The sequence below is a fragment of the Lagenorhynchus albirostris genome, chromosome 2 (genome assembly GCF_949774975.1).
Source record: "Lagenorhynchus albirostris chromosome 2, mLagAlb1.1, whole genome shotgun sequence".
NCBI classification, from domain to species: Eukaryota; Metazoa; Chordata; class Mammalia; order Artiodactyla; family Delphinidae; genus Lagenorhynchus; species Lagenorhynchus albirostris.
This window is the reverse complement of record NC_083096.1, coordinates 61,838,151-61,910,239: the sequence shown is the minus strand read 5'-3', so window position 1 is coordinate 61,910,239 and position 72,089 is coordinate 61,838,151. Positions and strand designations below refer to the sequence as shown.

The following is a 72,089-nucleotide window of genomic DNA, read 5'->3' as shown; positions in this document are numbered from 1 at the left end:
ATGAACAACAAGGTCTGACTATATAGCACAGGGAACTATATTCAATCCCTATGATAAACCATAATGGAAAAGAATATAAAAAAAGAATGTACACATATGTATAACTGAATCACCTTGCTGTACAGCAGAAACTAACACAGCATTGTAAATCAACTATATGTCAATAAAAAAAATACATATGTTCAACAGAAAACAAAACAACAAAACAATATACCCTAGAGATCACTGCATTGTAGCCTTCTCTTTTTCACTGTATTGTATTTCATTGTGCAGCTGAAGCTGTTTATTTAACTGTTTTCTTGTTGATTCAGGTTGTTGCCAATCTTTTGTTATCACAAATAGTGCTGTAATAGTACCTTGTTTGTACATCTCATCATATTTTTGTAGTACGTTTTCAGGATAGTATTCTAAAATCTAGATTCTTAAAATATAAATTTCCAATGTGATTGCTGGGTCAAATGATAAATGCATATACAATTTTGCTAAATGTTACCAATTTCCCCTCTATCAGAGTTATTCTGCCATTGTGCATTCCTACCAGTTATGTATTCAGGTGTTTGTTTCACCATCGCCTTGCCAAAAGAGTATGTGGTCCACATTTCGGATTTTTGTTGAACTTACAGGTGGGAAATGGTATCTCAGTGTAATTTTAATTTACATTTATCGTTTGAGTGATGTTGAGCATCTTTTCACAGGTTAACGGTAATTTTCATGTTTTTTCAGTGCATTTTCTGTTTATCTCTGGCGATGTTCTTGTCAGGATTTTCCTTATATTTCATATTATTATCTTATCTTTCTGCTAACAGCCTCAAATTCTAGCAAGAACGGTATACACCAAAGAACCCTCAGGTCCTGGTGTAACTACAATTGAAGAGTGGTATAGGGACCATGAAGAATCACAGATGACGTACAAGTATATGGACAAAAGGACAGATATTTTCAAATATTGGTTAAGGTTTTATATTATGAGATAAGAAATCCAATATTTCTTAGGTAATTAAGTTAATTTCCTTTACTCATTAATTCAGCTGGCATTTCTTGAGCACATGCTATGTCCAAACACTGTTTCAGGCACTGGAGATATAATGATGAATTTATTCTCCTACCTCAGGGAGCTAATGGAGAGAGAATGACATTATTCTCCTGATTCAGGCTGAAATATCACCCCTAAAGAATATATTCTTCTTTCATGTGATTTTCCCCACGTTGCCATTTGTGGTATCAAGAAATTGGGGATCAGCCCCACTAGTGGATAAAAATCAGTGGTAAAATCCCTAGTTTCTGCCATAAAGATGACTTTCAGTGCTGGAGAGGAACTTCGGCCTCATCTTGTCTCATTTGCTTCTTCTATTGATGAAGGAAAAAAGATCCAGAGATCTTAACACTCCTCCAAGTCACACAGCGCCAGGGCCCCTGCTTTTTTTATGTTATTTTATGTTATTTTTTATGTTATTTTATGTTTATGTTACTAGGTTATTTTCACAGCATCAACCTTGTAGAGAAGTTAAAGGAACAAAAATAATGCAAACACAACCTACCCTTTGGTCCGCATCTAGTCTAGAGAATAATTCCTATTAAGGGGGACCTGGGCAATATTTGGTGGTGGCATTGTTTCTGCCAGGCTGTTCCCTAGCATGTCCCACCCTTATGTGCCAAGCCATAGAGCTCTCCTGGGTCATGGAACTGGTTCAAAGGGACAGCAGGATGTTTTTAATTACATGAGGGAGACAATAAAAGCCAGTTAGAGAAAAGTGGGAGCAGGAAGATAAAAGTAACATGTTGAGAGAGGAGGAAGGCTGCTCTGAACTGATAAACCATATAGATTTTTCCCAAAGGGAAGGAGTAAAGCTCATGACATGTATACTTGTACTTAAGCAACTAACATTTCTTTAGGGGTTCTTGATCCCTCTGAAAGAGAAAGTTCTGCAATAAAGCCCAGGACTTAAATAGTTAGACTGTTTGGACTCTAGCTCTGTCACTAACCAGCTGCCTGAATCCTCCTTAAGTCACATCAACCTTCTGAGCCTCGGTTTCTTTATCTATAAACAGAGTGTGGCTGTCTGACTGAGAGTGTGGATGTGAGGATGAAAATGGGTCATGTCTTTGAATATGCTTTCTAAAATTCAATGCTTCTTTCATTCCTGAACTGGCTATTCAAGAACTTCTGATACATCAGCTCCCTTCCCCCATACCCTCAAACACATGTATATACACTGCAAGATATTTGGATAGGGAGACTGAGTAGCTGTGATTCACTGAGGTGGATTTTTCTAGAAAGTGGCTCATTTAGCATTTCAGCATGGTCTTGGAAGCCTGCTTCTGGATCCTGGGTGAGATGAGACACTTAGAATCCACCTCACAAGGCTCCTGCTCCCAGGCAGCTGCAGCGTGTGCTCTTTTCAGAGCCATATGAGATAACTGCCCTTTGGCAGAGTGAGCCCATCTTCTCTCTAGGCAGCACAAAAGAAAGCTCAAAAGCATCTCCTGTTTTGATTGCCAAGTGGGGGAGGGAGTGAAAGTAGCCTAAATTATGAGTCCAGGTGTCTCTACAGAAATACACTTCTGCCTCTCTGAGATGCTGACATCACTTTCTGCTGCATGTGTTTCCTGAGCTCCATGTTCCGGCTCCCTGGGAGGTCTGCATGTAGTCGGGGCATGCTGCCAGCCTGAAAGTGTGAAAGGTTCCTTAACCTGGCAGTAGACCAGGCTGACAGGTGTCTGTCAAGGCCTCTGGGAACCTGGGAAGTGAACTTGAGGTGGAAACAGAATGGCTTATCTTTCCATGGGTAGCCCTGTTTTGATTGAGGGAAAAAAAATCATAGAAGATTGTCACACTGAGTAAACCATGCTCAGTTAAGACTTTCAACTGTGGAATACTTTGTGTAGATTTAATGAGGAAAATGTGAAATAGAAACATGATGGGTTTGTTTAAAATACTTGAAAGAAGAATCTATAAGGGGTTGGAGACAAGCTGGCAGAGTAGAAGGAACTGAGCTCACCTCCTCTCATGAAAACACCAAAATCACAAGTAATGGCTGAACAACCATCAACAAAAAAGACTGGAAACTACCAAAAAAGATATTCTACATCCAAAACAAAGAAGAAGCCACAACAAGAGGGTAGGAGGGGTGCATTCGTGATATAATCAAATCCCATACCTGCTGGGTGGGCGACCCACAAACTGGAAAATAATTATATCACAGAAATTCTCCCTCAGGAGTGAGAGTTCTGAGCCCCACATCAGGCTACCCAGCCTGGGGGTATGGCATCAGGAGGAGGAGTGCCCAGAGCATTTGGCTTTGAAAGTCAGTGAGGGGTGATCACAGGAACTCCATAGGACTGGGGAAAACAGAAAGGCCACACACAAAGTCTCATGTACACCAGTGCCCAGGGAAAAACCAGTGACTTCATAGGGGCCTGGGCCAGACATAACTGCTGGTCTTGGAAGGTCTCCTGGGGAGGTGGGGCATGGCTATCGGTCACTTGTGGGGACAAGCACTGGTGGCAGTGGTACAAGGGAGTACTCATTGTTGTGAGTTCTCCTGGAGGTTGCCATTTTGTCACCAAGACCCAGCCCCACCCAACAGCCTGTAGGCTCCAGTGCTGGGACACCTCAGACCAAACAACCAACAGGGCAGGAACATGGCCCCAGCCACCAGTGGACAAGCTGTCTAAAGTCTTCCTGAACCCACAGCCACTTCTAAACACACCCTGTGACACAGCCTTGTTCACCAGAGGGACAAGACACAGTTCCACCCACCAGTGGGCAGGAACAAGTCCCTCCCACCAGAAAGCTTGCACAAGCCTCTAGAACATCCTCACCCACTGGGGACAGACACCAGAAGCAAAAGGAACTACAACCTTGCAGCCTAGAGAATGGAAACCGCAATCACAGAAAGTTAGACAAAATGAGACGGCAAAGGAATATGTTTCAGAAGAAGGAACAAGACAAAACCCCAGAAAAACAAGACAGTGAAGTGCAGATAGGCAATCTACCCAAAAAAGAATTCAGAGTAATGAGAGTAAGGATGATCCAAAATCTCGGAAAAAGAATGGAAGCACAGACCAAGAAGATACAAGAAATGGTTAACAAAGAGCTAGAAGATATAAAGAACAGAGGAGAGATGAGCAATAAAATAACTGAAATGAAAAATACAATAGAAGGAAATAATAACAGAATAAATGAGGCAGAAAAACAGACAAGACAGAATAGTGGAAATCATTGTCATGGAACAGAATAAAGAAAAAAAGAATGAAAAAAAATGAGGACAGTTTAAGAGCTTCTGGGACAACATTTAATGCACCAACATGTACATTATAGGGGTCCCAGAAGGAGAAGAGAGAGAGAAAGGGCCAGAGAAAATATTTGAAGTGATAATAGCTGAAAACTTTCTTAAAATGGGAAAGGAGGGCTTCCCTGGTGGCGCAGTGGTTGAGAATCTGCCTGCCAATGCAGGGGACATGGGTTCGAGCCCTGGTCTGGAAAGATCCCACATGCCGCGGAGCAACTGGGCCCATGAGCCACAGCTACTGAGCCTGCGCATCTGGAGCTTGTGTTCTGCAACATGGGAGGCCGCGACAATGAGAGGCCCACGCACCGCGATGAAGAGTGGCCCCCGCTCGCCGCAGCTAGAGAAAGCCCTCACACAGAAATGAAGACCCAATGCAGCCTAAATTAATTAATTAAAAAAAAACGGGAAAGGAAACAGTCAACCAAGTCCAGGAAGTGCAGAGAATCCCAGGCAGGACACACCCAAGGAGGAACATGCTGAGACACATAGTAATCAAACTGACAAAAATTAAACACAAAGAAAGTATTGAAATCAACAAGGGAAACACAACAAATATCATACAAGGGAATCCCCATAAGGTTTTCAGCTGATTTTTCAGCAGAAACTCTTCAGGCCAGCAGGGAGTGGTATGATATATTTAAAGTGATGAAAGGGAAAAACCTATAACGAAGAATACTCTACCCAGCAAGGCTCTCATTCAGATTTGATGGAGAAATCAAAAGTGTTACAGACAAGCAAAAGCTAAGAGAATTGAGCACCACCAAACCAGTTTTACAATGAATTCTAGAAGGAACTTCTCTAGGCGGAAAAAAAAAGGCCACAACTAGAAACAAGAAAATTACAAATGGGAAAGCTCACTGGTAAAGGTAAACATACAGTAAAGGTAGGAGAACATCCACACACAAATATGATATCAAAATTACCAACGTGAGAAGAGGAGAGCACAAATGCAGGATATTGGAAATGCATTTGAAATTAAAGACCAGCAACTTAAAACAATCTTGTTTATATATAAACTACTATATCAAAACCTCAAGGTAACCAGAAACCAAAGTTCTACAGTGGATACAAACAAAAAAAAAGAAAAAGGAATCCAAACACAACACTAAAGTTAGTTGTCAATTCACAAGAGAAGAGAACAAAAGAGGAAGGGACCTACAAAAACAAATCCAGGGCTTCCCTGGTGGCGCAGTGGTTGAGAGTCCGCCTGCTGATGCAGGGGACACGGGTTCATCCCCCGGTCCGGGAAGATCCCACATGCCGTGGAGCAGCTGGGCCTGTAAGCCATGGCCGCTGAGCCTGTGCGTCCGGAGCCTGTGCTCCGCAACGGGAGAGGCCACAACAGTGAGAGGCCCGCGTACTGCCAAAAAAAATCCAAAACAGCTAACAAAATGTCAACAAGAACATATATATGAAAAATTACCTTAAGTGTATGTGGATCAAATGACCCAACCAAAAGACATAGACTGGCTGAATGGATACAAAAATAAGAGACCCATATATATGCTGTCTATAAGAGACCCACTTCAGATCTAGGGACACATACAGACTAAAAGTGAGGGAATGGAAAAAAAAGTATTCCATGCAAATCGAAATCAAAATAAAGCTGGAGTAACATTACTCATATCAGACAACATAGACTTTAAAATAAAGACTGTTAGGTCTTCCCTGGTGGCGCAGTTGTTGAGAGTCCGCCTGCCGATGCAGGGGACACGGGTTTGTGCCCTGGTCCGGGAGGATCCTCCATGCCGTGGAGTGGCTGGGCCCGTGGGCCATGGCTGCTGAGCCTGTGCATCTGGAGCCTGTGCTCCACAATGGGAGAGGCCACAGAAGTGAGAGGCCCACGTACCACAAAAAAAATTAAAAAATAAAGACTGTTACAAGAGACAAAGAAGGACACTACATAATGATCAAGGGATCAATCCAAGAAGAAGCTATAACAATTGTAAATATATATGAACTCAACATAGGAGCACCTCAATATATAAGGCAAATACTAAGAGCCATGAAATGAGACATCAACAGTAACACAATAAGAGTGAGGGATTTCAACGCCCCACTTACATCAATGGACAGATAAACCAGACAGAAAAATCAATAAGGAAACACAGGCCTTAAATGAAACATTAGACCAGATGGATTTAACTAATATTTATAGAGCATTCCATCTGAAAGCAGCAAAATACACATTCTTCTCAAGTGCACATGGAACATTCTCCAGGAGAGAGCACATGCTGGGCCACAAAGCAAGCTTGGGTAAAGTTAAGAAAATTGAAATCATATCAAGCATCTTTTCCAACCACAACACTAGGAAATTAGAAATCAACTATAAGAAAAAAAATGTAAAAAACAAGAACACATGGAGGCTAAACAATATGCTACTAAACAACGATCACTGAAGAAATCAAAGAAGAAATATAAAAATACCTAGAGGCAAATGAAAATAAAAACAGGATGATCTAAAACCTATGGGACACGGCAAAAGCTGTTCGAAGAGGGAAGTTTATAGCGATATAATCTCACCTCAGGAAACAAGAAAAATCTCAAATAAACAACCTAACCTTACACCTAAAGAAAAGAAGAACAAACAAAAACCATAGTAAAAGGAAAGGAATCATAAAGATCGAGCAGAAATAAATGAACTAGAGATGAAGAAAACAATAGATATGACAATGAAACCAAAAGCTTGTTCTTTGAAAAGATAAGCAAAATTGATGAACCTTCAGCCAGACTTATCAAGAAAAAAAGGGAGAGGGTTCAAATCAATAAAATTAGAAATGAAAAAGGAGAATTTACCACAGACACCACAGAAATATAAAGGATAATAAATGACTACTACAACCAGTTATATGCCAATAAAATGGACAACTGAGAAGAAATGGACAAATTCTTAGAAAGATACAATCTCCCAAGACTGAACCAGGAAGAAATAGAAAATACGAACAGACCAATCACAAGTACTGAAATTGAAACTGTGATTAAAAAACTCCCACCAAACAAAAGTTCAGGACCAGAGGGCTTCACAGGCGAAGTCTGTCACACATTTAGAGAAAAGTTAACACCTATCCGTCTGAAACTCTTCCAAAAACTGGCAGAGGAAGAAACACTCCAAACTCTTTCTATGAGGCCACCATCACCCTGATACCAAAACCAGAAGAAGACACCACAAAAAAAGAAAATAACAGGCCAATATCACTGATGATCATAGATGCAAAAACCAAAAACAAAATAGTAGCAAACTGAATCCAACAAAATATTAAAAGGATCATACACCATGTTCAAGCGGGATTTATCCCAGGGATGCAAGGATTCTTCAATATCCACAAGTCAATCAGTGTGATAATCACATTAACACCTTGAAGAATAAAAACCATATAATCATCTCAATAGATGCAGAAAAAGCTTTTGAAAAATTCAACACCATTTATGATAGCAACTCTCCAGAAAGTGAGCAATTCAAGCTTTCCTTGAATTTGCTATGGGAAATTGTCTTCAAACTTCTCTCACATCTGGAAAGAGAAAAATCCCTCACCCATGAGTTTCCATACTCCCATCAGGAGCTTCTATACAGGGGTACCCCAAGTGCCAAGAGATTTCACATGCTTTTTATATGAGCTACAACAGCTGCCTTTTCAGTCAAATGTTCTCCAGGCTCTTAGTGTGAGAGTAATATATCAGACCCCATTTTCCTAAAAGAAAAACTGAAGTGTAACTAATAATTTGTTGAGTGCATACTATATGCTATGGGTACTTTTATATGCATTATCTCTAATTTAACAGAGGAATTTAAATGAACTATTTAAAAATATTCCATTAACCCAAATGAAGACAGGAAAAAAGAATTGTAAGAAGAAAAACCTAAACAAAACAGAATAGGAAACAAATAGCAAAAGGGTATTGTTTAAATTTAACAAAATACTTGCAAAATCTCTACATTGAAAACTACAAGATGCAGGATACAAAATTAATGCACAGAAATCTCTGGCATTCCTATACACCAATGATGAAAAATCTGAAAGAGAAATTAAGGAAACACTCCCACTTACCATTGCAACAAAAAGAATAAAATACCTAGGAATAAACTACCTAGGGAGAAAAAAGACCTGTATGCAGAAAACTATAAGACACTGATGAAAGAAATTAAAGATGATACCAACAGATGGAGAGATATACCATGTTCTTGGATTGGAAGAATCAATATTGTGAAAATGACTATACTACCCAAAGCAATCTACAGATTCAATGCAATCCCTATCAAATTACCAATGGCATTTTTTACGGAATTAGAACAAAAAATCTTAAAATTTGTGTGGAGACACAAAAGACCCCGAATAGCCAAAGCAGTCTTGAGGGAAAAAAACGGAGCTGGAGGAATCAGACTCCCTGACTTCAGACTATAGTATAAAGCTACAGTAATTAAGACAATATGGTGCTGGCACCAAAACAGAAACATAGATCAATGGAACAAGATAGATAGCCCAGAGAGAAACCCACGCACCTATGGTCAACTAATCTATGACAAAGGAGGCAAGGATATACAATGGAGAAAAAACAGTCTCTTCAATAAGTGGTGCTGGGAAAACTGGACAGCTACATGTCAAAGAATGAAATTAGAACACTCCTTAACACCATACACAAAAATAAACTCAAAATGGATTCAAGATCTAAATGTAAGACCAGACACTATAAAACTCTTAGAGGAAAACATAGGAAGAGCACTCTTTGACATAAATCACAACAAGATCTTTTTTGATCCACTTCCTAGAGTAATGGAAATTAAAAAACAAAAACAAATGGGACCTAATGAAACTTCAAAGCTTTTGCACAGAAAAGGAAACCATAAACAAGATGAAAAGACAACCCTCAGAATGGGAGAAAATATTTGCAAACGAATAAACGGACAAAGGATTAATCAATATTAAAAAAACAAACAACCCAATCCAAAAATGGGCAGAAGACCTAAATACACATTTCTCCAAAGAAGACATACAGATGGCCAAGAAGCATATGAAAAGCTGCTCAACGTCACTAATTATTAGAGAAATGCAAATCAAAACTACAACAAGGTATCACCTCACACCAGTCAGAATGGGCATCATCAGAAAATCTACAAACAACAAATGCTGGAGAGGGTGTGGAGAAAAGGGAACCCTCTTGCACTGTTGTTGGGAATGTAAAGTGATACATTCACTATGGAGAACAGTATGGAGGTTCCTTAAAAAAATAAAAATAGAATTACCATATGATCCAACAATCCCACTACTGGGCATGTACCCAGAGGAAACCATAATTCAAAAAGACACATGCACCCCAATGTTCATTGCAGCACTATTTACAATAGCCAGGTCATGGAAGCAAACTAAATGCCCATCAACAGAAGAATGGATAAAGAAGTTGTGGTACATATATACAATGGAATATTACTCAGCCATAAAACAGAACAAAACTGGGTCATTTGTTGAGATGTGGATGGATCTAGAGACTGTCATACAGAGTGAAGTAAGTCAGAAAGAGAAAAACAAGTATCGTATATTAATGCATATATGTGGAACCTAGAAAAATGGTACAGATGAACCGGTTTGCAAGGCAGAAATTGAGACACAGATGTAGAGAACAAACGTATGGACACCAAGGGGGGAATGCCGCGGCGGGTGGCGGTGGTGGTGTGATGAATTGGGCGATTGGGATTGACATGCATACACTGATGTGTATAAAATTGATGACTAATAAGAACCTGCTGTATAAAGAATTAAATAAAATTAAATTTAAAAAATTTTTAAAAGGAAAGTAGAAACAGGATTAAATAGAAAGCTAGTTGTTATTATTTCTCATTTAAAGTATAATATTAAAAGAATTTTCTGGGGAAAAAAACCCAAAAACTACAAAACAGTGCTGAGAGGAATTAAAGAGACGTAAATATTAGGAGAGATATACTATGCTCATACACTGGAAGACTCAATATTGTTAATATGTCAGTTCTCCCCAACTTATTGATTCAGTGCAATCCTAGTCAGAGTTACAACTATTTACTTCGTAAATGTAAAAGTTGACTCTCAAGTTTATTAAAGGCAAAGGATCCAGAAGAGCCAGAACAATCTTGAAGAAGAACTAAGTTAGAGGACTCGGATGTCAAGGCTTACTATAAACCTATAGTAATCAAGACAGTAGTACTGGCACAAAGACAGACAAATAGATCGACAGGAAAGAACAGAGTCCAGAAATGGACCCAGACATATATGGTCAATTAATTTTTTGCAAAGGTACCAAGGCAAGGGGGAAAGAAAAGTCTTTTCAATAAATTTATTGAAAAAGTCTTTTCAATAAATGGATAAATGTTTCAACAAACTTAAACTTCAACCCCTACCTCATAACACACTCAAATATTAATATGAGAAGAATCAAATATCTAAATGTGTATGCTGAGAACATAGGTAGAGTAAAGGGAGTTTGGTCACAGCCAGGGAAATTGATCAAATAAGGAAATAAATGAAAGAAAATTGGAGTCTGAATTTTCACTGCTGGAAGAGGAATATACCAATATGGAAAGGGAGAAAACTCGAATGAACCATGTGGTGTGTTGGATTAGAATTGGTGGCATTGGTGTGAACTAATGGTCTTCAGTATAGAGAGGTGAATATAGATCAATACAGAGGTAAAGTAGAAGATAATGTGTGTGTGGAATAAATATATTTCATTCACTATATCTTTTCACTGCTGAGAGGGGCTCCCACTGTCAAATCTGGGACCATTAAATGTCAAAATAAATAATGATAGCAATGGGTCCTAGCCCAGTGGGTAAAATAGAAATGCTAGAGTCTATAGAAACTTAATAAGTTGATGAATAAACTAAAAGTTTAATGAGAAATGGGATGTTTCCATAGTCTCTAAAAACCTCCCAAGGAAACACTTTTTAATTGCAATGGGAAAACAAGTAACTTTAGAGTGGAGAAACTTTGCAGACACCACCTTCATCCTGTGATCAAAGTTAACATCATCAATAACAGGAAAACTGAAATCCTGTGCCACGTAATAGGACGCAAAGAGAAGAACACAGCTTCATTTCTGTGATATGCTTGTCAAAGACGCAAGATTTTAATCACGAAGAAACATCAGACAAACCCAAACTGAGAGACATTCTACAAAATAACTGGCTTGTAGTCATCAGAAGTGTCAAAATCATGAAAATCAAGGAAAGACCGAGGAATTGTTCCAGATTGAAGGAGACTAAATATACATATCTAAATGCAATGAGTAGTTCTGAACTAGAGTCTTCTCCTCAAATGGATATTCCTGGGGAAACTGGGGAAACCTGAATGAGGTCTGAGGATATTGATGCTGATTTCCTGATTTTGATGGCTATACTGTAGTTAGGCAGGAGAATATCCTTACGGGAAGAAAACATATTAAACATACATATATAGGGTGATGGGACATTGTGCAAGCAACTTATTCTCAAATGATTCAGGAAAAGTCTTTTATATAATACTTATTTTTTTGCAAGTTTGAGATTATTTCAAGGAAAATATTGCAAGGGGGAAAAGTCTAGTGGAGAGGTGCTATAGGATCACACCACCTTCCTGTGTATGTTTGGCATATACATATGTGCTACCCTACAGCCTCCCCCAGCCAGCTACGACAGGGTTGCAGGACCAGCCATATGAGGAATCAATCCCCCATTTTCTGGAACTGGAAAGACATCGAATGGTGCTTGTTCTTTAGGCCTTCAGAATACAGTATGAGTATTTCTGAAATTCCTTTTTTTGGAACATAGACTGGGTCACCTCTGAATGAGCTATAACTCTTTTAGAAGGCAGAATGAGTCTCTCTCCACCCCCTCAAGAAGGTGCAGGGGTGAGACTGAGAAGGATGAAGAGATCTAGTTCCTGGTAAAAATAGAATACTCCCAGTTGGTTATAGGCGAAGGCAGCTGTGTTGATTATTCTTCATTTGCACCTTCCTCCTTTCCCCCAAATCCATTCTCGTTCCCTTTCTTCTTTACTTTGTACTCCAGGAGGGCCCAGCCTGATCTCTTGCCATCTAGTTTCTACTTGGGTTCTGCCAACGAGGGGTGGGCAGGATGGGAGAGTGGGAGGAGAAATGGGCCATGGTGTTTCCTCCTCTGCCCACTCTCTGCACTGGCCCTGCTGCTGTGGTGGTGGCGGCATCTCTCCATGATTCCACCAGCTGCTGGAAACCCTCCTCTGTGCTTCTAGCTCTTGCTGGGTTCTGGAAGGGCTCACCCCCTTCTCTCCCCTGGTCCTTTCAGGCTTTGGGGAGGTGATGGCTTTCCCAGCAATAAAGAACTAGTTTCCTGCAATGAAAGACAAAACCTAAGCAATATATGATGGACTTAATAAAGAAGCTAAATATTCTGCACAAGTGGCTACATTTCCTTCCAAAAGTAGCTTCAAGTTAAGTAATTTTAAGAACTGATTCACTTTCCTTTATATTAAGCTATATGGGGAAACTGCGTACAGGGAAGGGACCGTGGAGTAGATGGTATGATTGTTCAGTATCTTCACTGTGTCTCCCTGAGGAGGACGATCCCCTGCCCTATGACATGTGACTGTCTCTGGACAATGAAATGGGAGCAGAAGGGATAGTGCCTCTAACTCATCTTGTGAGTCTCTCATTTTTCTTTTTCCTTTGCCGTGAGACCAGAATTGTCCTGAGAGCTGAGTTTGTTACCGAGTTCAAGCTCATACTACTTATCGTATGATAGGCCGATAAATCAAGAGACGAGTTGTTGGGGCAAGGCATAGTGACTTTATTCAGAAAGCCAGTGAACCAAGGTGGTGGACTTGTGTGCCCAAGAACCATCTTGCCCGAATTAGCGGAGGGAGTAAAGTCAAACTTTTCCCGGTTCCAGTCAGCCTCCAGAGGGGACATATTAATTTCTTCCTCCCTGCAGTCATTCACAGGTGGGACGGTTCAGGATGTTTCCTGTGAGCTAAACAAAAGAATTTTAGCTTAACACTCATTACCTGGGAGGCAGGGTTCCCAGAGATGGGCCATTATGTATCGTTTAAGCTTATAGGCAACATCCCTTTAGTGATCAACTTGTAATAGAATACAAAGATTCTTCCCTATTACAATTCCCCACTGTCAATATCCATCCCACAATCTTGTGGGAAAAGGGACAAGTGTTCTGGCTACTTCTGGAGGTGATGAATATTCCTTATAATCTTTGGTCAGTCCTTTTTTATCTACCACTATTTGAACCTGATGAAACCCCTTAACACTTTGTTGTCTAATTTGTACTTGAACTTGGGATTTGGGTTCCAGTTCCCAAGACATATACTCAATTCCTGTGCTAGTTATTTGAACAAAAGTAAACAAATTGGTTGACCCTTTTCCAGCTACAATGAAACTACCATCTACTTCAGTTGGATGGGCAGACCTGCTGGAGGCAAACACATGAACAGAGGTTGGTAGAGTGTCCAAAGTTTTAACGTAATTGGCAACTGCTAGGTCTTTTAAGGTATTTACAGATTCTCTCACCTGGGCAGACACCTGGAGTGGCCTACCATACCATACTTCAAAGGGGGTTTAATTTAAGCCTGCTTCTGGGAGCCACTGATCTGTAGCGGGCCAACTGGCAAGGCCTTATCCCAAGTTAAATTAGTATTCATTTTCTTGGTTTTTCCTGTTGATTGCAGCCTCCAGGATGAATGTAGTTCCAATGCCTTAATCCAAATCAGGGGATAATTTTCTTAAGGAGGGTTTTAACTAATTAGAAGCTACTGATTTTAAAAACTAAAAACGTAGAACTTCCACATACAAAACAAATGGTTCACAAAACTTTCTCCTCTCCTTCTGAAGGTTTTATGATGCAGTTATCATTAACCAGTCTTACTATAACTTAAATGGCCAATTGGGACAATTGAGACAAACGGTTCTGACACCATTCTTCCGCTGATTAAGACTGGGGTGGCAGGTATTGGGGATAACATTCATTTAGCCTTCTGAACTTTCTGGGCAGACTTGGTGACCTTGCCAGTTCCCACTGCCCTTCTTGTCCACTGCTTTGATGACACCCGCAACAACCATCTGTCATGTCATGAACAGCAAAATGGCCCAGAGGAGGACAGTCAGAGAAGCTCAACACACATGGGCTTACCAGGAACCATATCAATGGTCGCAACCATCACCAGATTTCAGGAATATGGAGCCATCTTCCAGCTCTTTCCCAGAATGATGATCAATCTTCTCCTTCATCCCAGCAGACTTGCAAGCAATGTGAGCTGTGTGACAATCCAGCAGGTGCATATCCAGTACTGACTTGGCCTGGATGGTCCAAGGTGATCCCTTGAGCTGCAAAGCCAGCTGCTTCCATTGGCGGGTCATTTTTGCTGTCACCAGCTGCATTGCCACGACGAACATTTTTGACAGACACATTCTTGACCTTGAAGCCCACATTGTTCCCAGGAAGGGCTTTACTCAAAGCTTCATAGTGCATTTCAACAGACTTTACTTCAGTTGTAATGTTGACTGGAGCAAAGGTGACCACCATGCCAGAACTGTTTCCACTGGACCCGCATGGACAGTACCAATACCACCAATTTTGTATATGTCCTGGAGGGACAGATGCAAGGAATACACTGGCTGGTATCTTGACAAGTCAGTCTATGGGAGAAGTGATCCTCTTGCCTCAAAGGATATTGCTTTAGATTAGGTGTCCTGATATCCCTTCTTAATGGGATTAGTATTGGCCATGTGTTACTGGCCTTTGCTGGGGTGCTGTGAGCACACACTTCTGGTCTAACTTTTCGTAGACTTCAAGGGGTAGGGTGTGGGGGGAGGCTCTGTCTCCTTTCCTGGGATTTTTATTTTTTGCCAAATTTCTTGAGTTCTTTTTAAACTTTTTCTTTGGTTCCCCTTTTCAAAGGCCTGCCAAGATGCACTAAGTATTGCTCTAATTCCAGCATTCCTCCCTCACTGGGATCTCAGTTTGGTTCGTCTGTGGGTACTGCCAAGTGGGCTTCAGGTGTAGAGGATTATCCCTATAAAGGAGGGTGGTGATCTTTCCAATTAATATATAAACCCAGCTGGCTAGTTATTTGCATTTAGCCCCCTATGTGAGATAACAGCAATTGAAATTGTCCTGCCCTGGGAGTGGCTCCTGGCCCAAACGGAGTGCCCTTTTGGTTCTTAGATGGTGATACCAGACCAAGTCCCTGTGGCCCAGAAACTAACAGGATTTTCTAATTGACCCCAGAAGAAGGGAAAGTCCTGAGCCCCAGGGTCAGGAATTGGGGCTAGAAAAGAATGGAAGGTGGAAAAGAATGGAAGGTGGAGGAAGGGGTGGATATATTGGCATAATAGCCAGTGCAGCTGGGATACCTAGCTCAGCTGGAAGGAGTTAAGGTTTGAAGCAACATATCCTCACTCTCATTCCCTTGCTTTTCTTGTTTTCCCTGATGTAAGAGCACAAGTGCTTGCACATAAAGGATTTCATCATTCTCTGCTTCTTCACAAAATAGCTATAGTCATTCAAAAGCCACTGTAAAGCTATAACTAGCAATTGATTATCCCTAACCATTTTGCTTCAGTATCAACCAACTGGGATTACAATGCAATTGAAAAGAAACTTGGTTACTGCTGTGACAAACAACTTAAGATAATTACTAATATTATGACTGATATCATCTACCAGGATACACCAGAATTTTAGGAGTTCCATATAATGTCCAGAATATGTACAATAATGTTTACCCACATGATACAGTCCAAAGAGTTTTATCACAACTTATTTGACAGTGCTTCCCAATTCAACATACTGAGTAAGCCCAATTAGTTGAGTATTCCTCTCTCTGAGATGGAGAGAAAACAAATAGTTTGAGGTGTTCCAGGGATCCTTTGGAAAACTTCAAAGTTAGCTAGAGGTCAAACGAACCTCACCCAGAATTTGATTTGGGGGAAGTTTATCAAAATATCAAAAAGTTTTAACCAGTGATAATAAGATCTCAATGGCAAATACAGATCGCTTAAACAAATAACTCACAATTACTAAAAGCAGTTCAATATTTTAAGAAAACTTTGTCCTCTTAGGAAACCGATTCAGGTTTTGTACCACTTTACATTTAACATTCATTTTCTTAATTAAGTTCAGTTCTTATCTTAGCCAATACTGATCATGTCACCTTTTTCCCTTTAACGAAAGGGATTTTCATTCCTCATACCTTCTGTGCTGAAAAACACACATCCTACATCTTTGCATACTGAAATGTTTCCCTTGTGATTCTTAACCTTAAAACCTTAATCTCTAGTGAAAACCAAGAAGTAATTGTAAACTGTTTGTCATATCAGCATTTCCTGATTGACAAACTTATGCTTTAGTCTTCCTCTCCTAAGAAGGCAAAAGTAGGTAAACTTAGACCTGGCCAGCAATTAATATTCTATCCTATTTGAAATGACCCAGATAGTCAACAAATTCTCTGCATTTAACTTAGTTTAGTTTCAAGTTACGAAAATCTGGAAACACTGTTTTATATATACATTCTCAAAGCATAATTATTCCTATGGAGTTTACCTAAAACTCTTACCTCATTTACCTCTGTTTTATTTACTTAAAAGCTTTGTCGAATTGTTATTTTTCTTGCTGACAAACTTTGTAACAGGAATAACGTCTTATTTGATTTCTAGTAAACCTAGGGACAATAGAAGTACTATAATTAATGTTGATGAGTCTAAAGACATGTCTGTATTAATCAAAGCAACAAGATTAAGTTAACTTTAATACCAGATATTAATTCAATACTGAATATTTCCTAGATCACATGAACCTGAAATTCATTCTGGCCAGTTTCTTTTATATTTGAGTATTTATATAAGCACTTAATTTCCTTTAAGCCAATTAAATAGTTCTTTTACAAGTTAGTTTCGGCAATGCCACACATCTATAACAAGTACAAACACAAACAGAGACCTCATAATTCTCATTCCAAAATTTCAGCCATGAATCAGGTACAGCAATATAAAACCCAACAGTTACAGAAGAGGTTGGATTCAAATTGCATTTCTGGCAGGTGGGACAAATCAAGGTCACCTGTCTAGATGACTAAACCCTTTTTACTAATATTTATGGAAAAGACACTTCTATTTGTAGCTTTTGGTGATTTTAGGAACCAAGTGGAAACTTTCTCTCCTTCCTGGGAATGTCCCACTCTTGGACAAGAACAGACAGCTTTTTTTTTCCTGTTCCTTTCTTCCATTTGACATCAGTAAAAGTTTTAAATATCACAGAACTGATTTGGCTGTAAATGGAGAAACAGTACCAAACAAAATGAAAGAAAAAACCCAAAGGACAAACAGAAAATTCTAAACGAACCCTCAAGTTGGGTCTTGGGGGTTTTACATATACCAATGACACAGGAGACCATAAATAACGTAATTAACACAGCAAGGGTAGCAGTACATGGTGCATGGGGTTCCGAGATAACCCTGCTAAACCCCTTGTGGAGATCCTAACAAATACTGTGGCCACACGTTGTTACAATAAAATATCATCTTTCTCTCACCCATGGGTTCACAGCTGTAATCAGATCACTTATCCAAAATGCGCCTCACAGGACTTTAGGGATAGCTGAAATAGTCCCCATTTTTAGAGACCAATTCAAGACAAAACACAAACTTCACATCCAAAGAAACAAATGAACTAGTACACACATCGGGTAAAAGTCTAACAACTCTTTCCTCTCTCCAACAGGGTACCCCACTCAAATGCAAAACAAATTGGCTTATTCCAGAGAAAAAGCCCCAAATGGAGAGGAGTAAAGTTTCCAGTGGTACACACTGGAGCGACTTACCCTACCGTACAGAGCTCGTCAGCTTCCAAATGTTGATTCCTTGCTCCTACAGCCAAGCGCGGGAGCAGCCAGTGCTGCTTTGGGGAATTTTGAAGGGAAGATCCTTAAGACAAGTGGTCCTGGCCCTCACCTGAACATTTCCCAACCGGGGTGGGCAGCCACGAGCAGCAAGGCTCCTGGCTGGCTGTGCCTAAACTTGTTATCAAGTCCAAGCTCAAACTGCTCGCTGCATGACAGGCCAATAAATCAAGAGAGGAGTCGTTGGGCCAAGGAATAATGGCTTTATTCAGAAAGCCAGCAAGCTGAGAAGACGGTAGACTCGTCCCCCAAAACACCGTCTTGCCTGAGTTAGAACTCAGGCTTCATTTATACTAAAAGCGGAGGAAGTGACGTCAAACATTTCCTTGTTCCGGTCAGCCTCAGGAGGGGCGGTGTTAATTTCTTCCTCACTGCAGTCATTCACAGGTGGAACTGGTCAGGATGTTTTCTGAGAACTAAACAAGGGTATTTTAGCTTAATGCTCATTACCTGGGAGGCAGGGTTCCCAGAAATGAGCTCTTATGTATCATTTAAGCTTATAGGGAATATCTCTTTACTGATTAACTTGTAATAGAATAAAAAGTTTCTTCCCTCTTACAGGTTGATCTTCAGCTTGGGTCCCAGAAGGAGGAAGATGTGGAACAAGGCTGAGCTGACCTGAGACGGCATGTTATATGAGCAAGAAATAACCCTTTGTTATTGTGAACCACTGAGATTTTATGTTGTTACCATAGCATAGCTTGGCTTAAGCTGGTTGATAACAAAAGACACTTCCCTTGTGTAATTTTTAAAAAGAGGATCTTTTTAAAGGTCCTGCAATATATTGTGGCCCTTTCCCACAAGTGGCAAAGGCAGGTATATCTATATACAGTTGACCCTTGAATAACATGGGGATAGGGGTCCAATCCCTGTGCAGTCAAATATCTGCATATAACTTTTAACTCCCTAAAAACTTAACTACTATTAGCCTACTGTTGACTGGAAGCCTTACCGTTAACATAACAATACAGTAAACTAGAGAAAAGAAAATATTATTAAGAAAATCATAAGAGAAAATACATTTACAGTATTGTACTGTATTTATTAATACCATAACTTTACATTGTCTGTTTACAGGATAACTCATCTGACAGTACCTACATCTATATCATCTTATATGATACAAACGCTGTAGATGTTATATGTACATGTTACTAACACCAAACATCAAAAATGAAAAGACAATGTGAAAGAGAAATTCATATTTATTTACAAGTATAATGAATCATGTTTTGATAATGAAGAAGCAGCAATATGATTACTTTACTGTAGTTGGTGTAATGTTTACAAGTGCTTCATGGTAGCCTAACCTATACACTAGTGAATGAATCATTAAAATGACATGTACACACTGCTATATTTAAAACGGATAACCAACAAGGACCTACTGTATAGCACAGGGAACTCTCCTCAGTGCTATGTGGCAGCCTGCATGGGAGGGGAGTTTGGGGGAGAATGGATACACGTATATGTATGACTGAGTCACTTTGCTGTGCACCTGAAATTATCACAACATTGTTAATCTCCTATACTCCAATATAAAATTAAAAGTTTAAAAAAAAGATTAAAAGGAAAATATAAGTTTAATGAGAAAACAAAAAAGAAATCGCAATAGAGAAATGGTAAGTAAAAAAAATGTTTATGGTATCCAATATTACAGTCAAATTCATAGTACAGTATTGGAAACATTGTTACATTTTTAAAAAACCCACACTTACCTGTGATGATAGGCTAGTAGGCAGTTTCTCCAATTATGAGAGAGGGAGAGGCATACTACATGGTAATGTAATTCTTTGAAAACAAAGTAAGAAAACTGAAACATTATTAATTTTATATTACTGTAAATATCACTCACCTTCTGCCTATGTAAGGATGGGCTACCCACTTCAGTACAAGTCTTACACATGATGTTCTACACGATGAATACTTAAGCAATGATGACGATGATGACACAAAAACTTCTCATACAATTCTTGCTGTGCAGTTTTTAGATTTTCACACGAAGACACACACACAAACACAACAGATAAATCTATTGACAGTAGGGCATGATGATTATTTACTATTCATCAAGGGGAAGTGGGTCATCATAAAGGTCTCCTCATCATCTTCACATTGAGTGGGCTGAGGGGACAGAGGCAGAAGAGGTGGAGGAGATAGAAGTGGAGGCTGGAGTGACAGGCACATTTGGTGTAACTTTATGGAAATACACTGTAATTTCTGTCTGACTTTTTTGCTTTTTCATTTCTCTAAAAATGTTTCTATATGGTATGCCAATCCTTTTAATTCCTCTGGTGTGAAGTCTGTTAGCTTTTGAATTTCTCCAAGATCTTAATCTTGAAAACCTTCACTCCCCAACTTTTTTTTTTTCCATATCCACAGTTTTTTCATGACATCCTTGATAGGATCTGTTGTAAATCCTGTGAAGTCACGCACAACATCTGGACACAGTCTTCTCCAGCAGGGATTTATTGTTTCAGGCTCCATGGCTTTCATGGCTTTTTCTATAACAACAATGGCATCTTGAACGGTGTAAACCTCCCAGAATTTCATGATGTTCTCCCTACTGGGGTTCTCTTCCATAGCATTGGCAATCATTTCCATAGAGCACTTCGATGCCTTGTGTTGCAATCATGAGGTTCTGGGTGACCAGGGGCATTGTCCAATATCCAAAGAACTTTAAAAGGCAGTCCCTTACTGGCAAGGAACTTCATGATTTCAGGGACAAAGCATTGAAGGAACCAATCCACAAAAAGGGTCCTTATTGTCCAGGTCTTCTTCTTGTACAGCCAAGAGACTGGCAGCTGGTGTTTATATTTTCCTGTCAAGGCTGGAGGGTTAACAGCTTTATAGATAAGGGCAGTCCTGATCATAAATCCCACTACATTTGCACAGAATAGTAGAGTTAGCCTATCCCTTTCTGCTTTAAATCCTGGTGCTTGTTTTTCTTCCTTCTAATAAATGGCCTTTGTGGAATTTTTCTTCCAGAACAGGGCACTTCCATCTGCATTAAAAACCTGTTCAGGCAGATTTCTTCTCTCCTCAGTGATTTTCTTAATGGCATCTGGGAACTCGTCTGCTGCCTCTTGGTCAGCAGAAGCTGCTTCTCCTCTTATCTTGATATTTTTTAAGCCACGCCTCTTTCTAAAATTAGAAACCATCCTTTGCTGGTATTAAATTCTCCAGCTTTAGATCCTTCACTTTCCTTTTGCTTTAAGTTATCATATAATGACTTCACTTTTTGTCGAATCACATTAGAGTCTACAGGTATTGCCTTTCTGATAGCAATCCTGCACACACATAAAAGCTGCACTTTCAATACTAGATTAAAAGGTGTTTTGCAAAAAGTGCAAAGTTTTCAAGCCTGCTGGAGTAGCTGCAGCAATGACGTCACGAATTTCCTTTTCTTTTTCTACAGTGGTCCTTATGCTGGATTTATTATCTTGAAATGGTGGGCAACCGCAGCTGCAGACCTCATTCTATGGTACCTATCAAGCCATTTAACACTTTCTTGTAGTGTCATGACTTTTCTCTGCTTCCTGGGAGAACTTCCAGCATCACTAGTGATACTTTGTATGGGTCCCGTGGTGTTATTCAAGGTCTATGGTATTGCACTAAACACGATGGAAAATACACAAGAACCTTGAGATCACTTTTTGCTGTGACATGCAATTTCCTGGAGAGATAAACTGCTCACATCATGATTAGCTGATTAGCATCCCACAGCATGGTGGACACTCGCTCATCACAATAGCAACAGGCGGTAGCTATGAGATTATATACGTTAGTACAGTATGTGCCATAGTTAATTTTATGCCATTATGATTTAATACCGTATCTTTACACTTGTTTAAATTTCCCTCTACTGGCACCATGTATGGTTTGTGTGCATAAGTTTTGATAAATTTTATCTTTTTTATAACATATTTGTGTATATTTTATGATAGTGAATGATAAAATAGATTAGTACCTACATATACTTTATGCGTTCATGATATACCTATCTTTTTTTTAATTTTTTTGATATTTCTAGGCTATGCGGTTTGTCTGCGAGTTTTTCAAATTGTTGCAGATCTCCAAAAATTTTGCCAATACACTTATTGAAAAAAAACTGCATACAAGTGGACCTGTGCAATTCAAACCCATGTTGTTCAAGGTTCAACTGTACTAACAAGAAAACTCAGGTACAAAGATATGCACATAGCCTAAAACCAGCACATGTGATAAAAATCAAAATTTTAATAGAGAGACCCCCCCCCCACCAGCAACACTACGGTGAGGCTGCCTGGATCATTTTTAAATTTTGATGAGTAGGTCTCTACAGAAATGGATACACATGGGGCCTGAGGGTTTGAGGTTGATAACTATGAAACTTGGTACTAACAGCATGGACTTAACACCACTTGTATTTTCACTAGGATTATTAATGTTTAAAAGTGATCAGGGGACTTCCCGGGTGGTCCAGTTGCTACGATGCTGCGCTCCCAATGCAGGGGGCCCAGGTTTGATCCCTGGTCAGGGAACCAGATCCCACATGCCACAACAAAGAGTTTGCATGCTGCATCTAAAGATCCCGCAAGCCGCTACTAAAGATCCTGCGTGCAGCAACGAAGATCCCTCATGCCGCAACTAAGACCCAGCGCAGCCTAATAAGTAAAATTAATTAATTAAATTTAAAAAATAAACAAAATAAAAGTGATCAGGTTACAAAGCTTTATTGGTGTGCTTCTAATACTAATTTTCTTTTAAGCCCTATTATTTTTACCTTGTGATTTTGCAGAATGCAAGGTTTTTTAGAAGTGCACATATAACGTTATATCTGAAATACCTGTATTATAGTAGGTAACTGCCAATTTTAAAACAAACTAACAAGACCCCCTAACTCCATCTCCACTCCCACTTTTTCCCCATTCAGTCATCCTGTACATATACATGGGGTCAAGAGGAAATATGGTCAATGGGAAGAGTGTGGTCTTCAGAATCAGACAGAACTGAATCTAATCCTTACTCTGATACTGACTTGCTATGTTAATTCAGGTGACATTATCTCCCTGAGCCTCAGTTTCCTCACCCATAAAATAGAGACAGTAGACAAGCTTTTCTGGAAACTGGCCACAGGAGAGGTAATCTCGGTGACCAAACTCAATAGCCAATAGCCAAGTGTCCATGAAGAGGCCTTTCCTGGGAACTGCACTTTCCAGTAGGGACCAGGCATCACCTCTGCAGATGCCCAGGGCCCTAAACCAGAACCTCCAGGAATAGGGTCAAGGCCAGAGAAGGTTCACCACAGATGACATGATTGGTTGTACACACTCCAGAGAGGGGGAGGGCTCCTTGAAGACAACCAACTTCCTTTGTTATGATTCCATGCCCAGTAAGCAACTGAGCACATGGTGCCCATAGGGTGAGAATGCCTGGGTCAGGTGGACAGAAGTCCATTCTACTTGACAACTGTAAATAGCAAATTGACACTCTGTGTTTATCCCAAATGTTAAAATTCACTGTACCTCAGCTTCCTCATTTGTAATACGGGCACAATAATAGGATTTATCTCATAGAGCTGTGGTGAGGATTATGAGATGTTCTATGGAAAGTGCTTGAAACAGTGGCTGGCTCAGAGCACCTGCTATCTAAGTGCTTGCTGTCAGTATTGTACATCAGGCTCTGTGAGTCTGGTTAATGTGACTCTGCCTTTGAAAGCCAATGCCCTGTCAGAGTACACAAAAGCAACTTAAGAACAAGACCCTGAACTGCGGCTAATTTACCAAGGTACATATTGCCTGGCAGGGAGCTCTCTGGGCAGCTAGAGTCCTTCTTTGGGTAATGATATGCATGCCTGACCTTGCCATATGCCTTAATATTTGAAAGTACAAGTGAGGATTGCATGAAAAACTGGCTTAACAAGTGTCTAGCAAACAATCTTCCCTCAGACAATGGCAGCCTCGGACTCTCTTCTCAAACACCGTTAAGACTTTGAACTGTCAGCTGGAAACCCTGAATTGGGAAGGAGGCTGTACTGGTGAGCTAATGTTGACTGTAAGAAAACCTACAATAATCTGATTCTCATTGAGCTTCTAGATTGAAATAAATTCAGCAGGAGAGTGTAGTGTCACCAACTGATAATGTGATTTGGACCCAAGTAAGAGAGACCTGAAATGGAGGACAGAAGGGTCAGCGCCACCCCCATTCCACTTGTGAAACTCCTCGTTTTCCTTCAAGATGCAGCCCACACATCACCTCCTCTTTGAAGCTTTCCCGAACCCCTCCGGCTGAGTTACTCCAGCCTCCCGCCACTGCGTTCTTGTGGCATCTTCTCCATTTCACATAATCATGTTTCCGTCTGTCACCTCCATTGGAATGTAGCTCCTCCCGAGTAGTGACTTCATAGTGACCTTTATATCCCCAGCAGCCAGCACTGTGCTTGGCACATAGTAGGTGCTCACAAAATATTTGTAGCTGAATGAATGCAGTTGGTCCCGATTTCCCTCGTTTTCTTGCCTAAGCCTGGAGCTAAGGTGGGTGAACCTTCAGAGCCCTTCCAGAGGCAGAGAGGTGAGCCAGGCCAGGATGGGGGGAGGTGGGTGCCTCCCTTCCACAGCTACCTCAAGAATATGTGTGTAGAACCTTGCACCAGGAGGGCTGGAAGGCACCCAAAGTATCTAGAGGACGAGGAGATGGCCTTGGGCAGGATACAGTGACACGAAACTTTATTCACTCAACAAACAGGTATCAGGTTTTGTGTCAACATGTGCTAGGCCATGAGTAAGATTCAGTTCCTATTCTCATGAATCTCACAGGCTTAGGCAGACACAGACTGTGGTTATGACAGTACCGTGGGACAGGTGCTGGGATGGGGGGAGCACAGGGCACCACGGGAAGAACATGGAGGAGAGGACCTTGAACATATGGCAGGAGAGGGTGGCAGAGCTGAGCGCTGACTGTGGGGCAAGCTGCTCGGGGAGGAGTCACCAGGTCTCTGACAGCTGGAGCGGGATGGAGGTGACGCTGCTTCCTCCCCTCTCTCAGGAGGGGCGCTATTTGGGGTGTAACTGGCAGGGGCCTCCCCAGCATCTTCCTTGAAGCATATGCCTGACTCCCAGGCACTCGGAATGTTCTTCCACAAACAGACAGGCTCTGTCCCGCCCCCGGCAATCACTAGCGACACTGCCTGACCCTATAGTGGCCACAGTCGATGGGACCCACAGGATCTGACCCTCTATTCCTCTCGCTCGACTCTGTCACCTCACCTCACCTCTCCTAGGAAGCCCAAGAGGCCCACGGTTGGTCAACATAAGCCCACGAGACATAAGCTCTACCTTGGTATGAATAAAACCCACCTTAATGGACTTGAGGACACAGGGAGGGGGGAGGGTAAGCTGGGACAAAGTGAGAGAGTGGCATGGACATATATACACTACCAAACGTAAAATAGATAGCTAGTGGGAAGCAGCCGCATAGCACAGGGAGATCAGCTCGGTGCTTTGCGACCACCTAGAGGGGTGGGATAGGGAGGGTGGGAGGGAGGGAGACGCAAGAGGGAAGAGATATGGGAACATATGTATATGTATAGCTGATTCACTTTGTTATAAAGCAGAAACTAACACACCATTGTAAAGCAATTATACTCCAATAAAGATGTTAAAAAAATAAAACCCACCTTAAAAAAGAAATAAGAATCTCCACTGACAATTGTATTACTACTGACGGCATTTTTTATTGAAGCAAAGAATTTAACAAAATATACAAAAAATATATTTAAAAAAATCACAGATGGACAACAGATTTACAGGATTGCTTTCATAATCATCCAGGAAAAAATGACAGTGTTTACTTACTAGTAAATTGCATTTGTGTAAGACCGGCCACTGGGTCACAAGACCCAAGCAGCCAGGACACTGCCTGAGCTCTTAGGAGCAGAAGAAATAGTCGACCAACAGGGGAGAGGCTGTGGAAGGGGCAGTAGGACAGCCCAGCCAGCAAAGCAGAGGCGGCAGCCCAGCCAAGTCAGGAACGGGCAAGGTCAGGGCAGGGGTTTGGTATCAGGAAACAGAGGTGGACACGTCAGTTACTCTGGTCTTGAGAGGAATCACTATGATCTGAGAAGCCAGGACCGGCTGCAAACTAGCTCCTCTGTGTGTGCTCACATGGGTGTGTGTTCATTTAAATTATCTCCCACTTAAATCATGAAACTAGCAAGTGGGTTTGGGTGGGAGCCATCTTTGCGTCCACAATCCCATCAGGGAGACCAGAGAGCGGAAGGCCCAACCTACCAAAGCAGTTTCCCCAATTAAGCTGGATTGAGCACCCGCTAGGAGTGCTAGGAGGGCTGCCGGCTGCGAGGACTCCAGGGAAAGCAGAGGGAGTGAGGCCCATGTCCTGCCCCCTGGAGCTCACACTGTAACACAGGGGGAGAGACATGCTCAGACAACTGTGTCATGTGGCCCGTGATGGGCGTGGGACAAAGTAACAAGATTGTCCCCATCTGTGTGGGAGATTATGATGGGGTTATAGAATTCGCTGGGATCTGAGATGGGCCTGGAGGGACAGGTAGGATTTGATAGGCAGAGATGGGAGTTGCGTAGGCATTCCCAGCCAAACAGAGAAAGCAAAGCCCCACGAGGGAGTGTGCAGTGGGAGCTGGGGTGGCCCTCGCAGGGAGCATCTGGAATGTTCAGGAAAGTTGCGGGAGATGCGGCTGGAAAGGGAGCTTGAGGCCAACGTGGGTCCAAAGCGCCAAAGTTGCACAAATGAAGGGACTCCTTTACATACTCATTTATTCTTTCATTCATTCAACAAAAATGTATTGTGCACAAAACCTCTGCCAGGAGTCGTTCCCCTGGGTGCTAGGCGCACAGGTGGAGAGGGCAACTCCAGCCCTCCGGAGGCTGGTGTCACCCCCACAGGAGCGCCATGGGGAAGGGGAGGCCGCTGCCTAGTCCAGGGTGAGGGTGGGGCCCTGAGCCGGGTGCAGCAATGGGAGGGTAGCTTCGAAGGTGAGCGCCCTTGACAAGCTCAGTCACAAGTGAGATCTCCTTGGCCAGGCCAAGCCAGGTCCTCCAGCAGCCGACATGGGGGAAGAAGCATCCCATCCATGACTGGGACCAAGGGTCAGAAAAGTGGGGCTTGGAAAGGACAGGGGAGGCATGGAGGCAGGGGGATGACCCCCTAATGCTCCCCCTGACCCCCTCCTGCAGCAGGCCCTGGTCATCGGCCAGCCTGGTCAAGGGACCCTCGGCTGGGGCCCCTCCGGTCTTCATTCCTGTAGTCAGCCTCACCCTCCTCTTCCTGTCTTCTGGAAAGCTCTGTCAGCTGTTCTGGTGGCTGGTAGCCCGCCCGATTCCTGCAGGCAGTGAGGACAGAGGGGAAGGGTTTGCCCTCACCCACTCAGACCTGAGGGAGCTGGGCTTAGTGCTCCCCACGGGACAGCCATCAGATCCCCCATCCCCACCCGTCCAGCGGCAAAGGGACACTGGGCTGAACGGCTGAGCTCAGAGCAGAAGCTGGGTGGCACGGACTTGAGCTGAGGGCATTATGGGAACAGGCTGGCTCTGCGAGGGGAGCAGGAAGCGGCCTGTTCCGGAGCCTCCGCACCCCCCTACCCCTGCCCTGGGCACCCACCGGAAGCCCCACCCTGAGATCAGAGACTGGAGAACTACGGGCCTTGGAGTCGAGTTCCGGACTGCAGCGCCACTTTAGGATTTGGGTGAATCATTTACTCCTTTTTCAGCTATAAAACGGGGCTGATAAAAGTTATTTTTTACGGTTACCAGCTGCCCCCTGGGGTGTTATGAGTGGTAGAGCTGGGGTGCATCTTCCCAATGTGCTGAGACCCTTGCCAACGGGCTGCCCACCCCCGACACTCACGGCCGCGTGACGTCCGCATTCTCAGCCTTGCCGGTGTCCCGGCAGCAGCAGCAGTAGACGATGACGCCGATGACGATGAGTGCCGCGGCCACGCCCCCCGCGATGCCCGCGTACAGGGCCACGTTCATGGAGGCTGTGAGAAACAGAGCCGCACGTCCTGACCCCCAACCCCAGTCCCCAGCGCGAGCCCCCAACACGAGCCGAGGCTCCGGGTGGTGAGCACGCCGGGGATGAGGAACCACAGCAGCAGGCGTCTGGGAGGCGGGAGGTGGTTCCTCCCAGGCTCTGAGCGGCCCCAGTCATCCTCCCAGCCCAGGTGGCCGCGCTGCCTGCTTCTGGTAGCATTCCATGAAAGTCACAGCCTCGTGGGAATGTGACCAGACAAGGGGGACACTCTTCAGGATGGAAGCGTTGACAAGGACAGATGGCCAACAGATTTGGAGCCAACAGGCTCCAAAAAAGTCCTCGGGTGTCAGTCATGCCAGCTCCTACTCTAGTTCATCCCCAAGATTATCAGGGTATCCCAGCCCGAAAGGATGGGGTCCTGACTCTGTGGCAGCCCAGTCTGGGTACTTCCCCCTTGCCCCCTGAGCGACCCTAAGGGCAGGCAGGACCGAGCAGGTCTCCAGAAGCCAGCCTAAGGCACTATTTCCAAAGAACCCAGGGAACTGGACTGGCCTCCAGATGAGGGGAGCCTGGGACAGGATCATCTGGCCGTCACCTCAGCCACCCTGCCAATGGGAGACCCCCAAAGAGGCTGCCCAGTTCACCTCCATGTTGGTCCCTGTCAGCTGACTCTGGACTACCAGCCTGTCACCTCTGGCATTCGTCCTCCCTTCCCCCCTAGACTGCTCTTACGAGGTCTGACAGCCACAGTGATGTTGCAGGACTCCATCCCTACATCATTGCTGGAGGTGCAGATGTAGTAGCCCGACATTTCTGTGGAGATGTTCTTCAGAGAGAAGATCTGTCCTGTGACTGAGAAGGGAGAAGAGTCAGGCTGAGGAGACGGGCCACCAGGGTAGAGCGAAACGGCTAGGGAAATCCTAGGCAGATACAAGCACCGCCACTGAACGTGTCCAAGCCTCATCTGTAATATGGAGAAAATATCTATCTACCTCTAGGGCTGCAGGAAGATTAAACCAGGCAGGCTACACAATTCTAAAGTGCTTAGAATTCAGGCAGGCACCCTGGGTTTGAAGCCTGGTTCTGCCACTTATTGACTTTGGGCAAGGAACTTAGCTTCATTGAACCTGTTTCTTTATGTATAAATAAAATAGTAATAGTGCCTGCCTCACAGAGTAATTGTGAACATAAAATGAAGTACTAACAAATACAAACCCACAACCAAATGGCTGATGTATAGTAAGTCTTCAGGAAACATAATATACATTATACATTGCGTGGAATTGCTTTCTAATTAGACCATATAATTATAACCACTTTTATAATCTTCAGAAACAGAATTCCTTAGCTTGGACCCATGTGAAGGAAGACTTTAGAACTTCAAGAACTCTGACCTCTGGATTTCTCTGCCATGAGTGGTGTGTGTGAGTGTATGTGGTATTTGTATGGGTGTGGGTGTGGGGGGGGTGTGTGTGGGTGGTGAGGCAGGGAGGAGGCAGCCTGTTGGTCTAGACTCTTCCTCTTCCTCTTCCACCACTTAAGTAAGCCATTTAACTTCTGTGAGTCATAGCTGCCTCATCTGGAAGTGGGAGGGAAAGCACCTGATTCTCCTGAATTCAGGGCAATGGTCCAGACGTCCTCATGAGAAACCTTCCTGCTAAATCTATGATCCCATGGATTTCTTCACCTTGAAATGGAGAGCTTTATGCTTAGACAAATTTTTATGTGCTGTCCTCAAAGATGCTCTGTCATAACTGCTGTTTGGAGAGAAGAGTTAGAGCCCTTTGTCCTCTAATTTGCTGCAGAGCCTGCCTACCCCACTATCAACAGGTGGTTACACTTCATCCAGAGGAGATGTTCTAAACTGAAAATAGGATCCAGCCACTGCCCTGTTCAGACATTTCAGAGGCAGCCCATCATCTTCAATAACAAGTCCAGGCTTCTTAACATGGATGTGACATTACAGATCTGGCCCTGGAAATCACTCCAGCTTAACCTCTTGCCAGTTCACCTGGTGTCCAATCCTTTCCCTGCCCAATTCCACTCTGTTGCAAGATTGTATCTCGGTGTGGATTTTTCTTGTCTGGATGTGCTTCCTCAAATACAATGTCCTCTGATTCTTCCAACAATCTTGTATGGTAGATGGAACAAATATTTCTATCTCCAATATCATAGTGGTAACTGGAGGCTTAGAAAAGTCAAGTGACTTGCCCAAGGTCACAAAATTAAGAAATGACAAAACAGTAACAAAAATTCCATTTTAGATCTAGAATTCCCTGAAGAAGTTGACAATTTACTTTAAAAAGAATTATAGAAGAGAGAACAGAGAGGGTGATAAGGAGAAGAGCATTCCAGGACCTTCCAGATCATAGATGAGTAAGTGCCCTGTTGTGGTCGCCAAAAGCACACCACAGAAGAGGACGTGGATCCAGGTGTCCTGCAGCACCACCTGCAGTAACAGGCTGTGTGATTTTAAAGGCTAGCATCGTACAGAAACACATCATTTATTTTCAAGATGAGGGCTCCCTAACCAAGAAACTTTGTGAACAAAATTCCATATTTGATGGGGCGACAAACAAACCTATCTTACACTGCTGAGCCTGTGGAACTGCCAAGTACAGACTCACATTCTATGGGAATTGGTCTGAGAAGACACACCCAAAGGTGTGCTTATCCACATATCCACATCTATAGTATGAACGAAATTGGGCTTCTGGTTGGAGACAAGATGGCAGAGTAGACGGACTTGAGCTCAACTTCTCTCACAAAAACACCAAAATCACATCTAACTTCTGAATAACCATCAACAAAAAAGACTGGAACTTACCAAAAAAGATATTCTACAACCAGAGACAAAGAAGAAGCCACAACAAGATGAGGTTCTCCCACAGGAGTGAGTTCTGAGCCCCACATCATGCTTCCCAGCCTGGGGGTCTGGCATCAGGAGGAGGAGGCCCCAGAGCACTTGGCTTTGAAGGCCAGTGGGATTTGATTGCAGGAACTCCATAGGACTGGGGGAGATAGAAATGCCACTCTTGGAGGGTGTGCACAGGTCTCGTGTGAACTGGGACCCAGGGAAAAAGCAGTGATTTCATAGAAGCCTGGACCAGACATACCTGCTGGTCTTGATTGGGGGGGGGCGCCTCCTGGGAAGGTGGGGGTGGAACTGGCTCACTGTGGGGACAAGCACTGGTGGCAGAGGTACTGGGGAGTACTCATTGGTATGAGCTCTCCTGGAGGTCGCCATTTTGCCACCAAGACCCAGCCCCACCCAACAGCCTCTAGGCTCCAGTGCTGGGATGCCTCAGGCCAAACAACCAACAGGGCAGGCACACAGCTCCACCCATCAGCACACAGGCTTCCTAAAATCTTCCTGAGCCCACAGTAACCTCTAAACACACCCCTTGACACAGCCTTGCTCACCAGAGGGACAAGACACAGTTCCACTCACCAGTGGGCAGGAACCAGTCCCTCCCACCAGGAAGCTGCACAAACCTCTAGAACATCCTCACCCACCAGGGGGCAGACACTGGAAGCAAAAAGAACTACAACCACGCAGCCTAGGGAATGGAAATGGCAAAGGAATATGTTTCAGATGAAGGAACAAGATAAAACCCCAGAAGAACAACTAAGTAAAGTAGAAATAGGAGGTCTACCTGAAAAAGAACTTTGAATAATGAGAGTGAAGACAATCCAAGATCTCAGAAAAAGAATGGAGGCACAGACCAAGAAGATACAAGAAATGATTAACAAAGAGCTAGAAGATATACAGAACAAATAAACAGACATGAATAATGCAATAACTGAAATGAAAAATACGCTAGAAGGGATTAATAACAGAATAATTGAGGCAGAGAACAGATGAGTGAGCTGGAAGACAGAATGGTGGAAATCTCTGCCATGGAACAGAATAAAGAAAAAAGAATGAAAAGAAATGAGGACAGTTTAAGAGACCTCTGGGACAACATTAGAAACACCAACATTTGCATTAGAGGGGTCCCAGAAGGAGAAGAGAGAGAGAAAGGGCCATAAAAACTATTTGAAGAGATAATGGCTGAAAACTACCCTAAAATGGGAAAGGAAACAGTTAACCAAGTCCAGGAAGTGCAGAGAGTCCCATACAGGATAAACCCAAGAAGGAACATGTCAAGACACATATTAATCAAACTGACAAAAATTAAAGACAAAGAGAAAATAGTAAAAGCAACAAGGGAAGAGCAACAGGTAACATACAAGGGAATCTCCATAAGGTTTTCAGCTGATTTTTTAGCCAAAACTCCACAGGCCAGAAGGGAGTGGCATAATATATTTAAAGTGATGAAAAGGGAACACCTACAAACTAGAATACTCTACCCAGCAAGGCTCTTGTTCAGATTTGACAGAGAAATCAAAAGCCTTGCAGACAAGCAAAAGCTAAGAGAATTCAGTACCACCAAACCAGGTTTACAACAAAGCTAAAGGAACTTCTCTGGGCAGAAAAGAAAAGACCATAACTAGAAACAAGAAAATTACAAATGGAAAAACTCACCAGTAAAGGTAAACATAGATTAAAGGCAGGAAATCATCCATACACAAATATGATATCAAAATCACTAATCATGAGAAGAGAAGAGTACAAATGCAGGATATTGGAAATACATTTGAAATCAAAAGACCAGCAACTTAAAACAATCTTGTATATGTATAGTCTGCTATATCAAAACCTCATGATAGGGACTTCCCTGGTGGTCCAGTGGTTGGGACTTTGCCTTCCAATGGAGGGGGTGTGGCTTTGGTCCCTAGTGGGAGAACTGGGATCACACATGCCTCACAGCCAAAGGGCCAAGGCATAGAATAGACACAGTGTTGTGACATATTCAATGAAGGCTTTAGAAATGGTCCACATCAAAAAAAAAAAATCTTTAAAAATAACCTCCTGATAACCGTAAACTGAAAATCTACAATAGATACACACACAAAAAAGAAAAAGGAATCCAAACAGAACACTAAAGTGAGTTATCAAATCACAAGAGAAGTGAACAAAAGACTAAGGAGGAAGAAAAGACCTACAAAAACAAATCCAAAACAATTAACAAAATGGCAATGAGAACATACATATCAATAAATACCTTAAACATATATGGATTAAATGCTCCAAGCAAAAGACATAGACTGGCTGAATGGATACAAAAACAAGACCCGTATATATGCTGTCTACAAAAGACACACTTCAGATCTAGAGACACATACAGACTGAAAGTGAGGGGATGGAAAAAGATATTCCATGCAAATGGAAATCAAAAGAGAGCTGGAGTAGCAATACTCATATCAGACAACATAGACTTTAAAATAAAGACTGTTACAAGGGACAAAGGACACTACATAATGATCAAGAGATCAATCCAAGAAGGAACTATAACAATTGTAAATATATATCCACCCAACATAGGAGCACCTCAATACATAAGGCAAATGTTAACAGCCATAAAAGGAGAAATCAACAGTAACACAATAATAGTAGGGGACTTTAACATCATACTTACATCAATGGACAGATCATCCAGAGAGAAGATCAATAACGAAACACAGGCCTCAAATGTCACATTAGACCAGATAGGCTTAATTGATATTTATAGATCATTCCATCCAAAAGCAACAGAATACACCTTCTTCTCAAGTGCACATGGAACATTCTCCAGGATAGATCACATGCTGGGCCACAAAGACAGCCTTGGTAAATTTAAGAAAATTAAAATCATACTAAGCATCTTTTCTGACCACAACACAACAAGATTAGAAATCAACTACAAGAAAAAAACTGTAAAGAACAAAAACACATGGAGACTAAACAATATGCTACTAAACAGCCAATGGATCACTGAGGAAATCAAAAATACCTAGAGACAAGTGAAAATGAAAACATGATGTTTCAAAACCTGTGGGACACAGCAAAAGCAGTTCTAAGAGAGAAGTTTATAGCAATACAATCTTACCTCAGGAAACAAGAAAAATCTCAGATAAACCACCTAACCTTACACCTAAAACAACTAGAGAAAGAAGAATGAAAAAAACCTAAACTTAGTAGAAGGAAATAAATAATAAAGATTAGAGCAGAAATAAATGAAATAGAGATGAAGAAAACAATAGAAAAGAACAGTGAAACTAAAAGCTATTTCTTTGAAAAGATAAAAAAAATGATAAACGTTTAGCTAGACTCATCAAGAAAAAAAAGGGAGAGGGCTCAAATTAATAAAATTAGAAATGAAAAAGAAGTAACAACTGACACTGCAGAAACACAAAGGATCATGAGAAATTACTACAAGCAGCTATATGCCAATAAAATGGACAACCTAGAAGAAATGGACAACCTGGAAGAAATGGACAAATTCTTAGAAAAGCACAACCTCCCAAGACTGAACCAGGAAGAAATAGAAAATATGAACAGACCAATCACAAGACTGAAATTGAAACTATGATGAAAACACTCTCAACAAACAAAATTCCAGTACCAGAGGGCTTCACAGGTGAATTCTATCAAACATTTAGAGAAGAGTTAGCACCTATCCTTCTGAAACCCTTCCAAAAAATGGCAGAGGAAGGAACATTCCCAAACTCATTCTGTGAGGCCACCATCACCCTGATACCAAAACCAGTCAAAGATACCACAGAAAGAGAAAACTACAGGCCAATATCACTGATGATCATAGGTGCAAAAATCCTCAAGAAAATACTAGCAAACCAAATCCAATAATACATTAAAAGGATCATACAGCATGATCAAGTGGGATTTATCCCAGGAATGCAAGGATTTTTCAGTATCCACAAATCAGTCAGTGTGATACACCACATTGACAAATTGAAAAATAAAAACTATACGATCATCCCAATAGATGCAGAAAAAGCTTTTGACAAAATTCAACACCAATTTATGATAAAAACTCCAGAAAGTGGGCATAGAGGAAACATACCTCAACATAATAAAGACCGTATATAATAAACCCACAGCTGACATCATACTCAATGGTGAAAAGCTGAAATCATTTCCTCTAAGATGAAGAACAAGACAAGGATGTCTGCTCTTGCCACTTTTATTCAACATAGTTTTGGAAGCCACGGTAATCAGAGAAGAAAAGGAATCCAAATCAGAAAAGAAGAAGTAATGCTGTCACTGTTTGCAGATGACAAGATACTATACATAGAGAATCCCAAAGATGCTATCAGAAAACTACTAGAGCTAATCAATGAATTTGGTAAAGTAGCAGGCTACAAAATTAATGCACAGAAATCTCTGGCATTCCTATACACTAATGATGAAAAATCTGAAAATGAAATTAAGGAAACACTCCCATTTACCATTGCAACAAAAAGAATAAAATATCTAGGAATAAACCTACCTAAGGAGACAAAAGACCTGTATGCAGAAAATTATGACACTGATGAAAGAAATTAAAGATGATACAAATAGATGGAGAGATATACCATGTTTTTGGATTGGAAGAATCAACATTGTGAAAATGACTCTACTACCCAAAGCAATCTACAGATTCAATGCAATCTCTATCAAACTACCACTGGCATTTTTCACAGAACTAGAACAAAAAATTTCACAATTTGTATGGAAAAACAAAAGACCCCAAATAGCCAAAGCAATCTTGAGAATGAAAAATGGAGCTGGAGGAATCAGGCTCCCTGACTTCAGACTATACTACAAAGCTACAGTAATCAAGACAGTATGGTACTGGCACAAAAACAGAAATATAGATCAATGGAACAGGATAGAAAACCCAGAGATAAAGCCATGCACATATGGACACCTTATCTTTGATGAAGGAGGCAAGAATATACAGTGGAGAAAAGACAGCCTCTTCAATAAGTGGTGCTGGGAAAACTGGACAGGTACATGTAAAAGTATGAGATTAGAACACTCCCTAACACCATATACAAAAATAAGCTCAAAGTGGATTAAAGATCTAAATGTAAGGCCAGAAATTATCAAACTCTTAGAGGAAAACAGGCAGAACACTCTATGACATAAATCACAGCAAGATCCTTTTTGCCCCACCTCCCAGAGAAATGGAAATAAAAACAAAAATAGACAAATGGGACCTAGTGAAACTTCAAAGCTTTTGCACAGCGAAAGAAGCCATCAACAAGACCAAAAGACAACCCTCAGAATGGGAGAAAATATTTGCAAATGAAGCAACTGACAAAGGATTAATCTCCAAAATTTACAAGCAGCTCATGCAGCTCAATATCAAAATAACAAACAACCCAATCCAAAAATGGGCAGAAGACCTAAATAGACATTTCTCCAAAGAAGATATACAGACTGCCCACAAACACATGAAAGAATGCTCAACATCATTAATCATTAGAGAAATGCAAATCAAAACTACAATGAGGGCTTCCCTGGTGGCGCAGTGGTTGAGAGTCCGCCTGCCGATGCAGGGGACACGGGTTCGTGCCCCGGTCCAGGAAGATCCCACATGCCACGGAGCGGCTGGACCCGTGAGCCATGGCCGCTGAGCCTGCGCGTCTGGAGCCTGTGCTCCTCAGCGGGAGAGGCCACAGCAGTGAGAGGCCCACATACCACAAAAAAATAAATAAATAAAAAACATTGTTTACATAATTCAAAGAGTCATCAGTCATGTACCACAATGTTCATTGCAGCTCTATTTACAATAGCCAGTACACAGAAGCAACCTAAGTGTCCATTGACAGATGAATGGATAAAGATGTGGCACATATGTACAATGGAATATTACTCAGCCATAAAAAGAAACGAAATTGAGTTATTTGTAGTGAGGTGGATGGACCTACAGAGTGAAGTAAGTCAGAAAGAGAAAAACAAATACCGTATGCTAACACATATATATGGAATCTAAGAAAAAAAAAAAAGGTCGTGAAGAACCTAGGGGTAAGACAGGAATAAAGACACAGACCTACTAGTGAATGGACTTGAGGATATGGGGAGGGGGGAGGGTAAGCTGTGACAAAGTGTGAGAGTGGCATGGACATATATACACTACCAAACATAAAATAGATAGCTAGTGGGAAGCAGCCGCATATCACAGGGAGATCAGCTCCGTCGTTTGTGACCACCTAGAGGGGTGGGATAGGGAGGGTGGGAGGGACGGAGATGCAAGAGGGAAGAGATATGGGAACATATGTATATGTATAACTGATTCACTTTGTTATAAAACAGAAAACTAACACACCATTGTAAAGCAATTATACTCCAATAAAGATGTTAAAAAAAAAAAAGCCCATCGAACAAGAGCAGAGGCCAGAGCGGGAGGCCATGAAGAGGCGGGCTCAACAAGAACGTGAGAATGCTGCCAAATACACCTCTTTGGGGAAACTGCAATTTTTCATTGAGACGGAAAAAGAAATGGAAATTGCTGACTACTCCGGATATGTAAAGTAAGAGCTGCTAGGATTGTTGGTGCCACCTTGGGGACCAGCTGTTCTTCCATATATAGATAAGATAGTATAAATTTCTCTATTTATTTTGATATATTTTAAAACAATAAAACTGAATAAATAAATGTAATAGAATTAATAGATGAGTAATAAACCTTTTGAATTTTGAGATGCTGCTAAAAAAGAAAGAAAGAAAATCCTAAAGATGCTACCAGAAAATTACTAGAGCTCATCAATGAATTCAGTAAAGTTGCAGGATACAAAATTAACACAGAGGAATCTCTTGCATTCCTATACACTAACAATGAAAGACCCAAAAGAGAAATTAAGGAACAGTACCATTTACCATTGCATCAAAAAGAATAAAATACCTAGGAATAAACCTACCTCAGGAGGCAAAAGACCTGCATTCTGAAAACAATAAGACACTGTTGAAAAAATTGAAGATGACACAAACAGATGGAAAGATATACCATGTTCCTGGACTGGAAGAATCAATATTGTCAAAATAACTATACTCCCCAAGGCAATCTACAGATTCAATGTAAAGCCTATCAAATTACCAATAACATTTTTTGCAGATCTAGAACAAAAATCTTAAAGTTTGTATGGAAACACAAAAGACCCCAAATAGCCAAAGCAATCCTCAGAATGAAAAACAGAGCTGGAGGAATCAGGCTCCCTGACTTTAGACTACAAAGCTACAATAATCAAAATAGTATGGTACTGGCACAAAGACAGACTTTTAGATCGATGGAACAGGACACAACGCCCAGAAATAAACCCACTCATCTATGGTCAATTAATCTATGACAAAGGAGGCAAGAACATACAATGGAGAAAAGACAATCTCTTCAATAAGTGGTTCTGGAAAAACTGGACAGCCACATGTAAAAGAATGAAATCATAACATTCTCTAACACCATACACAAAAATAAACTCAGGATGGATTAAAGACCTCAATGTAAGACTGGACACTATAAAACTCTTAGAGGAAAATATAGGCAGAACTGTGTTCGACATAAATCACAGAAATATTTTTTTGGATCCACCTCCTAGAGTAATGAAAATAAAACCAAAAATAAACAAATGGGACCTAATTAAACTTAAAAGATTTTGCACAGCAAAGAGAACCATAAACAAAATGAAGAGACAACCCACAGAGTGGGAGAAAATATTTGCAAAAGAAGCAGCCGATGTACTAATCTCCAAAATATACAAACAGCTCATGCAGCTCTATGTAAAAAAACAAACAACCCAATCAAAAAAATTGGCAGAAGATCTAAATAGACATTTCTCCAAAGAAGACATACAGATGGCCAAAAAGCACATGAAAAGATGCTCCATGTCACTAATTATCAAAGAAATGCAAATCATAGCTACAATGAGGTATCACCTCACTCCAGTCAGAATGGCCATCATCAAAAAATCTACAAACCATAAATGCTGGAGAGGGTGTGGAGAAAATGGAACCCTCCTACACTGTTTGTGGGAATGTAAATTGGTACAGCTACTAGGGAGAACAGTATGGAGGTTCCTTAAAAACCTGAAAATAGAGCTACCATATGATCCAGCAATACCACTCCTGGGCATATATCTGAAGAAAAACATACTTTGAGAAGTTACATGCACCCCAGTGTCCATTGCAGCACTATTTACAACAGCCAATACATGGAAGCAACCTAAATGTCCATCAACAGATGAATGGATAAAGAAGATGTAGAACATTACATATATACAATGGAATATTACTCAGCCATAAAAAAGAATGAAATAATGCCATTTGTAGTAACATGGATGAACCTAGAGATTATCATACTAGGTGAAGTAAGTCAGACAAAGACAAATAGTATGTGATATCACTTATAAGTGGAATCTAAAAAAATGATACAAATGAACGTATTTACAAAACAGAAACAGACTCACAGACAGAAAAACTTATGGTTACCAAAGGGGAAAAGTTGGGGTGGGGGAGGGATAAATTTGGAGTCTGGGATTAACATATACACACTACTATACATAAAAATGATAATCAACAAGGACCTACTGTATAGAACAGGGAACTCTACTCAATATTCTATAATAACCTAAATGGGAAAAGAATCTGAAAAAGAATAGATATATGTATATGTAAAACTGAATCACTTTGCTGTACACCTGAAACTAACACAATATTGTAAAACAACTGTAATAGAAAATAAAAATTTTTTAAAAGGAAAGAAAAAAATTATAAAAGTACTGGATGCTCATTATAAGAATTTATACATGTATTACATTACACTCATTACAAAAATATATACATATTATACAAGAATTTATGACATAAAACTATTACTTCAATTCAGTCCAATGTTTATATGCTCATCACATCAGCTCGAAACAAGATGATGAGGGTCCCTGTCCTCTTGGCGTTTCCAGTATATAAGAGAAGACAGACATAAAACAATGGTGATTACAGGGTGTTTTATAGAGTTCAAAATGGAAGTGCAATTTGATCTTAATCTCACTTGAAGGGTCAGGGAAAGCCTCTATGAAGAGCAGAGAATAAAATAAAAATCATCTGTAATATCACCAGCTGTAAATAACAGCACTTTGATTTGAAGTTATTTTCTTCCAATCTTCTTCACATACACTTTCTTCAGATTCTTCCCTTGAAACCCAGCATGCTATTCTCTGGATACTCATTTTCTATAAAATGCTACCCCTTCTATCCTAGAATTCCATACCTTGGTGCATTTTCTGGAATACTGCTTACATGTGATGTTAATATATGTTACTGAGAAAGTGGTCTACGACCAAAGCAAGTTTAGAAATCATTGAGTTAGAGCTTCTGATGTGCTAACGAGCACTGGGCATCTCCAACAGGGGGTTTCGATATTAATGGTCTCATTTTCTAAACCAATTGGATTTTTATATTTTTAAGAGGCATCTTGAAGGAACACAAGAGCATTCTGGGAAATGCTCTATGACCCTGGGCAATGTTTCAGGGGTGTATAGCTCTTATCAGAGTCCCACTATTTTAGCACGTGAAACTCAGTCTATGTGTTAAATGTACACAGCACACTGCAGACAGATAGAAGGCAGAAGACCTCAGACTCCTCCAGGACCTTCCCAATTATCAGAGCCCAGCTTGGAGCTCCTGGCCTTGTTTAAGATGTGGGAACATGTGGCATCCTAGGCCAGAGTCAGCACTATCCTGCCCCAGTTTCTCAAAACGAACAATGGACATTATAAGCTACTTTTGGATTAACCAGTGCACACACATTGCCACAAGACCTGCTTTGGTTCTGATCTGGGGCTCTCAAGCCCCTTTTCTTTTTGGAAAGGACCCAATAGTTCCTGAAATCTTGCTACAATGAATGTTTCCGCTGCAGTGGCGACACCTTGTGGTCAAGAAGGGAAATGCACAGGACAATAGGGCTCCCACATTCCTTCTGCTCCAGCTGGGGAGAGGTTTACCTCCAGAGAAGCCCTGGTCTGCCAGAGACACTGATGTCAAATTGACAAGATTTAACTTTCCTGCCCCCCACCCTCCTTTCTTGACATCCAGATTACTACTCCTTCAGTACATGAATCTCAGCTGACTGGGACAGTTCAGAGCTATCACATATGTGATCTCCTCTTACTCTTTTCGTAGCCTTTCGGGAAGGCAGTATAATGATAGTCCCAGGATTTCACATGAAGATATTAAGCATCAGAGAGGTTGTGAGTGACTTAAGCTACAAAGTGGAGAATTCGGGACTCAAATCCTTGTGTGCTGATTCCAGATTCCCTGTTCTTTTTTCTGCTGGCTTGCCTCCACTGATCCAAGTCAAAGGAAGCAATCTCTAATGTTGAGAATTCTGTCTTTAGATGCAGGAGGGTTGAGGAACTCTGCTCCCCAAATTGCCCACTGTGGACTTTCAAAATGTCTTAAAGTTCAGAAAGGGGTTTGGACTGACCCACAGAAGAAGAAGACACAACAGACGCTCTAGGGCCCCGTGAGGTAGGCGGAGCCAAAGGCTTTGAGAACCACTCCCACCTCACAGCACCAACCAGATGCAAGCTTGTGTTGTTATTACCATTAACCATGCTTTTCTGGGTCACTCCCAGGTCCCAGTTCTGACTCTGAGTAAATCTTATCTAGAGGCAAGATAAATCTTTTCCAAAGTAACTAAGTGCATCTCCCTTTAACCTACTTTCATGCCCTCAGGTTTCTCCTCTTTTGGATCACTGAAAAACTAAGCTTTGGTTTCTAACAAGCAGAGGAGTCTTTCCTGATGGAGGCAGGAGAGCTGTGAGTGGGGTGCCCATTTCCTACAGGGCAGAGGCCAGCCTCCCTAGCCTGATGCACAGGCCCTGCGCAATCTCTCATCGCCACTTTTCTTACGGCGGTACCTCCCATCCTTCCCACATGTGTGGTTCCTGTGCTGTTCTCCAAGCTTGGCCTACTCATCCTTGAGGACCCAGTCCAGATAACAGCTAATAATTCTACCAGGCCCTGGTCTCAGCACTTTATACATACTTTTATTTAATCTTCACAACATCCCTATGAAGTAAATACTAGTTTCATGCCCTTTTTATAGATGTACAAATGAAGGCACGGAGAGGCTAAGTAACTTGCCAAGGTCACACAGCTAACAAGTGGCAGGGCCAGGATTCAAGCCCACGCCGTGCTCCTAACCAACATGATCTCCTGCCAGCTCAAGGGCCCCCACCTTGAAGAAACCTTCTTTGACCCCTTTATGCATATTCTGGGTTCCAGCACCACTGGATACAAACTATTGCAGCATTTACCACCTTGTAACCCTCAGCTTTGGGCTCACCTGTACACACTTTGCTGGAAGGTCAGACCAACCACTGTCCATGGCTGACCTTCTGCGACCATTGCTGGAGTCCCTGGGCTGTTCACAGGCCAGAGGAGAGCTGCCACATGGTTTTGACACATTCAATAAAACTTGCCAACCAGAAATATGTAAACAAAACCAGAAGCTTGTCGAAATCCACAATATATCTTCTATTTTACATTGAATAGAGTGGGTTCTACTAATTCCTTTTTTACTTTTAAGAAGTTCTTGTTTTGCTCCCAAACAAATGAACAGTAGAGTGGGGAAGTTCACCCTGGTTTGACCGGAGCCCCTGTCTGTGCATTCACCTGGCAAGGCTCGCTCTCCTGTCCCATCTCCTCAGAACCGTTGTCTACATCCACTGCTCTGCCTCCCACTTCCTTTCCACCCACACTGGACAGAAAGTCCTCCCAGAAGTTAATCCAATGGGACCTTCCAGGCCTTGTCTTTCTTGATCTTCAGGAGCGGTGAGTGCAGCTGGCCAGGCAGCCAGTGCGCACAGGGGCCCAGGGATTCCACCGGGGCTTTCCCACATCACTTGGCTCTAAGATAATGACAGTGGGATGTTTATACAGCTCTTTTTTTCCCCCTTTCTTTTTTTTTCAGTTTGTTTCCTGACCAAAAGGTCAAATACCAAGCTGCCCTGTACAAAACCGGTCCCCTGACAACCATAGAAGAACCTACCATTTCCTTCCCTGAGAATTTGGGACCCTTAACGCACACCTGGTCCTGTAGTTGGGTGAGTTTGGGGGATGGGGATCCCCAGGGGAGTCTGAGATGGACCTGCCTGGGTAGGGGATGGGAATAGGAAATTCCCCACCCTTAGGTGGAGTCATAGAATTAGACTTGAGGCCTTATATGTATACTTTAGGACATAATCATAATCAACACTAAAATCCTACCTAGCGCTTTTGCACCGACTGGTTATTGATACTTGCTTACTCAAGAGAATTCAGTTATGGGGAATAAAGAAAACAAGTTAACATTTACTACGTTATTATTTCTCAAAACAACCTATGAGGCAGGTGCTATTAAGAGAAAATGCTGCTTAGAGAGATGGTCCAAGATATTGCAGTGCCAAATGCAGGGTGGAGGGAAAGGGGCAGCCTTCGGGGTTGGGGGGGTGGGCTGGCCTTCCTTGCTGACCCCGTTACCTGGTGCGACTGGACGCTCCTGGTGCAGGATGTCATAACTTTTCCAGCTGTACTGAGGGGCTGGGGAGCCCTCCTTGGATTGGCAGGTCAGCTGGATGTTGCTCCCAATCACAGTCTCTCCCTCGATGCTGCAGTCTGGCTTGGAGGGTGGCACTGTGTAGGGGAGGGGCCAAAGAGAAGCCATGAATTAGTTGGCGCTTGGTGATAGCCACCCCCCCACCCCAAACACACACACAAACGAAATACTGCCTTGTTTGTTTACAGGCAGAGAAATGTGGAGACCATTCTTAGCTCACAGGCCATATAAAACAGTCTGAAGCCTGGATTTGGCTGTAGTTTGCCTATCCTTGGTTTCAATGAAAGCCTCTCTCTCTGAAGCCCTTCAATGCTAACTTCTTAGGAATGTTACCTTCACTTAAGCATTACCGTCTTCCCGTGCTTTGCTGGTAAAATGCAATTGCCACAAGTGACTGGGTGATAGGAGAGACCCCTGGTGGCAGCAGGGTTACGTGCGGGGTGGAGAATGAGGGTTGAGGGGATGGAGGGGCCGGAAGGAGCAGACACAAGAAAAGGAAAGCCCACAGAAAGAAGGTTACAGTACTGCCCTGGTGGCGCAGTGGTTAAGAATCCACCTGCCAATGCAGGGAACTCAGGTTCAAGCCCTGGTCCGGGAAGATCCCACATGCCACGGAGCAACTAAGCCCATGCACCACAACTACTGAGCCTGCGCCCTAGAGACTGTGAGCCACAACTACTGAAGCCCACGCGCCTGGAGCCTGGGCTCCACAACAAGAGAAGACACCTCAATGAGAAGCCCACGCTCCCCAACGAAGAGTAGCCCCCGCTCACCGCAACTAGAGAAAGCCTACGTACAGCAACGAAGACCCAACGCAGCCAAAAATCATAAACAAATAAAATAAAATTTATTAACAAAAACAAAAGAAAGAAAGAAAGGAGGTTACCAAAACCAACTGACGACCCTCAACTCACAAGCCTAACCTGATCTCCCAGAATTCCTGAAGACCTTAAGCCAGGGTCTTTCACTCAGCACTGTTAGTTAACATACTGCTGTGTAGAGTGGTTTGTTCTACAAAACCTATCAGGCACCTACAGTATGCCTGTCATTGCTGGGCGTGGGGATGACATAGTGAGTGAGTTTTCATGTTCAAGGAGTCCAGTGGGGGCAATAGACAAGTAATCAAACAAGGACCAGGCAGGAGGCAAGGATGCTGAGACAGGACAGGCACAAGGGACACTGACCCAATCACAAAGCCAATAGTAGATGTGACTGGCGGAGGGGGGCGGGCAGAGAAAGAGAGGGGAGGGCACTCCAGGCAAAGGGAGCAGCCTGTGCAAAGAAGCATCGAGTATGCCTGGGACTTCAGGTCGTGTCCTTGAGGGTGGGAAGAGGACGACACCCAGTAGAGAGGACTATTACTGGAATTCCCCAGTGGCAGGCTTGTCCCCTCTGCTTCTTTCTTTATGTGCCCCCTTGGATGGCTTGCTTGCCCCAGTAAATAGCGCTGCCCTTTCTACAATCTAGACTGCACAGGTGCATGGTCACTGGGCATGGCGGGTGAATTCCAATCTGTTTGGCCCAGAGTTGCCAGGAGAAGCTACCCAGGACACATCTCTCCCCTCTAGCGCCACAGCCCATGAGATTTCCTCTCTGACACTGGTGGTGGTGGCTGGGTGTGCCCCACGTCTCCTGCTATCTTAGTGAGGGCCAGCCAGGCATGGGGTGAGCATGGGGCAAATCAGAGGCATTTCCTTTTAGGTTTAGGCATTCCCCTAAACCTAAAAGGCCCCAGGTTCAAGGACAGGACTCAGGTATCCAGGTCCAGACCCACAGGACTGGAGCAGCCTGGGAAGGGAGAGGCTGCTACCCGCAGGCCACTCTCACAAGCTGCCCTCCCGTCCTCCCTGCTGACCCAGCAAGCAGGCACCCGGTGGACAGAGAAAGTGAGCATCACTTCCGAGGAGACCCGAACCAGGTCAGGGTTGCTAAGTCAAGCTTTATCTCTTGAGCTCTCCAGAGGGACAGGAATATCCCTCCCCACCGATCAAAACCGTCACCTTTGTTTCCAGGTACGCCTTTACCAGGAAGCTAAGCCTTGATTCCACAAAAAGAGAGCCGGCCACAAATGTAATACCACCTTCAAAGTCTCACATTGCCTCAGAGTCATGCTCAATGTGCATGCCTGGTAGCCAAGCCTTTCCACAACCAGGTTTCTTTGTAATACAAGCCAAAAAGGAGAGAGAAGGGACTGGGGCAAATGAGCACCTAGAGAAACACAGAAAACCATGCTGAACATATCCGAAGACTAGCTTTCTTTTTTTAATGCCAACAGCTGCCATTTGCCAGTAGGCAGTGGCTTTTTTGTTTTGTTTTGTTTTGTTTTGAATATTTATTTATTTATTTGGCTGCACGGGGTCTCAGTTGCGGCGTGCTAGTTGCCGGCGTGCAAACTTGGTTGTGGCCTGTGGGATCTAGTTCCCTGACCAGGGATCAAACCCTGGCCCTCTGCATCGGGAGCACGGAGTCTTAGCCACTGGACCACCAGGGAAGTCCCAAGACTAGCTTTCTTATACCACCATTTGCTGAGGGAAAATTATTAAAAGCAAACCCTTAATCCACTCCCAGGCAGCAGTAGAGATAATGGCAAACAAGGACCAACCATCCCCTAAGAGACCCACCTTATGGAGGAACGTATCAGGGTCCTTTCCCAGGGCCCTTAACCTCGGCCCCCAAACTGCCTTCCCGGCTCACCTCATCCTAGGCACCCCCAGCCCTCGCTCAGTTCAGACCCCTCCCTGAAGCTCCCCTTTTCAGTCCCCACCGTCAAGAACAGCTAGGACCTTGAATCAGACAGATCTAGTTCAGACTGCCCTTCTACCCGCTGCGGGGGGGTGTGAGACCCGCGGGGACTCTTGCGGATCTCGGATTCTCAGTTGGTGCGTCCCATCTCCCAAAACCGAATGCAGATACCACCTGAATACTTATAGAGGGCGGAGTGAAGGGAGGGATCGGGGACCCTGTGGGTTCCCAGGCCTCTCCAAAGCCTGCGACTCCCGCCGCAGACGTCAGGGGGCGCCAGAGGCCGGGGAGACGACCTATCCTGCCCGGCGGCGCCAGGTCCCCGTTCCCCGCGGTGACCAAGAGGGCGCGCGCCCCGCCTCGGTCCGGAAGCTCCGTGTTCGCGCCAGTTTACTGTGAGGTCACGCAGCACGAGTGGGTGGACCCACATAATTAAAGCCCTTCTCCCTAAAGTTAGCCCAGCAGCAAAGCCATTCGGAAAGAAAACTTAAAAAAAAAAAGGATTTTTACTGGGTTTCTTAACATATAGTACCAAATTATCTTTTTTTTAAAGCAAAACATTCTTTTCACCGAGTTGCATAATTTCAGATTAAATTTGTAGCCTTTGCCCTTCGAGTTAACTAATTCCTCTCTTAAAATGCAGCTGGCCCTGAGAGGGGAGGGGAAATCGGGATATTCGCACCTGAGTGGGTTCCCGCTGCCTTCCCCGAAACCAGCTTGCTGCCAGAAGAAAGTAGGAGCTATTTAAGGGAAGCCAGAAGGAGACAGAATTAGCCCGAGAAGGACCAGGTGGGTCAAAGTGAGGGACTCAGCTGCGGGTGAATCAGGGCAAGGGGAGGGATGGGAGTGGGGTGGGTGACGGGACAGTGCAGAATACAGAAGAGAAACAGGAGAAAATTGCTCATTTTCTTGGCTGGGTAGTATCTCCCCCAGGAGCTAATGCAAATAAAATTAACCGCTATGCACGCAAAACGGTTTGATGCAACATTAATTACAATAGCTTAAATTGGAAACAGCCTGAGTGTCCGGTCCAGGGACAGAGGGACTCTGCGTCCGCTTGCTGGAGTGGCATGAAGCTTAAAGAACAGTAAGTGCTAAGATAGCAAGAAGGGTTAGGTGATGTGGAATGAAAAGAGAAAAGTGCCAGTCGTTAAGCTACAAATTCAGTTACGTACATAAATAAGCATGTGGATAGGATCTGGAAGAAAACATGGAGAAATATAAAACCCAGTGATGTAGGTGAATGTCTTTCTTTTCTTGTTTCTTCTTCTTTTTTTAAATTAGTTTTTTAAAGAGGCAAGGGATCACCAAACACAGCTATTTGTTTATTTGTGTTTGGACTAAGGTGGTTGTAGCCGGGGAATAAGAACAGGACAGCAGAGCAGAAACAGGCTTCTTTCTAACAACCTTCTGTGCATTAGATATTTTGACATAAGGAGCCCTCCACAAATAGGTAGAATCCCCTGATTCAATGGAGCCGGTAGAAAAACACATCATGGCACTCCACCTAGTCTGGGGCAACTAAAACACAGCTGTAAAAATGCTATAAGATGATAAAATGTGGTGGTGTCAGCCTTGTCCATGAGATTAGGGGAGGATGTTCCTAAAGCTCTAAAAGCATCAGAGCTCCCCATGAAAACCTTGAAATAAACATCCATGCACTCACAGGGTGGCAGGGCTTCAGTGTCCCAGACCCTAAGCTGAGACCTTCAGTGTAGAAGAGCAATTACAGAATCTCAGTTTTCAACGAGTGATGTTTCCAAGATGGGTATGTCCTGTGGACAAATGAAGGCAATGGGCACATCCAGGGCTGGCATTGCTCTGCCCCTTCAACCTTCTTTCACTGGCATGGGCTCAAGAAGGGAAAAATACAAGTTAATGCTGTGACATGATAAAACATATGGGCAAGTCTACATCTGCCATAGAGTGAAAGAGAGAGTATACCGATAAGTAAGCCTAGAAGAGTTTGGGACTCATCCAGAATTGGAAGGGCTGCGGGTTGGGAATGGCAAACTTACAGGGTGGAAAGGTGAAGGGCTTTGGATTTAATTTCCATCAAAGCTTGGACACCTTCTAGTGGTCATTTAACCTCTCAAGTCTCAGTGTTCCCTTCTATTAAATATGAGTGTTAATAACCACTTTCACAGATGTATTGCAAAGGTTCAATGAGATCATATCCATAAAGCACTTAGTGAGATGCCTGGCACATAGCAGGCCCTCAATAAATGATAGCTGTTATGATTGTGAATTTGTGTTATCTATAACATCTCTATACAGGCAAAGGTCATTGGAAGTTGATGGTAGTTTTCCCTCCATTTAAGAGGGATCCCTCTGGTTTTCAGAGCAGGAAGACACAGAGAGATTGGGTATTTGGTTACATGGAATGGGTGCAGTTTCCTGCCCTCCTCCTATACAACTAAGTAAACACCTTAATCCTCATTTGGCCACAGAAAGTCTGGAATTCTATCATTAGAGATTCACCAATGTTGAAGGTCAGAAAATCTCATATACCATCTTCCTTAATATCATTAAAATGTCATTCCTTTGCAAATTAAAATGCAAATTGAATATAACTCCAACCAACTTTTTTTAACTAAGCAAAGTGATTTTAAAATTAATATGAAAGAATAAAAGTATAAAAACTGACAAAAATTTTTGGAAAAGTTTAGTAAGAGAAGCTATTACCCAGCGCCAGACCTTAAAAGCCAACTACACAAATACTGATAACTCTAAATGTGTATGTGCCTGTGTGTCCGTGCGTCTGTATGTCTGTGTATCTCAACACTGACTACAGACAACAGACATACTGTAATCAAAAGCAAATGATATTGGCATAGGAATAATCAAAAGGTAAATGAATAAAATAAGGAGTAAAAAACAGCCATGTATGTGTAAGAACTTAATATGTGACAAAGCTGGGATTCCAGTGGGAAAATAGTTGTTTCTTTGATATAATAAACGATGCTGATGTAATTGGCTATCCATTTGGAAGAAAACAAAGACCCTTAGAATCCTACGTTCAAAAATAAATTCCAGACAAAACAAAATCTAAGGATAAAAAATAAGACTTACAGACATAAGAAAAAACATTAAGTTCATTTTTATGACCTCAAAGGTGGTAGTGGGAGACCTTGTACAAGACAAGAGACCCTAAATCCATAACAAAGCATCAGCAGGATACAGAGGGGACTTCTGTGTCTCAGAATTTCCACTAAAACCTTCAGGTTGAGGCTCTGAATGGTAAGTGTCCTCAGTACTGAGGAGAGGCATGAGAAACATCCCAGTGACCTTCCCAAGAGCAAATCCTATGATTAACAGTTACCCTCACCCAGAAGGCTAGAGATTCATCTGGGAGGAGATTTCTTTTTTTTTTTTTTCTTTTTTTTTTTTTTTGCGGTACGCGAGCCTCTCACTGTTGTGACCTCTCCCGTTGTGGAGCACAGGCTCCAGACGCGCAGCCTCAGCGGCCATGGCTCAAGGGCCCAGCCGCTCCGCGGCATGTGGGATCCTCCCGGACCGGGGCACGAACCGGTGTCCCCTGCATCGGCAGGCGGACTCTCAACCACTGCTCCACCAGGGAAGCCCGGGAGGAAATTTCTTTAAAGAGGATTCTCAGGAATAGGGATCCATGAGCATGTCCCCCCTTCTCTTAGGTGAAGGGAAGGAGGTATTTCCCCTCAACTCAGGCCCAGCCAGGGAGGAGCCAATAGAATCCCGCATGGAGAATGGGGTTGTCTACTGTCGAGAGCTGGCATCCCTCACTCCTGGCTGAGGTTTGCTGAGGGACAGAAATCGGTAAGTCCCTGCAGTGCTACTCCTGGAGCATGAAGATGGAAGGGCTTTATAGATGTCCCTGGGTATCTGAGGACCCATCTGAGGTCAGACTATGGTGCGTGCCCCTTGCCCAGAGAAGCTGGCTGGAGCAGACTGCGATGGTGGGTTTAGGAGGGTAATGATGGAGGCGGATTCTTGTCATACTGAAGGGACTCAGTCCCAGAGAGCTGCTTGCTGGATCAATGGGAGCCCAGAGTGGACAGCAGAGAGCAGGAGTGAGTTGCCACAAGCAGGGGAGGGTGGAAAAGGGTGGTGGATGTGAGAGTCTGGCCAGCGGGTGCACACACTACCTGTGTCAGGTGGATCCCTGGGGGGTGCTGAAGAACCCACTAATGCACCCCACAAAAGAAGCAGTAGTGGGATATCTGCTATGATTGGGGTCAGCCAAGAGAAAATGGTAAGTGGCCTGGCTAGGTGAACATGGCCTTGCCTTTTTCCCTTTAACACTCCCTCCCTTGGCCATGACCTCAGAGGAGCCAGAAGTCGGGGTGGGAGGAGGTGGACCAAGGAGAGTAAGAAAACAGATCCAGCCCTTATGCCACTGCTGGTCCCCAAGATTTAGGGGGTCAGCACAAAGTTAAGGAAAGGTGTGAAGCTTATTGGATATTAAATTAAAATACTGACTTGGACTGAACTGGCTTTTTTTTCACCTAGCAAATTAACAAAATTTACAAAACTGAAAAAGATTGATAATATTCAGTCCTGGTAAGAATATAGGAAAACAGACATGATCACATAATGCTCATGGCAGTAGTAGTTGCTTTGGGGAAAAGTAATTTGTGGGTATGGAGTAACGTTTAATGAAGGCACAGTCCTTGACCTAGAAATTCTACTTTTTTAAATTTGTATTTCCTTGATGCCTAACAATGTCAAGCAATAGAAATCCTTCTTTTAAGAATCTATTCAATAGAAACAAATATTACACAGTGAAAGAATACACACACACACATATATATATACATATATATATATATATATATATAGAGAGAGAGAGAGAGAGAGAGAGAGAGAGTCAGTGTTGTTGGTACAAAAAAAAATGGCAACAGCCTGAGAATGCTCATAAGTATGGGACACTGGAATAATCATAGTAAATCCATGCACGGGAATGTATTCTATTAATAGGTAGATTTGCATACATTGATCTGGAGAAATGTTCATGAAACATTAAGAAAAAGTTACAGAATAATCTTTATAATGTGATCTCTTTTTTTTAAAGAAAAGTAAAGAAACAAAAAGAAAGTGTGTGTGTGTGTGTGTGTGTGTGTGTTGAAAGGACATGGAGAAGAGTGTGGAAGAATACACACAAGTACTAGCCTTGGCCACCTTGTTAGTAGGAGGGTGCAAGGAGGAGATGGTTCTTCTTTATTCAGGGCTTTATGGTTTGACTCACTACAATGATTCAGAAACCCAGGCAGCCACCTTATGTAATTAAAAATAAAATCCCACTATGTAGTGTAAAGGGGACGAAATGAAGGAAACATGATCCATTGCTTTGGTTTAAAGTATTGCTACCTCCCACGGTGGGGGCCATTTCTTAGAGTGGACACAGGCTGGGTGCTCCCTAAAGTTTTTCCAATAACTGTTTGACGTTGAGTCAGGCGTCTACTTTCTCTTGGCCCCATCTGCAAAATGGAGATCCTAAGAGTAGGTGATTGTTCAATTAGTCCAAAGCTATAAACTCCAATAAGAAGCTATTTGTGTAGAAAGAATGTTATCATGGGACATATTTCAGAAGCAGTAGAACCTGATCAATGGTGTGTTGGAGCCGAGGGGTGGGGAGATGGTGGTGTGAAGGGCTTCTACTGATGAGCTGAATTTAGGGCTGGGAAAGATGCCTGACTTGTAAGAGAGTCATTATTTGGCCCCCAGCGTCAAAGCAGGGCAGTGAGAGTCTTTACAGTAGGATCTAGCATTTCCCCTTTTCTTCTGTTTAGTAAGTTTGGCATGAAAAAGAGAGAAGCTGGTGTGAGGGAAAGAGCAGTGGACAGAGCAGGTACAGAATCTCCAAGGCTGACCCCCAGGGGCCACTCCAAATCAGCCCTGACCTTGGCCCTGGGGAGCTGTCTGCCCAGACAGAAGAGTATTTGGTTCCAGGGTAGGAGAAGCACCCCAACCCCTGAGACAGACGGGGCGAGGGGAGGAGTCTTAGCTCCTGGTCAGGCATTGCTCCCTGGCTTTACCTTACCGGCAGGGTACCCCGCTCCTCTCACCGCCCCTCTTCCTACCACCCCAGGAGGGAGAAGGAGACGCTCACCCAGCACCAAGAGGCGGACGCGTGACTTGGAGACGCCACCCAGGTCCCTCAGCAGTGAGACAGAGCACTCGTATGTGCCGTTGTCATCCATGGTCAACCGGTCAATGGTGATGGAGGCATCTGACTGCTGGACGTTGCCTGATACATTGACGCGGTTCTGATAAAGTTCACCGTAGATGTAGTTTTGGGTCGAAAATGTCCAGATGAGCACCGTTTCCTGTGAGGAAGAAGAAATACCACTTGGTCTTTAGCCTAAGGCCCTGGCATGATGCTCCAGCCTGCCCTGACTACCCTCACCCACCATTCCCAGGCCCAGGTGTACTGACACACCAACCCTGCAGAACAAAGAGCTCTGTACGTGGTGTCCATTTGTGGATTCCTCTCATGATGTATTTATATGTTTTTAGTGAAAATATTGAAAGCCCAGGGCAGGTAGGCAGTTCATACCAGAGGAGCACGTGTGAGTAAGTGAGGCTTTCACCTCTCGTAACCTCTGGTACCTCTTACCCATTCCATTTTAGTTCATTGTCTGTTTTCAGACAGCCAACCAATATTTATTGAACACCTACTATGTGCAGGCATTGTGCTAGGTAGTCATCCTTGGCTTCCAAGCCCCCTTTATTTATTTGACTCTCGCCTTTGGAATTTGTTTATTCATTAGTATACTTATCATTTATCAAACAGAACATAGTACTAGCTAAGATCACTACTTTTGAACCAGACTGCCTCAGTTCAAATCCCAGTTCTGCCACTTACTAGTTCTATGACCTTGAGCAAAATGCTGACCTCTCTATGACTCCACTTCTTCATCTACAAAGTGGAGATAATGATAAGAACACTTGTATCATAGGATTTTTGTGAGAGTTAAAGTAGAAAATATATGCAAAGCAGATGACATCAAGCCATGGGCTTGCTGAAGCCACCTCGGGTAAATGAGTAGAGAAATGGCAAGTCCCCAAGTTACTTCATTTGGAAAGGTCAGAGAGAGGTCAGAGAGATACGAGCAAAAGTCAAGACGAGGCTACCAGAAAGCCAAGGGAGGGAGATTCCAAGATAGGAAAGTGCTTGATAGTTGGAAAAGCTAGGGAGAAATGAAATAAGACGAGGACTGAATCAGCAGGCTGAATTTAACAAAAGAGAAGCTGCTGGTGATTGCGGTGGAGCATTAGGGGAGGAAGGCTGACCATGCCGGGTAGGGAAGAGAGTGTGGAGACATAGCATCAGGTCTGACGCCTGGGCATGCTCTTTACGCAAATCAGGAAAAGGTGCTCTAGCTGTTGGACAGACACACCTTTGCCAAGCTAATGGCGGTCAGGCGCCCTGGGCTGGGTCCCCAAGTGCATACTCTGCCCAACCACATACAACAGCCCTGGTAGGGGCAGATAACTCAGGAAGCTTGGCTGAGAAGGGGAGGAGCAACACGGTGGGAGATGAGGACCTGTCTTGGGCTGTGGACCCGTCTGTGGATGCTGGCCTTTCCCAGGTCAGTTCTTTTCTGACCTACTGGCTCTGCCAAGGACTCTTCATGCCCCAACCCTCCTCCCAATCACAGCGATCCTAAGGCTTCCCCCTCCTGGGATCTCCCCCGAGTCACCCCCCCAACCCTTGCTAGGACCTGTCACAATAATCTCCTTGAGGGCACAGGTTAAATCCCTTGCTCTGCAGCCTTGCTTGCTCTCAAGGGGGTTGCCTCAAATCCTTTAGAAAGTAAGGGATCCATCAGTCAACAAAAGATCTTTAGTGTTTATCTCAGCACTCAGAAGCGTGCCTACCAGAGACCTAACGTCTTGTGTGCTGAATACATGTGACGGTGAAAGAATGTGTCTTCAGTTTCTACAAGCTAAAGGCAGCAGCTGCCCTCTCTAGGTTTTTTCCTGGGGTTCTGGAAACAGATAGGACATGTGCTCTGTCCCATCAGGGTGCCTTGGGCAACAGACAATAAGGTGCCTCAGGCCAAGATTTGCTCTCCTTTCTCATCCTGCTGCTCTAGGACTTGGGTGTCCTGGGTTCCCCTTTCTTTTCTGTCAGGGAAAAAGCTAAATGCTTTCACTCTGAGTAGTTGGGGATCTAATGCCAGGCATGTGTGCATTTTAAAAGTAGAACTCACTTTAAAAATTATGAATAGGGACCTCCCTGGCAGTCCAGTGGCTAAGACTCCATGCTTCCATTGCATGGGGCATGGGTTCCATCCCACTGGGGGGAACTAAGATGCCACATGCTGCACACGTGGTCCAAAAAAAAAAATATATATATATATATATATATATATATATATAATGAATAGATGTTCCTCTTCTTACAGTTAAAGAAATGTGAATTTGATCAATAATGAGATACTTTTTCACTCATCAAATTGGCGAATATCAAATAGTTTGAGACTACTCTGTTAGAGAAATAGGGGCCTACACTGTTGTTGGTGAACATGAAGATTGGTCTGACATCCAATGAAAGCAATTTGACATTATTTATCCAAATTTTAAATTCACATAGCCTTTGACCCAGAAGTTCATTTTTAATAATTTATCTTATATATAAATATATATTTATAAATAATGATAATAATATTTAAAATATACCTAGAGACATATATATAAGGATGTTTATTGCAGCATTATTTGTAGCAGCAAAATATAGGAAACAAACCAAATGTCCATCACTGGTACGTATAGAGCATTCATAAAATGTGATACTTAATGAAAATATTTTAAAAAGAATGAGATAGATATAAATGTACTGACATATGGAAAGAGTTCCAAGGTATATTAAGAGGAAGAAAAGCCAAGTGGAGGACAGTATGCATGTAGTTTATATAAACATACCTATTCATATACATATATGTAAATATATGTCTATGTTTGTGTGTGCATGGTATATATGTGGAGCATCTATAGAAGTCATCCCCAAATCTGGTAATAGTGGTTGCCTTTGGTGAGGGGAATAGGGGACTGGGATTCTAGGGTCAAAAGTAGATGTATTTTCATGTGTGTGAATATATACATTCACATTTTCTTGAATTGGCGTAAAGAATCATTGAAAGGATATACAAGAAACTAAATCTTAGCCAAAAGTGATATTCACAATACTGAATGATTGTAGCAGAGACACCAATCAGTCAGAATAAACGCTGGCCCCAAAGAACCAGTACCAGTGAAAATTAGCCTTGCTGGGGAGGATGGAGAGATAGAAGGATTAGGGTGTGGAAACTGGGTAGATAGGACAAGAGGGGCAGGGATAGGAATGAGACTTCTCCATGTACACTTTCAGGATGTTTTCATTTTTGAGCCATGGGATTACTATCTATTCCAAAATAGAAAATAAAATCTTCCCATAGTCCCCAAAAGAACCCAAACAGGAAAAAACTATAATAAAATTTGGCTTCAAGGGAGAGTGCTATGCTAATCAAAAGGAATGATACAGTTTAGGTCATTTGAGACTGACCAACAGAAAGATGTTTTGGGGAAGGTGACTCTTTCACACTAGAGGTGGCATAATATGGCCCTCCCTGGGTCCAACATTCACTGCTCCCTCCCCACCCATCCCAGCCTGGGCGCTAACTAGGTTTATTCTGCCTAACATTTATTGAATGGCTTTGTAGTGCATAGCCTCCAAGAGGTCATGGTCAGGCGGTACCCATGACGCTCCCAACTTTTTAAAGATCCTTACCGTATGACTCCTTAGAAGCTTGTCCCATTGGATAAATCCATCTCGGTTGAGGGAGGAAGTTTGGTAGGTGCATGGAAGGGTAACGCTCTTTCCCCGAGCAGCCCGAAGAACATCCTTTGGGGTTTCCACAGAGATGGCGTGGACAGTCACCCAGACTGGAAAGAAAGTGGGAAGTAACTGACATGGGCATTCATACTCATTCTCCACCGGACCTCTGAGGGAATGGCCAGTGACGCTCTTCCAGCCACACCTAGACACCCTACAACTGAGATCTCGGCCATGGCACACCAGCTGTTCTCCACCAGGCCCGGGGTGAAGACAAACACGTGTACCTTGGTTCACCCTGTCCCCATCCCACGGCATCTCAACAAAGTTAATTGCGTTGTGTGATGGGTAAAAGCCTGGCTCTGCGCCCCAGCCCCACCTCTTACACACTGTGTAAACTTTTGTCAGCCTCAGTTCTCATCCATAAAAAGGGACACTAGTATTCTCAGAGCTCTTGGGAGAAATAAACAAGATAATGCGTATAAATGCTTTGCTTAATGCCTGGCACACAGAACGCTCTCAATAAATAGTTCCCACCGTCTTTTTTGTTGTGATGATGATGATGATTTATTCATTTATTTAGCAAATATTTATGGAGTGCTTAAATATGGTAAGAAAGTTGATGAATAAGATTAAGTCAGGTAAAGAGAAAGGGTTCTCCGAGGGGAATTTATTCTGTATAAGTTTATCAGAAAAAAGATGAGAAAAAGAGTGTGGCCACATCAGTATCTCCCATCACATACATTCTTCTTGCCGTGTGACTTTGACTCTCCTCCATCAAGAGGCAGGGTCCATGTTCCCACCCCTTGAATCTGGGGGGACCTAGGACTACAGTGTGAGTGACGCCCATTAGGCAGAAGCTCTAGTAAATGGATTTCCTTCCTATATAGTCTGGATACCCTTTAAACTGCTGATTTTTATGCTGTTTCCCAGGGTGGGCAATTTCGTACTCAGGCCCGTCAGCAATATCCCTCCTTACTGCAGGTTGCTGTGTTGGGGATTGGGTTCCCATGGATACAACATCTCTGCCTTTCCTACCCATTTCTATGTTGTCCTTCTATGAGCAGTAGCTGTTTAATCAGCCCTCAGATTTTCCTCACGAGGAATTGCTCTATATGTAGGTATAGATTCGGTGTGTCTGTGGGAGGAGGTGAGCTCAGCGTCTTTCTATGCAGCCATTTTGGGCCACTCATGTACCAGTCCATATTTAATACACAACTTCTCTATGGCCATTTCAGAAAGTAGCATAGCATTGAGTTTAAATGCACAGGCTCCAGAGCTAGAATGCGTCCGTTGGAATTCCAGTTCCTTTATCTACTAAATGTATAACCTTGAGGAGCTTACATAAGCTCTCTGTGCCAGGGTCCTCACTTGAAAAGTGGGTTGTTTGGAGATTAAATAACATGAAATGTGTACTTTGTTTAGAATGACTCCTGACCCATAATCAGTGCTCAACATATGACAGTTACATTATGTATATGTGTGTTCAATATATTCTCTCTCTATATATTCATATCGAATAACTTCCACTTCTCATCCCATAGTCTTTCGTTGAGGCACAACCTTAGTTAGAAGTTAATCACGAGAGATAACCACCTACCACCACCACGGGTGAACTATCATAAAGGAATAATAATTACTAATGATTATAACTAAAGAATAGATCAATTTTAGAGACCACTACAAAAGCGAGTAAAAGCCATTTTATGTTAATTTGTGAGGGAAGAGATTGAAATGAACGGATGAGAAAGAGCTCATAAAGAAAAGGAAAAAATCTTGAACAAGTATAGAGCACTATTTAAATGCTATTTGTAAACCTGAGAAGGATCTTTAAAGGCTGATCTGGTGCCCTGAGACACACTTACATTTTCCATAATCCTAGATGAGAATTTATCCTGTGTTTAAGACCTTCACGCCAACAGCCACCACTGGAAATCCTCCACAGCTAATCAAATCCTTCTCACTGATTCAGTTAGTATCCTCTTTTTCTGACATCACTGGCAGCAAAGACATCTGGCTTAACTTCTCAATAATTTCCCATCGTGAACTCAGAGGATTCTGACGTTTGCAATCACCAACTTTCTCACCCACAGTTCTGTAATAAACTGTAATAAACCCAGTTCCTTTCACCTCTTTCTATAGGCTTATTGTTTATTAGCTCTGTGGCCCTCGTCTTTCTGTTCTGTGGAATCTGCATCCTACTCAGTTGATGAGACAAAAGTACCAGGTGGGACATCTAATCCACCATCGGAAAATTAGGAAGTGCAGAAGTTTGCTTCTAGAGCCTTCCAACACCCTCCCTTTCTACTTGTTTGTACAGATCTACATTGGGTATCTTCTTTCCAGTTGCCAGAACCCACACTCTCCCCAGTAGTTGCAGCTCTCCCATCCTGTTGCTGCCGACAGCTGTGTCCCTCATGCTCCAGAGGTATTCTTCCTTTCCTGCTCCCTCCCCACTCTCCTTTTTTTCTCAAGGCTGAGTTCTTCTGATATTCACGAAGACCATCCATCTGATAAGCTAATTCATTATAAGGTGTTAAAAACAAATCATTCAGTGATGTGTTAACCTTCCCAAGGGTATACGAATGGGAGGAGCAAGTGCTCTCACCTGCAGGGAAGGAATCAAAATCTCACAGCACAATAGGGGTTTGCTGAGGAAGACATTTTAACCACATGCATTGTCCTAGTGAAAATGCCCAAAGGCTCTCAAGCAGAGTAGATGACTCTGTCCTTTGTGCCATGGGTACCACCCAGGAGTACCTTCATCCTAGCACTCTCTCATGAGAGCTTTTTACGTATGGCAGAGTGGCCAAGAGCACAAACGCTGGAGCCAAACTGCCCAGGCTGTCATCCTCATTCTTAGTTTTCCTAGCTGTGTAACCTTGCACAACTTAATTAACTTCTCTGTGCCTGTTTCCTCGACTATAAAATGAGGATAATAATATTATCTAACTCCAGGTTGTTGTGAGGGTTGGATGAAAACATATTTAGCGTGCACGACCTTCATCCTGGCACATAAGCAAGAACTATGCCAGCATTCCATATTGTCACATCCTTCTCCTCTGCCACACTGTTTTTCCTTCCTTTTCATATCCTCAGGGCTCAGAAAACTGCTCAGAAAACACTTAGGAGATGCTCAAATAAGTGCTCTTGGACAGCAAACTGAATGAGTTCTAGAGAACTTAGGTTTAAAAGATGGGTAGGATTTGCAACCAGAGAAACTTGGTTGAAGAACTTACCTTACACATCGCTAGAAAATGTCAAAAAAAAATATTAAATTAAGAACAAAAGGAGCCCAGGGAGGGGATGCCAAGTCTGCAAGTGGCCCCAGATGGAAATGGGAAAGGTCATTTAACCTCCCTAAGTGGGCGGGGTGTGAAGAGACAGCTTGAAGCCTCCAGGATTGCTTGTAAATAATTAAGGCTTGTTAAGAAGATAATAAAGTGTCTCTTGAGAGCTAACCAGGAAGCAATACATCCGAGGAGAATAATAAAATGCTCGATGGACTGGCGGCTTTAGACACATTATGGGAACCCTTGGGAAACTGGCAGGAATGCCTCCACTTAGCGAAATCCATTTGCTCAGAGAAACCACATTCTTAGTTAGGGAGGAGGTGCCCGAGGCCAGAAAGGGCCCATCGCACCCCAGGACTAGATACATGCTCCGACATTGAGAAAGCGCTGGTCTCTAGGGAAAGGGGTGCAGCTCTCACACGCACGTGCATGTTGGTTTGTTCTGCCCCCCCACAAGGTAGGAAGGACTCCTGGAGGCTCTCAGACTGGCAGATGGGGGAGGAGGGATGGAGAGGTGGGGAGGGGGGTTAGAACTCCATGGATGTTTGAGGAACTCTTTGTTCAACATGGATCTTTAGGAATCCATGAATTCTGGTCAATTTAATGAATTTTTCCTAAGGCCCTAGTTTAGTGCAAGGCCCTGGGAAAATGATCAGAGGCATCTTCATGCCCCACCTCCTCCAGGAATCCACCTGGACCATCCCAGCCCTTACTGGCTTCGCTGAAGCGCTTCAGGGAGCATGCACCCCACGCACACGTCATTCTCATGTCAGTGTGGGTCTATGTGTGCGGGCCGTCTCTCCTCATCATAGGGCAGCTCCTTCCAGCAGGGTCTGTGTCTCAGACTTCTCTTGTACCCATTGCTTGCTAGTTCCCACCCCAAGGTATGTACACAGAGCTGGGGGCTAAGAAGACTTTACTGATTGAGGAGTTCATGAAACAGTCCCTGCCTAGGAAGCAGTCAGCCAGCATCACTGTCAGCCAGCATCCTAATAGAGCCTAATTAAGTGTTAAGTGCAAATGATAAGGAGTGAAGTGTAGGGGTTGGGGGGGGGTTGGAGAGGGGAGGGACCTGGAAGAAGGATTTTAATGGAAAGCCTTATTGAGGAGGTGGGACTTGAAATAGCCCCCAAGGGATTCAATTCACTATGTTGAACTTGTACATAGAAGAGAGTAAAGCAGGATGCAAAACTGTACATGCAACAGTATCCTACTTCCACAAAGTCACAGAGGGGAAGCAAATTCTTAGAAGAAAATATACCAGATACAGAATTAATACCAGTTATCTCTGGATCCTGGGATGATGGGTTTCTTTGTGTATTTTTATTTTCCAGATGTTCTGCAACAGACATGCGGTACTCTTGTAACCATAAAGCCGTGTTACGGTTTTATATGTCAAGCAGGAAGTGAAGAAGTAGAGAGGTGAGGGCAGCCTATTTTGTCAAGGAGCTCACGTAACACACGAGATGGGAAAGCTGGAGCCAGAGGGCCATGAAAGGTCTTGAGAAGGTTTCTTTCGTCCCCTCTGGGATGGAAGATGGAGAGATTTAAGCAGGCTCCTAGGTTATAGGGATGGAACTCCCAGAAAGGAAGAGACTGAAAATAGAGGAGAAGCCAGATGGAGCAAGACCCCCGGCTGGGTGGGGGAGGGCATAGGTGGAGGACTAGCCTTGCCCACAGCAAGAGTCACCTGTTCCCATGTGTACAGAGATAGAGAAGTTGGTGGGCAGGTGTGGGGAAGTGAGCTCTGACGGGGGGCCCTGTCCTCCACATTTTATGCCTCTCTCCCAGGGAACTTTGTGACAGTCCTAAGTGGGAGCGTCTGTCTGTCACCATGTTCTGCCCATGCCAGGTATTTATGGCATCCCTGACTCACCAGGGAACTTTGTGACAGTCCTAAGTGGGAGCGTCTGTCTGTCACCATGTTCTGCCCATGCCAGGTGTTTATGGCATCCCTGACTCACCAGGGCAGAGAATGAGGAAGCAGCCCAAAGGTCCCTTGGTGGTAGGGGAGGAAGGTACCTCAGGAAGGAGGTGGTGTTGAGTGTTAGGTGCAAATGATAAGGTGTTGGTGCCCTGGACAGAGAGGGCTGCTCCAGGGACAGAATGATCTAGGAGCAAAGACAAGCCCAGCAGGCAGGGAGGACATGGACCCAAAACCTGAGTGCTGGGCTTCCCTGGTGGTGCAGTGGTTGGGAGTTAGCCTGCCGATGCAGGGGACACGGGTTCGTGTCCCGGTCCGGGAAGATCCCACATGCCACGGAGCGGCTGGGCCCGTGAGCCATGGCCGCTGAGCCTGCGCATCCGGAGCCTGTGCTCCGCAATGCGAGAGGCCACAACAGTGAGAGGCCTGCGTACTGCAAAAAAACAAACAAAAAACAAAACCGGAGTGCTGCCAAGGTGGGGTAGTTTGAGAAGCGACTAAACTTTACCTCCAAGTCAACTATGTCCTCCACTGGCTGTCTCAGTACTGAAATGCCCACTGCTGGGTGAAGGCGCTGAAGCCCCTGCTAAAACACAAGTGCCCTCTGGGAGGGAGGGAAGACACGGTGAAGTGACTCTCTTCCTTTAACACGCAGGGCAAATCCATTTCCTTAATTAGCCCCTCTCATCCATCCATCCCTAGAAACCATGGGTAACGTTGATAGAAACAAATGCAATTAGGAAATTGAGGCTTGGAGAGAAGCAGGACAGAGTAAGAAGGAAGGGAAGAGAGACAGGATAAGAGTGGCTGAGAGTAAACCAGCTTTGCTGCCTGGTGAGGATCAAAAGGGTAGGTACTCATTCATTAACACCCACCCAGCAAATGGCTGTTCCAGGGACTCTGACAGACTCTGGGGACAAAATGGCAAGCAGAGACAGACACAGTTCCTGCGTTCATGGTGTCTGATCCTCTGCATGAGTCAAATGATAATAAATACATAATCACAGAGGCCAATGTAAAACCACCATGGTAACAAGTGGTACCCATGCAATGACAGGATATAACAGAGGATTGGGGCATGAGGAGAGGTTGTCCTTAGGAAGGGCCTTTTGAGTTGACATTGGAGAATGAACAGGAGGGAACCACAAGAAAACGGGGGTTGTGACCTCCTGGAGGGGTGGGATAGGGAGGGTGGGAGGGAGGGAGACGCAGGAGGGAAGAGATATGGGGACATATGTATACGTATAACTGATTCACTTTGTTATAAAGCAGAAACTAACACACCATTGTAAAGCAATTATACTCCAATAAAGATGTTAAAAAAGAAAAAAAAGAAAATGGGGGAAGAGGTGAGTGGGGGAGAGAACTGCGCTGTGCAGAGATCAGGGCACAGGAGAAGGTGGGTCACGTTCCAGAAACTAAAACAAGCCAGTGAGTAGAGATGGAACCAAAGGGGTGGTTTGGGGGGTTGTGATTCCCCCTGTGTGATATCCTTTAGCCTCCCATGATGACTCCAAATAAACGCAGAGGCCAAGTACAAACATCATACTTGTGCCATCGGGGAAGTTTAGGACAAACTTCACCCCTCAAGATTCTCCTACAAAGCAATTCCGAAGTTATACCACTCCCAGTGCAGCCAGAAATATGGGATGGGCCCAAGTCTGCGAGGCCACGACAGCCATTTGAATCTTTTTTTTTTTTTTGCTATCTACCATCTATGATTTATTTCAAGCAGTTCTTTTGAGTATGAAGGTTCTTTTTTTTTTGGACTTTCTATAAGGGATACACTTTATTTATTTTTTTAACATCTTTATTGGAGTATAATTGCTTTACAAAGTGAATCAGCTTTACATATATGGAGAGTTCTTGCATCAAACGAGCGAACACTCAAAGGAGGGAGAGACAAAAGGTACTTGTCAGTTAGAAAATCACTGATGTCTATCTTTCCATAATTAAATTAGGAGAACAATGAAGAACCCACTGGTAGCAGGAAGAAGCAAGAGTCCTCTAGAGTCTGGCATTTGGTGAGCTAGATATTCAGTTGCTGTGGATTTCCACTGCTTTTCCCCAGGCAGAACATACAGCAGAGACTTGGGAACGCAGGTACCTGAAGCCAGATTAGGCTTACATTCCATAACTATGTTGCTTGCAGGGCTATTGTTACTATACTAGATGGCTGTGCCCCAGAGAAATGGGGTGCTGGTCTGTTTCCACAAATCTTTATCCCAGTCTTCATCGCAAGGAGGGCACTGCCAAGTGCTCTCAGCCAGTCTCTTGTCTAAGTTTCCTGGTTTGGTTGACAACATCCTGCTCAATACAACTTTTGTAGTCACAATTTGAGTATGATGATTGATTTCAGCCCAAGGAATATGGTGAAAGGGACAGGTAGCCAATTTGCAACATCAGCACAATTTGTCAGTTTCTTCCAATTTGGAAATGAAGGAGGCGAATCCAAGGGCACGCTCCAAACACGGATCCCTCCCCAGTAGCCTTCGCCCCACAGCCGTGTCCCAGCAACTCTCACTTCCGGTCCCTGATGTTGGGGGCAGGGTCCCCACTTCCTGTGCCTGGCAGTCTCGGTTCTGGTCACAGCGTGGGGCTGGGGGCTCGGCTGTGGGCATCGTGGTCGCCACCCTCCATGGGCCCCCTTCTCCAGCCCTTCCCACTCCTCAGTGCCCCCCTCCGCGGACCCATCCTCTTTTAGTCCATCCTCCTCTGGCCCCCAGAATGCTAGTGACCTTGCGGGAGTGAGACTTGGGCTGCCTTCCCTGGGCTTTTTGGAGGCCGTTTTAGAAAAGAGAACCAGGGCTTAGAAATGGGCACTGGGGGAGGCAGTGGGGCTGGTTAGAGGCCAGGTGTTGGTTGGAAAGAAGCCTTATTTGGGGAAGTTGTCCAGATAGAAAGTTAACTTAGATTTGGAGGGGAGAGAAAGGAAAATTATAAAGGAGATAACTGGGCAGAACAGCCCCCAAAAACCAACCACCAAGGACAAGAATCTAGTTGTTTATGTTTAGCACACGTTGTAGAGTCTCACAATTTAAAGGTCAATAGTAGTATCTGAGAATGCTTGGTAAGATGGATGCCCTAGTTGGATTAAAGGGAGTTTTAGATTTGAGGAGAGAACTCAATGAAAAGAGTTGGAGAGGAAAAGAGGACCGGAAAGTTATAACTTGATACTAGAAAACCAAACATATACTGTGAGCCCTTGTTCTGGAAACTATGATACCAAGGGAAAAAAAAAAAAAAAAAGCATAAGCAGTAGTTCTTATCCCCAAGCTACTTAGGAAAACAAGTCCCAAAGTGGGTGAAAGCTTAAATGGCAGTATAACAGAGGGTCAAAAAAGTGGTTGAGACTTCAAATTCAAATCAGGAAGAAATCACTGGGGCCCAAAGTTACCTAGGAAGGCTATATGGAGAGAAAGGACTTGTGATCTTTTAAGCTTAGACAGAAAGGAAGGTGTTGACACGACAGGTAGGTCTGATGATAATATTTTTCCAGACCAAGAAGTTCAGGATGTAATATGACAAACATTTTTGTAATGTTCAAGGTGTAAAGGTATAGGAGGCAGTCTAGGTGCTGAAATATTGGGATTTGGGGGAATATTTCAGTGGTTTATAGAGCCTAAACGTGACTTAGGAGAATCTATCCTCGTGATATAAGTCTTATCCTAATAGTAATGGGAAATCAATGAAGAGCTTTAAGTAGGGGTAGTGACATGGTCATAATTTCATTTGAAAAGATCAGTTTGGCTTCAGGGTGGACAGCAGATAGGAGAAGGGATAAAACAGGCTCCCAAAGCCAGCTGGAGGCTATGGAAGTAGCTTAGGAGAGGCAGCTTACGTCGGTGAGGTGGCAGAGGAAACAGAGAAAGATGAACAGACTTAAGAGATGTTGGAGGGCTAAAATCATCAGGACATACTGATGACTTGAATTTGTAGCTGAAGGAGAGGGAGCTGTTAAGGGTGATATGGTGGCATCAAAATATGGTCCCAAAATACTTTGAAATTCCTCTGGTTACCAGGGGGTAAGGGTGGGGGGAGGGATAAATTGGAAGATTGGGATTGACATATACACACTACTATGTATAAAATGGATAATAAGGACCTACTGTATAGCACAGGGAACTCTACTCAATACTCTGTAATGGCCTATATGGGAAAAGAATCTTAAAAAATGGATAAATGTATATGTATAACAGATTCACTTTGCTGTACAGCTGAAACTAACACAACATTGTAAATCAACTATACCCCAATAAAAATTTAAAAATAAATAAATACATTAATAAATAAATAGGACTCATATCCACTCCCTTGAGTCTGGGTTCTGTGATTGCTTGATCGATAGAATGTGGTGGAAGTATGGTAATAGATGCTGGATCAGTATCTGGGCCCAGACTTTAAGATACTGGCAGCTTCTACCTTCTGTCTCTCTAGATGTTTGCTCTTATAATCTAGCCACCATGCTGTGAGGAAGCCCAAACTTCCCCGTGGAGAAGTCCACAAAGAGAGGAACTGGAGTTACCACCAACTTGCCAGCCAGTGAGCCAGCATTTTGGAAGTGGGTCCCCCAACCCCAGTCAAGTCACTCCAGTTGATAGTGCAGGGAACAGGGACAAGCTGTCCCTGCCAAGCCCCATCCAAGTTGCAGATTTGTGAGCAAAATAAATGTTTTTTATTATTGTCTTAAGTTACTAAGTTACCACTAAGTTAAGGGGTAGTTTATTACAGAGGAATAGAAAACTGTAATGGATGACTGTTAGGTTTGTGGCTTTCATTCCTGGATGGATGGGGTGTCATCTATTGATGTAGAGGTCACTGACAAAGACCCAGATATGGGGTCAAAGACCATGAGTTTGGTTTTCAGCTTGTGAGTTTGAACTGATTCTGAGATGTCTAAGTCGAGAAGTCATGCGGACTGTTGGATTTATGGTTCTATGGCTCAAGACAGAGGTTGGGTTTGAAGACAGAAATTTGTGAGTCACTTGAAATGGGTGTCAGCTAGAGATGTGGATGTGGATGTAGAAGGGGGTCTGAGTGCAGGGAGCTCTGCCATTTCATGGTGGGCTGAGGAGCGTGAAGCTGCAAAGCAGACATGAAAGGGTTGGGCCAGGGATGTTGGGGCAGAACCAGGAGACGGGGAATCATGGGAACTGACAGAATAGAGTGTTTCGGGAAAGAAGGAGGGATTAGCAGGGTGAGGAACTGCCAGGGGTACAAGCATCTGCTGAGCCAGGCGCACTTTCCCCCAGGCTTCCTTCCTGCTGACCAGCATCATAGTAAACAGCGTCGCTGGGTCACCAAGAAGCCCTGGGATGGGACTCTGGAGGGCAAAAAGGCCAGGTGAGGATCACAGCCATGCCCATGAACCAGTTCTTTCCCGGAGCCTTGTTTCTCAAACTAGTCCCTGGAGCAGCATCACTCGGGAGCTTGCTAGAAATGCATAATCTCGGGACCTACTGAGTCAGTCTGTATTTTGACAAGATCCCCAGATGACTTCTATGCATACGAAAATGTGAGAAGTTAACACACCAATGTAGAGGCTGGGCATTAACTCAGGGAAGCAGTGAGATGGTGCAAAACTGAGCTGCCAGTCGCATGCAGAGAATCAGCCCCAGTCACAGAGATGGCTGTTCATTAAGCCTATCTTTCCTCAAGGTCCTATAGGCAACTCTGAACCTAGACTTTCACATCAGAGTCACCTGGGTAACTTTTCAGAATCAGAGAGATGCCCAGATTCTGCCCCTCTGTATTCTGATTCAGAAGGTCTGGGGGAACCTGGGCATTTGTACTTTTACTCCCCAGGTGACTGTGATGGGCAGTCTGGGTTGCCAGCCATGCCCTAAACCATCACTCCTCCCCCTTTGCACACATACCCCTCTTAAGCTGACCATGCATTGCGTCCTTCCCACTTCAAGGCTGGAGCTGGAACTGGAGCATTTTAATCCTGATTTCAGCTCTAACAGGAAGACAGTGTGATTCCACAGGCACATGAGCCCTCCTGTGAGCACTGGCTTCTGAGTCGTGCTCAGGCACCAGCAGGTCATGCCCAGGCTCCAGGTGGGAGCCAGGTCCTGGGGACTGGTGCGGCAACGGGGCTCACAACCATGGAGCAGATGAAAGGCCAGGCTGCCCATCTTGTAGTGCACTTAACGGCTGATACCACTCTGGCTCTGGCCTGAATACCACCCTCTCGGGGTCAAGATGAACTGGGCACAAGGCCACTCTCTTATCTGATTCTCATCAGATGTACATGTCTGAGGCTGAGCCCTGTAACCCTCACAGCCTGGGCCAGGTCACTGGCCCAGTGCAAGTGACACTGGGTCACACTCTGACAGGGAAGATACCAGGGAGCTCCCCGAGCCTGTGTGACCAACAGGATCATGGCACTGCAGAGTGGACAAGCCTAAGGAATGTAGGGAACATTATCCTGCTGGGGACTGTGGCTCTAACAAAGGCCCCAGGGGAGGGATTCTAAAATGGCACGATCAACCTCAAAAGGACAAGAGCTTGGAAACTTAGTTCCCATCAAAACCCCACCGTGGATTAAGCAACCATGAGCTTACTGAAACTTCTAGATGGGGGAGAAAAAAATTTTTTTTTCTCATCTGGAATATTTTGGGATGATGGATTCCCTTTTTCTCAGTGAAAAGCAGTACTTTCCTAAGTTTTTCAAATTTAAGCTTCGAGGTTTCCTCTAGCTGTAGGAAGATGGGGCTTTTTTGTTGTTGTTGTTTGTTTGTACTTTTCATCAAGTCTTCAAAGATTTTAGTGACCCTGGGCAGAGCTTCTCAGAGACTTTTTCCCCCTGGTGGGATCCTCTTTATGTATCTCTTTTCCTGCAGCTGTACCTTCCGTCACATCAAATCTTTCATGGACTCTGGTGGCTGAAAAAATTCCCAGAGTGGAAGAGCCTTGGTCCTGTACACTAGCTGGGGTGTTTTCTCTAGCAGCCTTTGGGAGGGGTGACAGAATCCCTCATCCTCAGTGACTCTCATTCTCTTGGGAGATGTCTGTCAGATCAGAGTGATCAGACAATTGATCACCAAAGTCTAGTTACTTTCCTATAATTTACACTTGCCCACACTAATAACAACAACAATAATAATAAATAACTGGCATTTACTGAATGCTTATTATGTGGCAGGCACTGTTCCAGGGTCTTTACGTTGACAAACTCATTTATGATCCCTAATAACCGAATGAGGTACAGTGTGCATTTTAGCACATTATAGGTTACCGTCTCCATTTCACAAATTAGGAAATAGAGATTTATCGAGGTCAACTGATTTGCCCCACGCTAAAGTCAGTTAAGGAAGAGGGCCTGCCCTTCTCAGGTGCCGTCTGAGGGGGAGGGTGTGGGAGCGTCTGCCAGGGAGGGAGAGGTATTGTGTCACTGACATTGTTTGGAATTGTCAGGCTGACTTTTATTCCATTTAAGTACTGTTTTTAAATTCTCAAATGCACCACCTTCTGTTTGTGTCCCCTTCATATGACCTTATGTGATTTGATTCTGACTCCCCAAAATCCGATGAGTCCTGGGGTCTATTTTCATCAACTTTGTTATGTTACTCTGCCCGGGACATCAGCAAAATTTGTTACTGGGCAAGTTCAGATGAAGAACGGAAGTAGGGGGAAAGCCAGTATGACTTCTGGAACCCAACTTAAACTTAAACTCCACCTCCTCCAGGAAGTCCTCCCTAATTTCCCTGCTCTTCCTCTGGCGTCCTCTCCCGAGCCATGGTGGGGAGGGCCACCCAGCTGCTTTTACATCTGACCTTTGAAGGCCTTCATTGCTCACTTGTACAGAGCAATGACTATTTCACCCCAAACATTTCCACTTTGCAAACACATGCCGGGAGCTAGCCACCAAGCCCAGCTTCCCCGACCCCACTGCTCCAGCCCCTTCCCCTTAGTGTAAAGTATGGAGGCAAAGGTGATGAGCCCCTGGTGCGAGGCAGGGCAGGCTGGGAGGGTGGAGGGAAGGGGGTGGAGGCAGAAGACACACTTTATCAGTGTGTCTGAACACAAACCAAGAGCTGGTTGAACTGGATGAGTTCACCCAGGGGTCACATGCCTTCTCACAGGAAGAGGTGAAATGTACTGCTCCAGGCAGTTCACAGTTAAGTCCACATTTCAATCTAAGCTGGGTGCACATTTTGTTTTGTTCTGCTTTGTTTTTTTCCCAAGCCCAAATCCCCTCTTTTGATTCATGCATGGGTTTTGGGTTGCAGCCAGACTACAGATGCAAGGGTGTGTACTGGGGTAGGGGAGGAGGCGGGGCAGGGGGGAGACTTCTAGGCCCTATAAAAGAGGATCAGAGGTCACTGGCCCAGCCCAGAAAGGGTGGTCATTTCCTTTCAGCCTCCTACCCTCTGGGCTTGAAGCACATCCTCGCAGTCTGAATCTGATGGCTGAGACAGGTCCCTCATGACTGCAATCATTCCAGACCCCTCACTCCTGTGGTGCCTGCACGAACTATGTGCTCAGTAAAGAGCTGTGTGAATGAAGGAATGAACCAAGTATGCCCTCTGACCTGATGACGAGGGCCCCTCTGCCCCAGTTAGATGGGCCTCCTGGCAGGGCCTTTGAGTTTGACCCAACCCTTCCCCAGCACTGGGCTATTCTCCAGCCAAGAGCTCCAAGGTCGTGTTTTGAGAGATGGGGCAGGAGGGGGAGCCTGGGGGTTGAGGAGAACCACCCTGGGCGGGCAGGCCAGCTGGCCTGGGGCTTGCCTGTAGGAGCTGAAAAGTGAGCTCTAACTCAGACCCTCCTCCATTCTGCTTCCCAGCCCTTGGGGCTCCCAAGTTTCCTGGTAGAACTCTTCACCTCTTCCTGTAACCAAGCAGGATTCCATGGGGACTTCCCAGGACAGACTCCTCTCCCCATGTCCTCTGCCTGTCTCTTGTTTGTAGAAAAGCTTTCATCTCCCACACCTCCCCTGAGTCACAAAAATCTGGATCAGGAATTAATGCAAAAATAGCAGTTGGGCCAGGAGAACTGGTAAGAATTTAAATAGTAAATCATCCAGACTGCAGTCACAGAATGTTTAGTTCCTCCCTGAAGTACCTAGATAGCAGTATCTGATGCACATTTCCTGAGTTGTTTTACAGTTGCTAAAACCCCCAGAAAATGGAAGAAGTTAAGTACTGGATGACCATGAGTATGCAGCTCCCAGACCTATTGGAGCCTGAGGATTGGTGATGTTAACCCCTGTGACACCATCCTGTTACCTCACCATCAACCAATCAGAGAAATGTGCACCCGCTGTTCACATACCCTGTGACTCCCCTCCCTCACCTTGCCTTTAAAAATGCTTCCCTGAAACCTATTGGGGAGTTTGGTTCTTCGGAGCATAAGCCACCTGTTCTCTCTGCATGGCCCTTGCAATAAAACTTTCTCTGCTCCAAACCCCGACATTTCGGTTTGTTTGGCTTCACTGTGCACGGGGCACACGAACTTGGATTCGACATGCCCCAGTTTTCCCAGATCCCTGAAGCCCACAACAATTTCTAATTGCAAGCTGACACAGAGAAAGACAAGTACTGTATAATATCACTTACATGTGGAATCTAAAAAATACAACAAACTAGTGAATAAAACAAAAACGAAGCAGACGCACAGACATAGAGGACAAACTAGTGGTTACCAGTGGGGTGAAGGAAGAGGAGAGGGGCAAGATTGGAGTAGGAGAAAAAAAAGGGTTATTATGGGATTATATGAAATCGTGTGTGTGAAAGTTTGCCAGTTGTAAAGCACTACAGAATTTAAAGAATCTTTCATTCAATGAGAAATAATCTGTTTAGATGTAAAATGTGGCTGAATTTTAAAATAAATAAATAAATTGCAAGCTGATGAGATTCTCAGCATGTTCAAATACACTGAATTAAAGATTGTCCTAGGCCTTCCCTCGTGGCGCAGTGGTTGAGAGTCCGCCTGCCGATGCAGGGGACATGGGTTCGTGCCCCGGTCCGGGAAGATCCCACATGCCGCGGAGCGGCTGGACCCGTGAGCCATGGCCGCTGAGCCTGCGCGTCCGGAGCCTGTGCTCCGCGACGGGAGAGGCCACAGCAGTGAGAGGCCTGCGTACCGCAAAGAAAAAAAAAAAAAAAAGATACTCCTAAAATCCCCCCAACCCCCATCTCTCAACTTCCTTGCTCATTCTACTTCCTGTCGGTGCCCAGGACTCTAACGCCAAGACCTCCATCCTAACCCTTAGCACTCCGTGGGTCCTCACACAATGACTTTGCCATTTAGCACTTGATTTGGAGTCTACCATTATATCAGCGAATGTCTGGTTTTTATTTTGTGGGGTTTCCATGGGGTTTCCCCATGTTTTGAGTTTTCAATGACCAGAGTATCAAGAGAGCTAAAGGGCTTTGGCCTTTGGAAAGGGTCGTTCTATTTCTAACTGGCTGTTTTTCGAAGGGTTTGAGTCTTCTCTTGCTCTGTAGATGATATTGGGTAAGTGGCAGCCTTTCTCTGCCTCAGTTTTCCTATATGTGATAACAGATGTTATCACTCTTACCATTGCCTCTTTCTCTGGTTTTAAGGCAATGATTAAAATCTCAGGTAGTGAACACAAATCCTGGATCCACACATCCTGGCTTTTCTGGGACAACCTTGATTTTAAATATTTTTGTCCCAATTGTCAGATCTTATGTCTGATCTGATGATCTGATCTGGGATCAGAAAATATCGTTTTGAG

The 72,089-nt window shown here is 43.6% G+C and overlaps 1 protein-coding gene and 1 pseudogene across 1 annotated transcript; both read right to left on the bottom strand.

Moving 5' to 3' along the window:
• Positions 1 to 14,245: 14,245 nt before the first annotated feature.
• On the bottom strand, positions 14,246 to 18,808 carry LOC132515423 (elongation factor 1-alpha 1-like; annotated as a pseudogene).
• Positions 18,809 to 25,905: 7,097 nt separating this feature from the next.
• Positions 25,906 to 64,002, bottom strand: GPA33 (glycoprotein A33). The gene is made up of 7 exons (XM_060141846.1): positions 63,906 to 64,002; positions 56,120 to 56,274; positions 52,457 to 52,673; positions 43,551 to 43,703; positions 28,901 to 29,020; positions 28,043 to 28,175; positions 25,906 to 27,518 (listed from the first exon to the last, which is right to left on the bottom strand). The coding sequence occupies exons 1-7, from the start codon at positions 64,000 to 64,002 to the stop codon at positions 27,383 to 27,385; spliced, it is 1,011 nt and encodes a 336-aa protein (XP_059997829.1). The 3' UTR covers positions 25,906 to 27,382.
• Between the last annotated feature and the right edge of the window lie 8,087 nt (positions 64,003 to 72,089).

Excerpts from the sequence above, each read along its gene's own strand:
- GPA33 (XM_060141846.1), bottom strand. The coding sequence starts at position 64,002 with ATGCCCACAGCCGAGCCCCCAGCCCCACGCTGTGACCAGAACCGAGAC. Across the intron at positions 52,674-56,119 it reads AGCTTCTAAGGAGTCATACG|GAAACGGTGCTCATCTGGAC; the intron begins GTAAGGATCTTT and ends TCTTCCTCACAG. Across the intron at positions 43,704-52,456 it reads CGTCCGCCTCTTGGTGCTGG|TGCCACCCTCCAAGCCAGAC; the intron begins GTGAGCGTCTCC and ends TCCCCTACACAG.